Here is a 71,794-nt window from a genome sequence, read left to right on the forward strand (position 1 = left end):
CGGTGCAAGTGTGGAGGTCAGAGAACAATTTGTGGGAGTCAGTTCTACCATTGGGACCTGGGGCTCAAACTCAGGTCACCAGGCTTGGTAGTAAGGTGCATTAAACAACTGAGCCATCTTGAAGGCTCCCATTTTTATTTTAGATTCTTCAAATTGTGTTTTATGCAATTAAGAACTTTCTGGGAAGATTGGTGGTGGTCGCCAGACTGCCACAGGGGTTAACAGGAAGACAATGAGAGTATGCCCGCACACACGCACTTGCGCACACACACACAAACATACACACACCTCACACCTCTACATATATAAAAATGAGGCTATCAATCCTCTGAGAATGAGAGACCAAATCCTCCCAGAGGACCTGAGACCCTGCAGAATTGGAGCCTGCCTCCCCCTCTTTCCAAGTCCATCTCAATCCCAACCCTACTGTGTCCCACAGGTTTCCCAACCCTTCACCCTCCATATCTGGCAGGTAGACAGCCAGCAAGAATGACAGCCAGCAGTGAACCTCACCACTCATGTCTGAGTGCTCTGCCCACACTCTCTTACTTCATCCCACAAGAACTCTATGAAGCAGATGCTGACACCTGGATGCTCTGAGGGTAGAGAGAGATGTTGTCATTTCCTGGAGAAGGAGACCCTAGCCTCAGCCTGAGGAACCTGGTCACACTATTCTAACACTATCACACTGTGCACAGGGCCCCATGGGCAGTAGTCCCACTTAATCCCCATGATGCTTAGGCACCCAGAGGAAAGCTGTGCACCAACCCAATGCTGTGCCGAACACACAAGGTGCTCACCAAATAGTCAAGGAAGAGCTAGTCAGGGGATTGTGGGAAATTAGTTTCTTAGCCTAATGGCCAAACAGGAAGAACGAGTTTGGACTCCTCTGTCCCCCACCCACCCAAGGTTACCCTGTGGTCCTGCCTTACCTGGTGGGCTGGACCCCCACCAGCATGAGGACCTTGAGGGCAATCCTCCGGTGAAGATTCCACTCCTCGATGGCACTGGCCATGATCAGTCCGCTGAGGAAGAGGAAGTTGGTGTCGAGAAAATATTGGGGGCACACCTTGCTGGAGGGCAGGATTCCCATGAAGGGGAAGAGGATGATGGGCAGTAGAGCCGTCACAGACAGGGGCAGAGCCTCCGTGCACCAATACATGGCCATGAGCAGGATGACGTACAGGCATCGGCCTTCCTGCAGGGGAGACACAAGGAGATCAGCAGCTTGGTGCAAAGGGGCCAGAGGCTGAGGCAGGCCCGCCAAGGTTCATTCCCAGGGAAGCAGTGGACATGGGCGTGCCCAGGGCTTTGACCTTGAACTGGCGACGTTACCTTGCTTGTGTTGCTCAACTGTAAAATGAGGAAGCTCTCTGTCCACTTCACACATTGTTGGAGAAGGAGATGAAAACCCCCCCCATTGTCACGGAAGGAAACCCTCAAGGATGAAAACGAAAGCAATTCTAGGGGATTCCAGAAAGTTCTGGAAGGGCAGTGGGGAACTGAGACAGAAGGAAGACAATATAGTGGGACCTTAGTGGAACCCTGGAAACCCTGGTGGTGTGACACGTGTGTCCAACCTTTTGACATGGTGAAAAGATGTTGACATCTACTAGGTTCACATTTGAAAGTTGTACTACCAACTTTCAGAATAAAGCAGAAAACATCTCTTTTAAAAACCATTTTATGTATATGAGTGTTTGGTCAAAGTGTACCACTTGCATGTAATACCTGTAGAGGCCGGAAAAGGCCATCAGATCCCCTGGAACTGGAGTTATAGATGGTTGTTAACCACTATGTGGGTGCTGGAAACTGAACCCTGGTCCTCTGAGAAAGCAGCCAGTGCTCTCAACTGCTGAGCCACCTCTCCATCCCCAGAAAACATTTCTTAATGTTTTAAGTAATTTTGGGATTTTGCTATCCTCCACCACAGGTGGATCTACATTGTAAAATGTGTCTCAAGCTGTTCTCTGGGAGGCAGGGCAGCTGGGAAACTTCCCCACCACGTGTTCACCATCCCTGATTGAGGACTGATCTGGGAGCCTCAACTCCCCATGCTCCCACTTCCCTGTGGGTAGACTGAGCATGCTCCTTCAGCCAGAAAAGCTCCCCAGGGAGGCAGCTAGAAGCCACTGGCATGAATGGGATTGGCAAGTGCTGGTGGCAACACCGTCCCCCTCTGACACTGAGCAGTGTCCCACAAAGCATGCACTGTCTATCTGAAATGGAAGAACTAGGACTACTGAACTTGACATGCCATGTTTATCCTGCTCTGTGCCCTACCTGAAACATGTCCCGATTTGGAAAAGAGGAGCCCTGAATACTTGGATGTACTATCAGCCGCTCTTGGACCTCCTTGAATCATCTTGCATCTTTGCACTTGGAAAAAAGCCCAAGTAAAAGTATTTCACTTTTAAAAACATTTTAATTCATTTTTCAAAAAACGTTTTATGTGTATGAGTGTATTGCCTGGATGTATGTAAATGCATCTGTGTCATGCAATGCCCGTGGAGGTCAGAAGAGGGTGTCAGATCCCTTGATCTATAGATGGTTGTTGGCAGCCATGTGGGTGCTGGGATTTGAACCCAGGTCTTTACAAGAGCAGTCAGTGCTCTTAACCACTGAGCCATCTCTCCAGTCCCAGATATTTCACTTTTATCCTAGGTCTGTCACTGGATACCTAGAGTGCTAGACAGTGGCAGACCCTCTTACTTAGAATTTGGGGTTGGTGCCTGGTGACCCCCAGCTCATCAGATTCCACTGATCTAAGAGACAGCATAGCAAAGTGATCACCTCCAGAGAAACAAGGTCTAAAACAGAGTTTGTTCTGTTGAGCCATGGGAGAAGAGGGTGATGGAGAAGGGCAGATACCAAAACATCTGAAAATTTGTGTCTCTCTCCTCTGTGTGTTGACACCAAGTCTCCACCGTGGTGATCATATGAGGTGGTGTTTTCACAATGGGATCAATATCCTTGTAAAAGGCTTCAGGGTCTTCCCTCTGTTCTGTGAGGACATGGAGGTTGGGTGCCATCTTTGAGGCCGAGAACAACTCTCACTAGGCACCAAATCATCCTGCATCTCCATCTTGGATATTTTTGTTGGGCTACTAACTAGAGTTATATAGGTTCCAACCTTCAAGACTGTGAGCAATGAACCTGCATTTTTTTTTATAAATTACTCAGGCTAAGGTATTTTGTTACAGCACTTCAGAAGGACTGGGACATTCCTCCTGCCCCCTTTGGCCCTCATCACGCTTGTTCACAGGAGACACTTTCAGCTTTCTCTGGCTGCAGACTCATGCTTGGCCGACACTTCAGGGAAATGACACTTCCTGTAATAGCTCCCAATGGGAAGTCTGGTGGCCTTTCAAGCAAGACGCCTGAGGCATGTTGATGACTTCTCCTGAGGTTCCCAGTGAGAGTCCGTCATCCATACAGTAACGGATTTACGTGGGTTACTGTCAGACGCCTCCTTCTTTCAAGTCCTGTCGCTGGGTCCTCTAGAAACCCATTCAAAAATGAAGCCTTCCTGGAGACAGGGACAGCTTTCTGAACTGGGGTTCAAGAGGTGTTTGGCACGAGGAAGGAGCCGGGATGCCTTGTGCCTATGCTGGAAGCTTCTTTTGTGTGTGAGTCAAAAAGAAGAGGCATAGCCTTCAGCTGGACCAGGAGCCATCTGAGCCAGAGCCAGAGCCTGCCACACTAATGGCTGGCTTTGTTTACCCAGCATCCATCTGTAATATTCTGAGTCAGGCAGATGGAAACACTGGTCATTCTGTTTTGTTTTTTTTCTGGGGTTTTTTGTTTGTTTGTTTGTTTGTTTGTTTGTTTTTAAGTACAGGGGATTGAACTTGGGGCCTTGTGCTCCACTGCTGAGACCTAGCTCCAGCCTCTTCTTACTTTTGTAAATTTTGGGATAGGATTTCACTGTTGCCCAAATTGGACTTGAACTTAGTCTGTAGCTCAGGCTGGCCTTGAAATTATGATCCTTCTGTCTCAGCCTCCCAAGTAGTTGGGATTATAGGCCTGGATCTCCATAGCTGATGGGAATGTTTCTTTTTTTTTTTAATGTATGTATTTGTATGTCCATTTGTGTGTGTGTGTGTGTGTGTGTGTGTGCACATGTGGAGTCCAGAGGACACTCTCAGGTGTCATCCATAGGAACACTATCCACCCCCTTTGAGACAGGGCTTCATGGACCTGGAGTTCATCCATTGGGCTGGGCTGGCTGGCCAGTGAGCCCCAGGAATCTTCCAGCCTTCCCTCCCCCAGCTGGGATTACTAGCACAGTCCTCCATGCCCAGCTTCCTATGTGGGCTCTGGATTGAACTCAGATCCTCATGCTTGTGAGGAAAGCATTTCACTGAATGAGCTGTCTTCCCAGCCCTGAGTAGACATACTGTGGTTCAGTGTGAAAGGAGCCGTCACTTCATACCCAGAAAGCACATGGTGTGTTCTATCTGGGTAGAACCACCACAAGTAAGGATTTTCTGGGGGCTGAGCTCCAGTCTTACCAGAAGCCCAGGCATGTACCTTCGGCCATGGAAGATGCTCCTAAAGAAAGCTTCTAAGGCCAGAAAACTTTCCAGCAATGGCTTCCCCTGCCATTCCCTAAACTCCATGATGGATGCCTTATAGGCTCTGACAAATCAAAGAAACACATTTACCTTTGGTACACCTGGTTTCCAAAGTACACTTGTCTGTATATTGAAATACTCCTTAGATCTTCACAACTTGTGTTCCTTGAAAACTGGTTAGAAATTTGGCCCGACTGTGACCTGTGATGATTCTAGCATTCAACACGAGCTGCTTATTCTCTGTCTCCCCAGTTAAGATCAAATTTCCATGAGAAGAGGGTCCCTATTCATTCTGTATCATTTTCTTCAATGTCTCAGAACCTAGCATAGTCCCCAACATACTTGATCTTGGTGTCTGCAGTAGAGAACAGATGAATAGATATATGAATGAAATGATGGATGGAGGATGGATAGATAGATGAATAGATAAATGGGTAGATGAATGGATGGATAGATGGAGAGATGGATGTATGGGTGAACAGATGAATGGATGGATGAATGGGTGAATAGATAGATGGATGGGTAAGTTGGTGCATGGATGGTTAAACAAGTAGATGAATGGATGGTGGATGGATGGATGGATGGATAGGTGGATGTTCAGGTGGGTGGGTAGGTGGATGGATGAGTAGATAGATGGATGGGCAGAGGGATGGATGGGTAGATGGGTGGCTGTGTGGATGGATACTCTTGACTGGGCCCCAGGCTAGCACTTCAGGATACAGAGAAGAGAAAAATGAAAATATGCCCTCAGTATCTGCCGGGCAGGTGGCTGCAGACTTACCTGCTCTACAAAGCAGCCTACTTACTGGCAGATGTGGCCCTAGGTCCCTTAGGGGACACTGGGGGGGATAATTAGCTTAGAAGCCAAAGGGGTACAGCAAGGAAGACCACTCAGAAAGAGCAACTCCAGCTCCATCTTAAAGAACACACAGGTCTGCAGAGTGCGAAGTTCAGGCTGCACTGGCCTGTGGGCTTTGGGCTTTGGGATATTTATTTCTTATGGTACCTTGGATACCAGAGCTGATGTGTGAAGTAGCAGCTGGATCTTGTATATCTGATCCTCTGACTCTTCAGAAGTTGGGGGGGCAGCAGGAGAGGGAGAGAGAGAGGAGAGAGAGAGAGAGAGCCAATAAACAACACCCAATCTAACACTTTCAGGCAACAACATGGGTTCCTGGCTAGTAACCTTCTCTGGTGGGAACTCATCAGGCAAGAACAAAGACAAGACATGACACGGGTGGAAACCAAACAGCTTCATGCAGACAACGACAAGGGAAACAAACAACTTGAAACTGTGACTCACTCAACTCTTAGAAAGAGACCTAGAAAAGTTGAGTATTTCAACATCTTCTGTGTAAGATACGAAAGCAATCATTAAAAACATTCTTCTTCACCCCCCTCAATCTGCACCTGGTTCTACTGGCTTTGGCAGTTACAACCAATCAGGGAAAGAATCAGTAGGATTTATTTTGTCTTGTTCACATTGAGAGTAGACAGAGAACTTTTTCTGTTTCATTCTAAAGGTTCAGTATAAGCCCAGGCTGCCCTGATAAGAAGAGCTGAGAGCCAGAGCATGCAAAGTAACCTGGGAAATTTCAGTCTGAGATGCTCCCCGTGGTGCATGGATGTTTCCCGTGGTGCGTGGACATTCCCTGTGGCGCTTACTTTTCCACCCCGACTTACATCACGTGTCATTACAGGAGGTACAGTATCTAGCCACATTTCCTGAGCATTTCCTAAGTCCCAGGCCTCTCACAAGCATGTACCCATTTAACGCTCACCGCCGGAACTTCTATGGGGGGAGTCTATCGCCTTCTCTGTCTTTTCGGGGGGATTACAAAAAGCCATCCATTTCAGTCTTTTCTAGAAAGCCACAGCTGCGTGCATCAGTCTGAGATTCTGTTTGTAGCTCCTGAGTGTGACAAGAGGCTTAATTTTGAATTCTTCTCTCTAAAGGGACTTCAACTATATAGCTCACAAATAGTCCATAGGTCCTATTAGTGCCCAGGCACTATTTCAAGTGCTCTGCCTGTGTGGACTCACTCTGCTCACAGTGTCTCAAGCCAGGCATCATTAGGTCCATTTCACCAACGAGTCTACTGAGGGACCCAGAGTGAGGTGTGTGAGTTGCCCAAGGATGTTGAGGCAGAAGCAAGATTTGACCCGGCTCATCCCTTAGCATTTGATACTGCCTGTGTCTATACTCATTGAATCCCCATGTTCTAGTTTTCCTCTAGTGTTTCAGACTCACTGCTCTCAGTAATCCAACCTGTCCTTACTCTTCCTGTCACCGCTTTGAAGAACCATAGCCTAACCCCACATCCCAGAAACATCCTGCATCCTTCCTCAGGCTCCAGCATCTTTGCTTAGAGCAATCTGACTGGGAGCTCTGGTCTTGTGCCGGCACCCAACACCATCACTATTGTGATGCTGCTCTGAGGATAACTCCACTACCACCTCCGTGGTAATACTAATAGCCATCAGCTGGATGGAGGATTAGCTGTGTCCTGACACAGCCCAGACCATTGCCCTGAGTTGTCTCAATGTCAATGAGACAATCTCAGCCCAGGTAGCAGGCTCCATAATTATCCCCATTTAACAAGAAAGGCCACTAAGGCAGAGTGGCTCAGCACCCTGTCCCAGGTCACAGAGTGAGAGTGAGGATGGCCTCTGCTCTCAACTTTCTGCTGTCACCACAGGGGCCAGTTAGGAGGCAGCTAAGGTAAACATCCACTGAGCTCTGGGATGAATAAGCAACAACTAATTTTTTAGTGTCCCATGTCATATTTGGGATATACTTATTCTTTAATTTTTATTATTTTTATTTTGCATACAAGTGTTTTGCCTGCTTGTATGTAAGTGCACCGTGTGTGAAATGCTTACAGAGGCCAGAAGAGGGCAACAGATACCCTGGAACTGGAGTTAGGGACAGCTGTTTGTTGCCATGTGGGTGCTGGGAACTGAACCCAGGTCCTCTGGAAGAACAGCAAGTGTTCTTAGCCACCAAGCCATCTGTCTAGCCCCTATACCTATACTTTAAAAACCATTCCTTGTTTTCTTGAAGTTCATGATGACCTGGGCATCCTGTATGTGATGTGGCAGCCCCAGTTTAACCAGCACTGCACAGACCTGAGAAAGGGAACCCAAGTGTTCTGAGGACAGAGGTAATCATCAGACAACCAGAGCCTGGGCCACTCTGGACACTGCCTAAGGGGTATAAGACCCCTGAAAGAGTTTCCTTGTATGAAAAGCCAGGAACCAGAGGTGAACAGCCAAGGAAAAGTGTATCCCCCAAGGGGAAGGCTAAGTATTTCTGGAGGAGGGGTCTTCTAGTTTGTGCAGGGCTCACAAGAGGAAAGTTGTCTTATGAGGGAAGCTGAGCACCAGGCACTATCTGTTCCCTCCTCTTCCCACCCCCATACCCTCACTGATGTAGAAAGAAGTGACACCCTAAGTAGACCTGGGGTGCCAAGGCTCTTCCTCCTCCCCTCTTCCCAGCTTCCAGGCCAAGCAGCTGAGGGGGCCACTTCACTTTGAATCAAGATCATATTTGGATCACCCTTGGAGCTGACTGGACCGATTTCTGAGGTGAGATCATGTTCGTGTATCAGAGCAACTGGAGAACTTAACTATTTCTTAAGAGTTAGAAAAGTCCTGTGTCTGCAGAGGATTTACTCCAATACTAGGAAAAGAGTGTCCCAGCTGGAAACATATCAAAGCACTAGCTCGGGTAAAAAATAAACATAACCATTAAAAAACACAAATAGCCTCACTGAGCTGTAATTTACAGCAGTAGAATATGTTTATGGTAAGCAAGTGGTTCAAGGCCTCTTGACAAATACACACTCCTTCTGTATCCACCATCCTATGGGGACACACACAGAGCACTCCACCCCAGACCATCCCCTGTATTCTTTCAGGCCAGTCCCCACAAAGTCCTCCACTGTCCCTGACTCTTGTTTCTGTAAGGTCCCTTCTGACTGGTCTAGGATGTCATCTCAGAGAACACAGAGCTGACTCTCCTGACTGGCTTTTTTGCTCAGGATGAAGTCTGTGAGAATCATCCCTGATGGCATAGCATTGGCCCTAAATTCTTTCATATGGCTGAGTATGTTCCTTTCTTTGAATATACAGCAATCTATCAGCACAGTTCCTGCTAAAGGACATTTGGGTTTGTTTCTAGTTTGGGACTGTTGTAAAGCTTGTCTGAGCATTTGAACCCATCTACTTGGAGTGGGGGGGAGTCTGGAGCCCTTCAGAGTAATGGATCCAGTCTCAGTGGGGGTAAGTGGGGGATGTGTGCTGTTAGAATCTGGTAATAACAGCCTGAGTCTCAAGCCTGTATTCTCTTCCTGTCTTTCTCCTCTCCTGTCCTGTCCTCTCCCCTCACCTCTTCTCTGTCCCTCCTGCCCCCTCCCCTCCCTCCTCCATCTCTAGCCACTCTGTCTCCTGTAGAAGTGATGACCCTGGGTGAGCTGAAGAAGCAGCAGGGGTTGGAAAGCAGATCCTTGGCCCAGCAGGGCTTGGGCAGCATACAGGTCAGGAGTATGTTTCATTACTCTGCTGGTTAGCAATTGGAACAGGGCCGGTGACCCCAAATAGCTTTCCTGCCCCAACTGAGCTTCCTGTGGGCAAAAGGACTCAGGTTCACCAGTTGGATGCCAGACATCCATGGGGAATTAATAAGGGCTGCTGCCCCTTACCTTCTCAACTCCTGCTGGGCCTAGAGGACAGAACTGACCCTGAGCCAAGCTCTCAAGCACTTTTTGATGGCAGATTTGGTAGGTGGGAGGCACGTGGTGTTTGGGTTGATAGAATAAAGACTTTTCTATTGTGGTCACCTTGCTGCAGCAAGCAGAGAGGAACAGAGAACATGATCCCACCTTTGATGATAGAAGGAAAGAGCATAGTTCACCTCCAGTTATGAGGAGGTGGTCACAGTAGGACTAGGACCCAGTAGCAGTGAGAGCCCTGTATCAGCAGGTGCGTCCACAGAGCCATTCAGTGGGTAGGCTTCCGAGATGGATCCCTGACTCTTACTGCACATGTGCCTGGGGAAGGGCAAGTCCCTGAGACACATGTGACAGGACAGAGTCAAGATTAGCTGACTGTGGAGGCTCCAAGACTCTTGGGGAGAAGTAGGACGTCTGAGTGGCAGGCACAGGGCGATGGTTGTGATCAGCAGTGATCAGCTGTTCCGTGTTCTGGTTGTCACTCTTTCTGATTGGTGTTCATGGGTTTTGGAGTCAGGGTCTCACTATGTACCTGGGCTGGTCTCAGCCTTAAGACCCCAAGTTGTCCCAGCCTCCTGTATGCTGGGATGACAGGAGTATATATACCACACCCAACTTAGTACGTACTCTGACTAAAACACACAAACATAAAGCCTCACCCATTCACTTGGCCTTCTTGGGTCTTCAGGCTGGGGAAGACTTAGAGGAGAGATGTACCCCAGGGCAGTGCTGAGGAGAAATGGTCCTGAGATAGTCCATAGAGCTAATTTGTAGACACCTGCAGCCCTGACCCCTGTCAAACACTTTCCTTGAACAAAGAATTGGTCTTAGAAGAATGATCCAGTTCTGTGATGAGCAGCCAGTGTGGCCCCTGTACAAAGGGTGCGAGAGGAAGGGGAGTGGAGGGGGAAGAAACGGGAGGATCTGGGAAATTTGCACTGTGGAGCAGGAGAAGCCACTCAGCAGGAATCCTCCCTGAAATGTTAAAACAGTCAGAAATGATGGTCATGGGGGCACACACCTATAATCCAAGTGTTGGGGAGGCTGAGGTGGGAGGATCAGGTCAAGGCCAGCCTGTGCTGCACAGCAAGCTCCAGGCCAACTAGGTGAGACCTTGTCTAAAAAACAAAAGTGTGAATAAATAAGTAAATAAATAATTAGGTCAAAAAAGAGACATTCTGTGTGGGTGGTGAAAACCAGGGAGGAGGCAGGAGGCAGGAGGGCAACACAAAGCTGGCCTGTTAGAAACAGCGACGAGAGGGGACGATACAAAACACACTAAGGTCATGATATTTGAGCTTAAGAAGACTCAACAAAATGAGAGCCAGGCACGAGGGCGCACATCTGTAATCCCAGCACTTGGGAGGCAGAGGCAGGAGAATCATTGTGAGTTTGAGGCTAGCCTGGGCTACATAGTGAGAATCTGTCTCAAATAAACAAACAAAAGAGGAGAACGAGGAGGAAGAGGGGGGAAGGGGGAGGAGGAGAAGGAGGAGGGGGAGGAGGAGGGGGAGAAGAGTAGACAAAATGAAGTAGACAGAGTAATGAAGAACAAACAAAATGGTTACTATGAAAGACTCCCTTCCTCTTTCCTTCTTCCTCCCTCCCTCCCTTCTTCCCTCCTTTCCTCCTTCCTTCCCTCCCTCCCTCCTTCCTTTCTTCCTTCTTTCCTTTTTTTCTTCATGTAACCCAGGCTGGCCTTGAATTCAATTGTAGCCAAAGACGATCTTGAATTTCTGATCCCCCCCACCCCCGCACAGTGCTGGGATTGCAGGCGTGCCCCACCACACCTGCTTTATATGGTGCTGGGGAACAAAGCCAGGGCTTCCAGCATGCTAGGTGAGCACTTTACCATCCCCAACCACATCCCCAGCCCTAGAATCTAGAAGAAAACCCCATGCAGGTATAAAGAAGTGTCTGAGGCTGGGCACTGTAGCTCTGTGGTAGAGGGCTCAGCCTTTGGCTCAACCCCCAGCATTGCAAACAGACAGCAAACATTTTCATATCATGGTTGTTAATGGAATTAATGTCTGAACAACCCATCTTACAATATCTAAGTAAAAAAATTCAAGTGAGATGCAGGGGGAGGGAATCAAGTTGGTCTCAAGTGTCTGAAACACAAAACCAAATATCTGCACATTTTCTGAGAAAGTGTGAAGTCAGGATTTTATCAATATATTAATACACATATTCCAACTAGGAAGGTGGCACAGCCAGTAAAGTATCTGTTGTGTAAACGCAGGGACCTGAGTTTGAATCCCCAGAACCCACATAAAAAGCTGGGCATGGCAACTTGTGCTTGTAACTAGCACTGGGGGAATGGAGGTGGGGACAGAGACAGATTCCTGAGGCTTCTTGCCTGGCCAATCTAGCTGAACAGGTTCAGTGAGAGATCTTGTCTGAAAAAAAAGGTGAGAAGCAATCAAGAATAGATGCTCGATGTCAGCCTCGGTGGAGTGAGGTTTACTCACACAGCCATGCTAACAAACACACACAACACACACAACACCACACATGCACATGTAAAATAAAATATCCATATTAGTTGTAGAAATCTGGAAGAACAGAGCAATATATAAGTAAAAATTTAGCCATAACTCCATTGCTAAGATAATTCTCCATCAACTACACACTTCAAAGTGCTTTCACAAGGGGCTTGATGTGGTGGCACACGCCTTTAATCCCAGCACTTGGAAAGCAGAGGCAGGTGGATCTTTGTGAGTTCAAGGCCAGTCTGGTCTACATAACAAGCTCTAGGCCTCAAAAAGCAAAGCAAAGCAAAACAAATAAACAAAGAATCACTTTCTCAAACTGTTCTCTCCCTGGGGTGATGTAAATGTCTCAATATGGTAATCCCTAATTTGAAGAGGAACAAACCAAGGCTCAGGGTGTTGAGTGATTTGTCCCAGGAAATCCCAGCAAACTCAGCACCACGGATCTCTAGGCCCTGGATAGCAGTTCTACCCAATTCACCTTTCTAAAACGTTAGACACTTCCATATCTGCCCCTCGAAGAGTGGGAGACAGATGCCAGCCATATGTGGCCAGCTGGAATTTCAAATTTCATTTCATTAACCTAAACTTAGGACATGGGGCTACAGTATTTGGACAGCCATGCAGTCAAGATCTCTTTGGTATTCTCTTCTCTTCCACAGTCGCTGATCACTTCCCACTTCAGCTACCACCCCGGCTCTGGCCTTTGGGGCACCCTGCTGCTGTGACACCCAGCTTCTCAGAGTGCCATCCTCTCCAGCTTTCATTCTGGTGACAGGGTAATAGTTCTCCTAGAGCCCTTACTTTACCTACTGGGCCCCTCAGCAAGCCTTCCCCTCTCAAGGCAGAGCCTCCAGGCAGAATCAAAGCAAGGAAGCAAACCGCTCACCCAGAGTGACCCAGAAAGGAAGTTGGGAGACCAGGTGCCTCTCATGACCACTGTGCTCCCAAGTCCAAATTCAAAGGAACAGTGCTCAGGACCATGTGACCTATGTCATGTTCCTACAACCTGCCCTTGAGGGGTGAAGGGAAGCCAGCACTTTGCAAATAGGTTTGAAGATGTGGTGTGGCCTTGTGGCTAGCTTGAACCCACAAGACAAGGGTCCCAGAGGCAGAGTGGAACCTATTTGCTGTGGGGTGCAGTGAAATCAGGACCCCTGTGGGCCTCCTGCCATGGTTATTCTACTGGCTGCCAAGACAGAACCACTGAGTTACCCATGTGCTCTCCATGGTGCTGAAGAAATCACCCAGCCTCTCCAGGCCTCAGCTTTTATAGCTATAAAATGGGAATTTTTAAAGATGGAACAGAGCCTTTTCACACAGGGTCCTGGGATCCCTCATAATCCACCCACATGTTGACATGGTCTTCAGAGCTGATGTGAGCACTCTCCCAGGGCATCCACTTATCACCAAAGATATCTATGACCTCACCAATTTAAAACATTTTAGGACAGGCATGGTGCCCATACCTGCCATCTCAGCACTCAGGAAGCTGAAGCAGGAAGATAGAGGTCTTGAGGCTAACCTGGGCTGCATAGCAAGGCCCTATCTCAAAAAGCAAACAAAAAATTTCCTAAGTGGTCTTAGATGGTGAGTGTTGGATCTCTCTTGTAGGTTCAGTCTGGGTTTTCTGACCCACTGTTTCCTTTTGATGAGCAAATCTTTTAATACCATGAGATTCCACAGAAAAGCACTTTAAAGCTTCTCTCGGGAATTTGGGGAGCCCTGGCGTGATGGGGCTCACATTCCCCCAGCACAGAAGAGAGCCAAGCAGCACTCTCTGTCCTTAAGGGCATGTGCCCTACCTCCCCACTGTCTCCCTCACAGCCCCACAACACTGACACACATGTTGGCTCTAAGTTACCCCTCAGTGGGGCATTTCTCGCTGACAAGTAGTGGTTTTTTTGCACCCACAACACTGTCAGAAGTGAAAACCAGACTAGAGGGGGCTGCAGCCTTTGTAACACCTGCCACCGCTCTCTGCATCGTGCCCTGTCCGTGAGTTCACAACACCTGGCTTGCAATCCTCTCTTTATTCATTTAGATTTAGCAGGTATGTACTGAGGCCCCAAGGGTGGAGGTGAACAAAACCAGACAAGGGAGGGCCCGTCTGCATGGATCTCGGGTCTGGAGGGAGGTGAGATCGTGGCAAGTGAGCAAACCAGCAATCAGCTTCAGCTAATGAGAAGGGACTTGGCCACAAAGAAGCCCAGCAATAGCCCACAATAGATGGGTGTGAGGAGATGTGCTCTGTAAGGAGGGCCTTTGAAGTCAGGCTGAATGAGAGCTGAGGTCGGGGTTGGGCAGCAAGGACAGCAGGTTAAGTTGAAGAGACCTCGGCCTGTTTGGCCTGTCAGAATCGCCCCTTCTCAGACCCTTCACTCTCATCTCTACCCCAAGCCTCAAAAGAAGACATTGCTCTGGTTTTTATTTGATGGATTGCTTGGGTTTTTGAGAAAAGGTCTCATCTACCCCAGGCTGGACTTAAACTTACTTTAGCTGAGGTTGGCCTGGGCTAAATTATGAGGGATTATTAAGATTGTGAGGGATCCCAGAACCCTGTGTCTAAAAGCTCTGTTCTGTCTTAAAAATCCCCATTTTACACTTGTGATCTTCCTGCTTCCTGCTCCCATTTCCTGGGTGCTGGGATTACAGGTATGTATCATTATGCACTAGGACATGGTGCTCACACCTACCCCCTACCCATTCTCCAACTGGCTGCCCTGGACTCACCCTTGTCCTGGTCTGACTAGGAATACGAGTAGGGTGGGGGATTGGTCACAGTCCTCAAGCAGCCATAGTCATGTCAAGGCCAGCCAGACACTGGCCAGGGTCTGGCTTTCTTACAGGAAGCCTTGTAATCTCCCACCAATGAAATCCTAGCTTCTGTGCTTAGGCCAAACCTCACCACAGGGATTAAAGTCTTCAGACAAAGCACGCAGGAGGAGGAGGGAAAATGCCTCATCAGGAGGTTAATTTTTGAGCTGGGCAATGATTTCCAAGCAACTGTAGGCTCCCCCTGCCCCAAGCCAGCCCCTCTGTCCACGAGGGAAAGGGCTCAAGGCCAGGTGCTCACAAGATACCAAATCTACGTCACTGTCCCCTTTTCCTACTCAAGCTACCCTAGGAACACAGGAACCTTTGCCAGGGTAGGGACAGTGACCAGGCTCTTGATGGAGAGTTAGCTGACCAGGCAGCCTTTTGGAGAGCAGGAAGGAAACCAGTTGCCCACAGTGATGCCCATCTGTTGCTACCTTGAGGCACATGGGGGCCCCAGGAGTGCATGATGAGTGTGAGGCCCAGAGCTTGCAGCTCCAGTAGGGCAGGAGTTGTACCTTAAACTCACAGTTTCCTACTCACCCCAGCTCAAGGCTAGGTCCTTGGAGTCAAGCAAGGTTTGAAGTATCAGGCGATCTGTCCGGGGTATGTGACCTTGGCCATGCCACCTCCCACTTGGAGCCTGTTTGCTAATGGATAGCTAAGGTGGGAGCAACCACATCCTAGAACTACATAGTGGTCCATCTAGAAGACGGGAAGTTCCCACGAAGCAGGGGCTGTGGCACCCTTGGGGAAATCTGGGGACAGGGAACTGAGACAGAGTTCAGAACCTGGACCCCATACCAAGAAGTAGAGGAGCCTATGGCTTAGGAGGTGGTGTCCAGTGCTATAGTACCCAGAGTTCAAATTCTACTTCTACCACTTAATGCTTTTCCTCATCTGTAAAATAGGATGGTAATGATATAAAGGATTCCAACCTCATCATGCTCCTGTCCTGAGGATTATGTAGAGTCCTGGCAGCTCAGCACTGCGCAGTCAGCTATATTCACATACTACAAATGTCTTGTCCCCTGCATATCACTCTACTTTGTCCACATTTCTTGTTTTTTATGTTAGGGTTGCCTGGTGTGGTGGTACACCTTTGCTATCCCAACTGACACTCTAGAGGCTGAGGTAGGAAGATCACAAGTTTGAAGCCAGCCTAGGCTACCTAATGAGATGCCTGTCTCAAAACAAAACAAAGCCCCAGACATTTCCTTCCAATGACCCACAAAGCACTTGGGGCTCTTCCTCAAGGGGGATGAAGGTGATGGTTGTAGGTGCCACCAGATACAGATGTTGAAGGGAAGCGAGTTTAGAGCCCAGTCCACTTGCCTGGAGATGGAACCTGGTCTAGCAACACAAGCAAAAACCCAACAGATATCCTGTCTCCAAAGCTGAGCAGTCCCCTGGCCCCAGGCCTCCATCAGAAACAAGGAACCTGTGAAGGCCACTGAGGCCCAATGACAAGGCCAGGAGGAGTCATGTGGTCCCTGGAGCAGGCTTGGCCCTACAGTTCCCAGGCTATACAGAGAAAACAGTTGCCCTTTCTGAGCCTCCCTGTGTCTAGCTGTAAATGAGGGTATACAGTAGGATATTCTCAGAGTACCAGAGGGATAAGCCACAGGGACACGGCCTTGCCTTGACAGTATGTGATATGGGGAACATTTCTCCCTTGGTATCCCTGGTCATCTCAGTGCCACACCACTGCTGCAAGTATATCCTGAGCATTGAGCAGTGACGATGTATCAGGCACAGTTCTATGGATTCCCTTATTAAAACCTGGGAGGCAGGCATGAGTACTGTGTTTGGGTGACTCAGTTTATGGCTGGGCATGTGTGAGGTGCTGGACTTCAGTCTTCCTGGGAAGAATGGACAGGAGCTATGAGGCCACTATCATTCAGAGACAAGCCACACTTCTGCCTCACATTGGTTCTCTTGCTCATCAGAGCAACCCTGCTTAGAAGTGGGTAAACTGAGGCACAGAACAGTTCAGCAATGTCTCTGTGATGAGCGCAGTTGGCATGTAATGAAACCACAGCCCTCTCGCCTCTGCATGGACTCAGGGTTCACTGAACACATACCTGCTGGGTGCTGGGTTAAGCCTTTCAGTATCTTTGACTCGTCGTCACACACCAGAAATGAAAGGACCCCCTCCCTCAGCAGAAAGGACTCCTAGGCTCTTCCATTTCCTCCCTCAATTGACTCAGCTTGGGGGCCCAGCTGAGACTGAGGCAGGAAGGGCTGAACCAGACACACGCTCAGGGAAGAAAACATTCAGAAAAAGCAGCCCACTGGGGTCCATACGAACCTGCACTTCCACAGAGGAGAGGAGGGTCTGTACAGGACACTGCTGCCCCTACCCCACCCAGTGCAGTGCTGACCCCTGGACTCATTAGCAGATGTCCTGACAAGTTCAAGCTCCTGGAGCCATTCATTAAAAGCATTCCTGGGGTAGCTCACACACTGTGGCTGCCCAGGCCTCACTAATCATTCACAAGCAGTCAGGACAGGCAGGAACCGGCAAGAATGGCTCCAGCTCAGGAGCCCCCAGCAGCCTAACTCAATCGCAGGGCAGAATGTGCTCTTTTGAGAATAGAAGCTGACTATTCAGCTGGGGTCACTGTGTGACCTCGGGCCATTCCTTCCCCTGTCTGTGCTTCAGTCACTCCATCTATCCAGCATCAACATGGGGCCAAGGGATGTATCCCAAACTTGGAGGCCCAGCCGTGTAGGAAGTCTTTCTCTGGCTGGGTGGGGTGGAGCCCTGCCTGAACATGTGAGTAGGATGAGCTCCAAATTCCACCTGAACTGTTTGGTTTGGTGACTCGGGGCCCAGTGTCATTCTCCTGGGAGGGCTACTACGGGTGCTATTCTTTGCACACCCACTGTGCTTCTACCTCAGGACCTTTGTACATGCTCTTTCCTCAACCTGAAATGTTCTTCTTCTACAGGGTGCACTGGGCTCACGCCATCACCCCCTCTAGGTCTTCACTCAAACGTGGCTACCTTTGGGTTTAGGCTCTTGTACTCCTCTCCCAACAACACCTTCCTGGCTCTGAAGTCACTCCACCTCTCCCCTTGACTCCCTGCCTGTCTCTGTCCTGTCTTCCATAGCACATGACATTCTATATAGTCCTTTTTGTTCAGCTATTTGCTTCTGTTTGGTCTCCCCTCCCGAGGGCCAGCTCCACAAAGGTAAGGATGTGGGACTGTGCCAGCCACAGCCTCACCACCCAGTAGAGGAGCAGGTGGCCAGGTACCTGTCTAAGACCTTTTACTGGCTCTGTTTGTCAATGAGGAAAGTGCCTGGAACACAGGACTGGAGCGAGACACCTCTTGAGAGATAGGGATGTGGCTCCCTGGTGGAGTGCTTACCTGGCATGCAGGAAGCCCTGGATTCGATGCCCAGCATTGCATAAATCAGACATGAGACTGTACACCTATAATCCCAGCACTTGGGAGGTGAAGGCAGGAGGATCAGAAATTTAATATCATCCTCAGCTACATAGGGAGTTGTAGGCCAGCCTGGGCTACAGGAGACCCTGTCCCCCCCCCTGAAAAAAAGAAAGATAGAAAGAAAAAAGATTCTTTTGATTTGTGTCTGAGGTGCCTGTGTGCTGCACTGGATGTGGTGAGTGTGGTGGACAGGTCTGGTGTGCCCCACATCTGTGCAGGGGTGAGCATGGTAGAGGGGCCTTGTATGCCTGGCTCTGGGTGCAGGGGTGAGTGTGGTGAGGAAATGTACCTGACTTCCACTCACAGAGCAGGATCTTAGCCTGGATGCTTCATGGGTCAGTTGCTCCATCCTGTGCCCACTGTTTCCTGACAGGGAGCCACCTGCCTCTCGTTCTCAATGCTCTACCACTGACCTTCGGCCCCACCAGGAAAGCTGGCCCCGTCCTCCCAGGCCTGTCCCATAAGCCTTGGCTACTCATAGTCACTCTCTCCTCGGGTTCTAGGGCCCAGGGCTTTGAGCCAAGGATATGAACAAGGGAACAGGGACTAGTCACTGAAGTTTTTCTCTGCATCACACTATCTCATTTAACCTTCCTGGCAGATGAGCTTTATTCCAGCTTATAGGGGAGGGAAGGGAGGCTCCAAGAACCTGGAGACCCTAGTAAAGAGGGAAGGTCAGAAGGGTTCAGGGGCAAGCCCCAAACCCCATAAAGCCCCTCCAGGCCACCAGATATGGGCTCATTATAATGCAAATACCCACACCAGTCCTCATTACACCAAAGGGCTGCCCAGGCACAGGCCAGGGCCTCAAGTACCTTAAGTGTACAGACCACTCTTCCCAGCAGCTCCTGGCTTCCACTAGTGTTCTCATTTTACAGAGGAGGAAACTGTAGCACAGAGAAGTTAAGTGACCTGCCCAAGTTCACACAGCCACAACAAACTGGGGTGCACCGCCAAATGACATCCAGTAGAGTTCATAGCCACCCAGAAGCTATTCTGCAGAACACTGAGGCAGGCCTCTGCATGGTTCACAACAGAGCTCTCTTGGCTGACTCCCGGGTTGGCAGCTGAGGACAGAATAGGCCTGGGACCCCCCCCCCAATCCCAGTAGGAGGTAGGTCTCTGCCAAGCCCCTCCACGCCTGACCTGACCAGCCCATGGTGTAAGCCTCAGAGGTTGTGGGCAGAGCAGACAGCGGCTCAGACCTGGCTCCTCAGGACCTCACCCTATCTGTGTCTCTTAGGCTCAGCATCACCTGCTCTGACCAATGGGAGGTTTTCTGGCTGCTTCTGGCTCCAGACTGGACAGGAAGGAGTTAAAGGGGGGGCAGAGATATCGTCCCTCCTTTTGCCCCTTACCCCAGACCCCTAGAGTCAGCAACTTCTCGGGGGGGGGGGGGGGGAGAAGAGGAAAAAAAAAAAAAGAAAACAACGCCACAAAAGACGGAGGGGGGGGGGGGGAGAAGAGGAAAAAAAAAAAAAGAAAACAACGCCACAAAAGACGGAGGGGGGGGGGGGGAGAAGAGGAAAAAAAAAAAAAGAAAACAACGCCACAAAAGACGGAGGGGGGGGGGGGGAGAAGAGGAAAAAAAAAAAAAGAAAACAACGCCACAAAAGACGGAGGGGGGGGGGGGGAGAAGAGGAAAAAAAAAAAAAGAAAACAACGCCACAAAAGACGGAGGGGGGGGGGGGGAGAGAGAGAGAGAGAGAGAGAGAGAGAGAGAAGAAACAGGGCAAAGCCCAGGCACAGCCGAACAGTGGGTAGTAGAACGAGGCCTGCTTTTGTTATCTCCTCCACTGCGGGGAAGGTAGTGTCCAGTCCCCTGGGAGTCCAGAGGGCAGAGGGCCTGCCTGAGCCTGGAGCTGACTCGACCCAGGCAAGCAAAGCCTGGATAGTCCCTGTTTCCCAGCCCTCAGCTTTCCATGTGACCCTTTAAGGCCAAGCAATGCTCACGACAAAGCTCACTATGCTGTGGCTCAGTTTCGCTAATACCAAAGCAGGACTTCTGGGAGACCAAAGAACTAACATGTACAGGGAAGGACTGCCTCCCTTAGGCAACTGCCAGGCACTGGGGCCACCCTGTACCCATCAAGTGAGACAATCACCCAAGGCATAAAAAGGTTCAGTACATGGACCAACATCACACAGTTGGTTCAAAAGCCAGAGCTTGAACCCAAGCAGGCAAGCCCAAGCTCCTTTCCCCATCCCCAGTGTGACCACCTATGTTCATTCCTGTCTCCATGAAATCTGGCCTCTAGAGAGCTCTGGAGACTTCCAGACTCCTAGCCCAGCATCTAACCAGCCCATGTCTCCCCTGGGTGATGTCCCTCAATGTTACCACCTGGCCTAGAACAAATGCCCCTTTTGTACCTGCTCCCTGCACAGCACTGCAGCCATTCTGAGCTTTCATAGGCAGCCGAGATTCAGGTGGTGGTTATGGGATGCTGAATAGTCAGCTCTCCTCGCTGAGCCTCAGCCCGCTCATGACAGCAATGGGTCCATCTCTCCAGTCACACAGTGGAGCTGAGAATACAGACTCCAAAGCCAGAGGCTGAGGTTGAATCTGGCTCAGCCACATCCCAACCAGACCAGCTCAGTCAGAGGCCTGAACCACTCTGCACCTTGGTTGCTTCACTCTCACGCAGAGTGGTGCTGGGTATCAGTGAGGCGACACATGCACCCTCTGCACTTAGAATCTGTTAGCTGTGGTTCTTAGAGGTCTCCTGAGGGACAAGGACAGGTCCCTTCCCACAGCCTCCCTTTAGGGGAGCTTAATATGGTTGAAGACCAAGCTCCCTCTCGGTCTAGCCTGCAGATAAGGTATCCACTGGAGACTGTGGGTCCCCACTGGGTTGGGTCCAGGGGCATGCTAGCCTCAAGGGCTCTTCTCCAGTGTCTCCATTCATTGGGCATTACCGGACCTGCCTCCTGTGGATTTCAGAGGCACACAGAACACAGACACCGGTGCCCTAATTTTGCAGATTGCAGTGCCCAGCCTTTATTGAGCACCTACTGTGTTCTACTGTGCACCTTTACAGGAAGGAAGTTGAGGCTGGGGAGGGAAAAGGCTTTCCAGGGGGTGACCCTGGAGCATCTCTGCTAAAGGCAGAGACTTGGTACACAGGGGCAAGCTGTTCCAGTCACAGCCAGGCCCAGCCCTGGCTGGTGTGCTGACTATGTATTCAGGGTCTGGGGGTGTCAGAACCCCCAAGCTCATCAGTGCAGAGGGCACTGTCCTGTGGAGCTGGGTCAGGACACTTGATCTCGCTCCCTGTTGTGTCGCTGGGAATCACACAGGCCTGTTTACACACCTGGCAGGAGTTTGGGGAAGTGGAAATTTGGCCCAGCCTCAGAGGAACACAGCTGAGGCCCAGGGTTCGGGTGCCTGTGCAGGATGGTGGGGAGAACTCCTAAGGGATGCAGGGGGCAGGGTTCTGGAATCACCTGCTGGGGAGGCTAGGAAAGTCCCTCCTCGTCCCCTCTGGACCTTGGTCTCTCAGATGAAGAAAGAAGCTGAAACCTCTGTTTTCAGGCTTAAATGTTCTGCAAACCCAGATGTGGGCTGGGATTTTAAGAAGTGTGTGTGGTCTGAAATGAGGACCTCTTTCAAACCCAAGCTTGACCACTCTGCTGTCACCGTGTATCAGGCACTTTTCTAGACCTTAAAGTCACTGTGGGAATTGCAGCGGATGCTGCCTTGCTGTGAGTGCACACAGCTCAGGGCGCGAGACACTGAGCGGAACAGAACGACAGTCCTGTCCCGCTGTCCTGCTGGGAACAAACGTCATAAAGACAGTAACTCAGGAGAGGCTTTAGAGAATGCTCTGCGAGGTGAGTGGAACAAGAACCTGCCAAGGGGTCATCCAGCTGGGTGCTGAACATATGGTTAAACAAATCCAGACACCATCGGGGACAGAGGCAAGGGGGCTGCAGAGATTGGTTGCCAGGTGCAGAGTGGGACCCACTGGGGACTTGGGACTTCATGCTAATGTCCAGGTTACTCTGCTGCTGGGCTCCTGCCTGCTGCCTTGTGTGATGTCATAGGATGGGTTCCATTGCACATAAGGTACCTACCAGGCACAAAGTAGGCATTCAGCCAGGTGTGAGTAGTTGCTCAGCTAGTGTGTCTTTTTGCAGTATACCTTCTGGGGTCAGGGTGCCCTGGAGCCTAGTGTGGGGCAAGAGACCCTACCTCCTGTCTCTCCCAATGTCCTCGGCAGTGCCCTCCCATCCTCCCTGCACCTACTCCATCCACTCCAGGAGCCAGTGAGCCAGTGAAAGACACCTTGTTTGCCAGTCTGACCCACAGTAAGCCAGGCAGCCTGTCCCTGTCACCCCAGCCCTCAATGAGTCTCTGATTGTAAGCAACATGGTGCCCAAGGCAAAAGGCTTGGGGCACAGCAAAACTTCAGGCTCAGCCTGGGAAGCAGCCCGCAGCAGCCATCTGCCAGCTCACACAGGGCCAGGGCCCTCAGATCCTGCAAGGGGCTCACAGAGAGGACCATGGGAGCACCTTCCCAGGGTCACAGGAGGATTCATGAGAGTTGTACCCCGAGAAGCTGGCTTGAGACCAACATTCTTTCTTTCTGTTATGCAACACGTGTTTGTTGCATATCTACCACACACCAGGCCCTGTGCTAGGCTGAAGACACCAGAGTGATCGCGAGCCCTTCCTCTGCAGCGCTGACCTCCCTTGGTGGGATATGGAGGGCATGCTGGCAGATACAGCACTTACTATGTGCCTGATTGTCAGCTGGTGATAAAGGTTATGAAGAAAAGGTGCAAAAAGAGAGCAGAATCATTTCCTTTTAAACAGGACCTGAAGGTGGGGATGGGGAAGGCCTTGGAGGTGAGATGTGACCTGCAAGGGTAAAGTCAGCTCACAGACACTCGAGGGACCAGAGGGAAACGAATGTGCAAAGGCCCTGGGGTGAGAGTCAGCTAAGGTCACCTGCAGCTCCTGGGTCTCCTCCACTTCTGCTATCAGGCCACGCTCTTGCTCCAACACCACCTGTTCCATCCTATACAACCCTGGTGGTTACACAGGACCAGCTAGACAGTGGGCAGTGGCCTCCTGTTCCCTATATCACACAGGGGTTTGGGAATTCAGTTGTACCATGTTTGGGGACCATTGTTTGGAGACTTCCTGTATTTAACAGTCACTAAATGCTACCTTGGTGGTCCCTTGGTGTTCAGTGGAGGACAATGAGCAGCCAGGCCTGCCAGCGCCCTCATGGTCACCCAGTGGGGCAGGAGACCAGGCCAGCATATGAAAAGCAAAAAGCCGGCACAGAAGACTGGACGGGGCACAGAAGCTAACCCCCTTGCCAGTTTCTTCCTCCCTCCTATTACTTCCTAAACTAAGTCTGGGCCTGGCACTGGCATGTGTCTGCCACCTCTCCTAATGACTTCGCATCCCACAAGGCCCTGGGCTTCAGGGAGGTGCCATCGTCACCAGGATCAACCTGGCCTGGGAGTCTAGGTGTGTTGTTCCTTCTCATTCACATTCAGAATCTACATAAAGGCTCCTCCATAATTCAGTGTATTTAAGTTCTCTAAACAGGAATGGAGGACAGTAAGGAATCTGAGTGAAAAAAAAAGAGTGAAAATAAGAACAAAATTAATAAGGGAGCGGTGGGGGACCAGTGAGGTTGCCATGGCGGCCTGTGGATGATGGGATAAAGTCAGACCCCACTCCCAGATCTCTGGGATTCACTGTCTACTTTGTATGTATATGTGTGTGCACATGTGTGTGTGTGTGTGTGTGTGTGTGTGTGTGTGTGTGTATGCAGGTGCACATTTGGATGTGGGTGTACATGTATGTGTGTGTGGAGTGGAGGCCAAGGTGGGTGTCATCCTCAGGAACTCTGCCCACCTCCTTTGAGACAGGATCTCTCACTGGCCTGGAGCTCACTAGTTCTTGACTGGCCAGTGAGCTCCAGGGAGCCTTCTGTCTCTGCCTCCCTCCGTGCTGGGGCTACAAGCACTAACCATCACGTCCCACATTGCTACATGGGGCAATAAACTCAGATCCTCATGCACAGGACCCCATGAGCTTTATCCACTGAGGCATACCCGCAGCCTTCTCTGGGCTTCAGTGAGATGCTGGAAGTTCAAAGCGCTAGGTAGGGCATGGCTGTAGCAGGAGCTGATTAATTCTCAAAGCTGGACTCCCAGGGTTTTCCCAGGAATTCCCATGAGGGCCTTGCATAACATGGCCACCTTGTCTTCCAAAGCCCACGGTCAAGAGAGGAGGGAGAGGCACTGGGGTGAAGTTGGGTGGCTGTGTGACCTCAGGACCATGATTCACCTTCTCTGTGGCCCCCTCCATCTGTGAGGATGAGGACTGACATTGTTTCTGCTATTTTGATTTTTTTTCTTTGAGATGGGGTCTCATTATATGCCACTGGCTGTCCCAGAGCTCACTATGTAGACCACACTACATAGGTCTCGAACTCACAGAGATCCACCCGCCTCTACCTCCCAATTACTGTGATTAAAGGTGTACGCCACCATGCCCAGCTGTTCACGCTTCTTAATGCTGCTGTGGGAAGCACCAGAGCTGAGCTGTGCCAGCCAAGCACAAGGACTGGGGGGTGCTGGCTGTGGTTAGGATGGTGAGTGTCCCACCTGTGCACAGCCCTGCACAAAATCTGTGCCTTCTGTGAATTCCACTCACAGCCTGTTGAGACAGGGAGCCCCCAAATTCCCAAAGAAGGAAACTGAGGCTCCAAAACTTCATCTCCTACTGGGAGACCCCTCTTTTCCTTGTTTCTGAGCCAAGACCCAAACCAGGTCTGCTCAACTCAGGCTCCTGATCCTATCACTTAATCTTCTCAGAACCTCAGTGTCCCTCATCTGAAAAATGGGCGCACTGAAGTCATTCATGAATGCTGAATTTAAAAATCAGAATGTTCAGTGCAGGCATGTTACATTATGTCATGGGCCTGAATGATAATCAGGAAGGGAGATGGTATTCTGGCCATGTTGAAACATAGGTCCAGAGGAGTCAATGACCCCTGGTCACAGAGAAGGTCTATGGGATAAGAGTCCAATTCTGATTTCAAATCCCCTACTGGGAAGGAAATGCCTTTGTCCTGGTCACCTACTTATCTAAGGCATACAGAAGAAAGGGGGCCTCTGAGCTTACAGGTACAGTCCCTAAAAATATCTCCACCCGGGACAACTCTGCACAGAGAACACCTCTGTGCAAATTCAAAAAGGGGGGTCTTCCCTAAGTGGATCCAGCCATGACTAAGGCACAGCTTGGCATGGGAAGGTTGGTCTAGCCTCAGTTACACCTTGTTCAGTGCACAACCTGTACAGCATCCTGTAGCAGTCCCGCCTAGAACCATCCTTCCTCAAAGTACCCTGCCATCACCTATGAACACTCACTGTGATGAACTCCTGGCAATCAGGCAGACAAAAAGCTGTTTGCCCTCAGTGGGTCCCAGGCTGGGAAGGAAACCACTCTGAGTCAGGCAGGGGCTTTTTTGCAAGTATGTTAAAATGGTACCAGCTGTGCCCACTAGCTACCGGGACCACTCACACCCCCCACCGATGGCCTTTGGTGGAATATGAGGCAGTTGGCTGACTCCTGGCGTGGCTCTCACCCCTATGACTATGGAAAGACAAAGTTCCATGCTGGAAACTCTCACACAGAGCTCCAGGCCTTAACCCAGCTTGTTCCTTTTCTCTCTGCTCACACCTTACCTTGCCAGAGGATGCAGTATCAGATATAATGCTACTTCCCAGAGTTCTCTGTGACTGACTCCAGCCTCCCACAACCCCCCATTGACTCCTAGAATGTCAGAGCATGTGACTGAGAGAGGTGACAGAGGCCCGAGTCAGGGGCAGCCCCCCCGCCCTACTCCATACCACTCAGCAAATGGCAGGTGCCCAGGCTCCCCTGCTTCTTTCCTGGTCTGGTACTGGCCCCTTCTTAAGGGTTTCTAGAACACATTTGTCCAATGCCACCTGCATGGTGGCCCCCAGCATGTCTCATGCTTAGAGACCTCCAGAAGGCCACCTGAGGGGTCAGGTGCTGAGGATGTTCAGATCTGTGGTTCTGATTGGACCACCACCCAAGCAGACCCACCTGCCTCTCAAGAGCCCCAGTCTGTCAGCCACTTAGAGACTGCGACATCTAGGGCCACCTAAAGGGTTCCTGCTAGGGAGCTGCCAGGGGCTACCAGGAGCAAGGAGTGGTTCTTGCTGATATATAACTAAGGCGAGCCCATCACACGCACACAGCTGGACCAGGTGTGTCCAACCTCTCGACATTGAAACATGAAATTGTCTTCCATAAATGCTTGACAATCTTGCCATCAAGTTACCAAAAAGGTAAAATAAATCTCCTAATGCTTTAAGGAAGTTCTCGATTTTTTTTTTTTTTTTTGGTCTTTTTGAGACAGGGTCTCCCTGTAGCCCCAGCTGTCCTGGAACTCACTATGTAGACCAGGCTGGCCTTGAACTCACAGAGATCTGCCTGCCTCTGCCTCCTGGGTGCTGGGATTAAAGGTATGCCCTACCACGCCAGGCTTAAGTAAATTCTCGATTTTATGCTGGACCCTACCAGGCAATCCTGGTCTGCATACGGCTCAGGGGTTGAGGGTAGGACACGTCTGTAAGTACCTTGGGCCAGTTATCCAGCCTGACCGTACCTTCATTTCCTCATTTGTCACAAAAGGGAGGCAAATGCAGGTGCTTCTCTGCTTGAGTGGGCAATATGGGGGACAGCTGCCCGGCCTGACCCGAGACCCTTCCTCATCAGGCTGTTACACCCACCACGCTCCCTGCTATCCACACAAGTTCAGGTGACAGGGGCTGCCCCACCTAGCTCAGGAATCTGATGCTGCAGCCGCAGCCCCATAGGGATCGTCTCTAATGCTTGTCCCTTCTCTTGGAGAGACTCCGTCACAGACCCACACTCATGGATCTGCCCCTGGGTTTGTCATTTTGCCTCTAGGACTGAGCACAGGGCAGCAATGTGACCCTGTGGGACTCAGCCCCTGTGTCTACACCTCCTCTTCCTGGAGCTCTGCCGGCTGCAGACCAGTGTCCTGACTCAGTCTTTCACCCTTCTCAAAGCCAACTGCACCAGCTTCAACCACCCTTATACAGGTCCCCGCAGAGAGATCACCTCCATTTTAAAGACAAGGAAAGTGAGACTCGAAGAAGGAGGCTGGGTGAGCGTCGCAGGCCAGTGGGTCACCATGGCCCACAGCCTTTGACAAAGGTGGCTTACTCTTTAGGTTATTTATTTGAACTCTTCCATGTCAACAGAATCTGATAGGCTAGTTAAGTGATCAGTAAAGAACCCAACCACCCCAGGGGTCACCCTTCCTTGTTGCCGCACACCCAGGAGGCCTTGGGGAGGCAGCTCCCTAGGGCTCAGCTGTTCACTGCTGGGTACTGTATGCTAAGTGACACCTTTGTTTTGCTTTTATTCTGTGAACATCGAATAGCTCACTCAATATCTCTCTGAGGTGACCCAGAACATTCTGGAATAGACAGTGTGATGGGCCTCCAGATGGGCTGGGCACAGGTGAGGGACCCCCTAAGATCCAACAGGACATCTGCTGCATCCCCTCTGCCTTGGTCTCTGTCCTGACCCTGAGCTCACCTCTATATTCAGCCTGCAGAGATCACACTCTGAACTCCAGGAGCAACTCAGCCCCCAGGTTCGGAGAAACCAGCACCCTCAGTGCTGTTCCTGAGCCTTGGTTGTCACCTCTGGAAAATGGAGTCGAAAACTGTTTCTTAGGGGCCTCTGAAAGGTTTCTAAGAAGCGATGCAGGCCAGGCGATATCGCAGGGAGGCAGCTCTCAGTAAGATTAGGACAGAGCAAAAGCAGCTGGCATCCATTAGGTGCTTACTGCGTGCCAGGCTTAGTTCTAAGAAACTTAACATATTGGCTGTTCCCTATTCACGGTGAGCCTAAGGGTTAGCGATCATTACGTTCAGACAGGTTAAGTGACTGGCTCCAGGTCACACAGCTGTCATTCGTAAAGTGTTCCTTAAGACTGTGGAAGGACATGTGCCAGCAGCGCCCGGCACAGAGAAGGAGCGCATCTACCCGGGGAGGGTCGGAGGGCTGGGGAGGGTGCCCAAGGAGGAAAGGAAGGGAGGAGAGGAGCCAGCGCTCCTAGTGGTCCGGGCAGGCTCCCGGGGAGAGGGTCCCCGGCCTGGGGCCGCGTTACCTTGGGCGGCAGGGCGAAGAGCACCGGCAGCAGCGCCAGCGGCACCAGCAGCAGCACCAGCAGCCGCCGCACGCTCCACACCTTCTTGGCCAGCGCCGCCAGCGCCGCCATCCGCGCGATCGCCGGCGCCCGGGCGGCCCGACTGCCCCTCGGCAGGCCGCGGAGGCTTAAAGCCCGGGGAGGCGGGGAAGAGCCGGGCGGAACCGCCCCAGCCGCGCCTTCCCCCGGGAGTGGGGGGCAAGGAGCCAGGGACGTGGCCCCAGCACCAGCAGCCGTGCGCCTGGGCGCCGCCGGCCCCGGACCCGCGCGCTGGACGTACTTGGGCAAGGATAGGGGAGGACGGGGTGCTCAGCACCTGCACCCCAGGTCAAGGCACTGACCTAGTTGGACCAGACTACCTTGAACCACGAATGGTCTCCAGCCTCAGCCTCAGTTTACTCCACTCAAAAGTGAAAGGGGCCATGGGACCAGTCTCACCCAGACCTGAGGGTTGGTGGGGAATTTAAATGAAATAGTGCTTAGTGCCAAGTGCCCAGTCATCTGTGGGTGGGAGGCCAGGGGAACCTTTTCCTTCCCCTTGCAGGACCGTGTAGGAATGCCGACTGAGGTGACACGCTCGATTGTGTGTGCTTTGAGACAAGACTGTCATGTCTCAAGAGACATGACATGTCATGTCATGAGACCCAGGCTGGTCTCCCAAAGATCAAACCCTGGGCTTTGTGCATGCTAAGTAAGCTCTCTGCCAAGTAAGACGTGTCCCCAGATCTACATAATTAGTTTTTAAGTTCATTTTTATTTCATGTGTCTGAGTGTTTGACTTGCATGTATGTAAGAGCACCCATGTTGTGCAATGCCTGAAGAGGCCAGAAGAGGGTGTCAAATGCCCTGGAACCGGAGTTACAGATGATTGTTAGCCATCAGTGGGTGCTGGGAACTGAACCCAGGTCCTCTGCAAGATCAGCTAGTGCTCTTAACCACTGAGCCATCTCTTCGGCCCTAAGCTTACTTTTAAAAACTGTCTCAGTCTTCTGAGTGCTTAAAGAATCAGCTTCTCCCAGCCTAAAGGACTCTGCCTCATCCGGAATGGCTTGGGCAGGGCCGTGGCAGGGAGACCTGGTTTGGTTTATATCACCCTTGATGGCCTGTGAGTGCCAAACATCTCAGGTGTGAATTGACCATCTGTATCTTTGCTTAACTCTCACCTCCTGCCAGCTCTCCCATTTTCCAATGGGCTTATTTGACTTCTGATTCTTGCATCTTGAGAGTTCATTTTGTGTAAACATTTTAAATTACATTATTTATATTGTGTGAGGGTGTATGTGTCACAGTGCTTGTATAAAGGTCAGATGACAACTTGGGATAGGGAGGTCAGTTTTCTCGTTCCATGGGGTCCTGGGGAATTGAAGCCCCTTAACCTAATGAGCTATCTTGCTGGCCCTTGAGAGTTATATATTCCAGATACCAACCTTTTCCCAGCTATATTGCTGCAAATAGTTCACCCAGTTTACCCAGTCTGTGCTTTGTCTTTTTAACTTAGTCTTACATAGAGCAAACCTTTACAAAGAAATTTTAAGGAACTGGAGAGATGGCTCAGCAGTTAGGAGCACTGGTTGTTCTTGTAGAAAACCCAGGTTCAAATTCCAGCACCCACATGGTGGCTAACAACCATCTGTAACTCCAGTTCCAGGGATCCGATGACCTCTTCAGTCTTCCTCAGGCATTGCACAACACAGTGCACTTACACACAAGCTGGCATAACACTCATACATATAAAATAAATAAATAAGTAAATAAGTAAATAAATAAATAAATAAATTTTTAACCTGGTGTTGGGAATGGAACCTAAGGCCTTACGTTCTACCACTGAGCAAAGCCCCACCTCCCACCACCTTGGGGAGATCTTAGGCCATGCCCCAGGCTCCTCACTGGGGGATTCTGGGTCATGTCCCCAGGCCCTTCACTCACTGGGGGATCCTGGACCACTCCACAGCCCCAACGTTTTTTCACCTTGAGGTTTTCACATTTAAATGTTCTTCTGGATCAGGTTTTTTTGTGTTGCCCTCTGCAAACTCCTAAATCCCAAAGAATTTTTCATACTTTTCCCTAGAAGTTATTCCCCTAGCCTCCTGCAACCCTCTTTCCTCTTCTCCCTGAATTGGATTCACTGGATGTCTATCCTCCTCTGACTGGCTCCTGTCATTTAATGTGTCTTCAGTGTTTTCCCATGCATTGGGTCAGAATTTCTTTCTTTCTGGCAGTGGGGGGAGGGAGTCATGGGCTCGCTGTGTAGCCCAGGCAGGCTTGGAACTCACAATCCTCCCGCCTCAGCCTCCCAAATGCTAGGATTACAGTCTCTCTCTCTCTCTCTCTCTCTCTCTCTCTCTCTCTCTCTCTCTCTCTCGTCAGAGGACAACTTGCAGGAATCAGTTCTCTCCTCCACACACACACTGCATACCAAGATTAGGAATACATAAGAAAGGACGAAAGCTGGGTGAGGTGGTGTAAACTTTTAGTCCCAGCACTCAGGAGTTAAAAGGCAGGTGAATGTCTGTGAGATGAAGACCAGCCTGGTCTACATAGCAAGTTCTAGGCCAGCTGTGGCTACAGGGAGACCCTGTTTCAAAAAGATTTTTAAAAAAGGAAAGGAAGGAAGGAAGGTTCCTCCATTCTTATTAAGTTTAGCACATTTCTGGTGAGAAATCAGCCAGTTTTTATCACTGTCTAGGGCTAGTGACTTCCCCTTCACCTTGGCTGTTGGAAGAGCTCTCTACCTTTGCCTGTCTTGTAGTTTGGTTATGAGCGTGTCTGGCCCCTACGGGTTTTCGTTCATCTTTGTTTTCTTGGAGTCTGCCGAGGTTCTTGGCTCTGTGAATCGATATATTTCATCAGCTGTGAAGTGACTCTTCAAATACTTCTTCACCACATTTTTCTCTCTACTCCTCAGCCTCCAGCACTCGGGTTGGAGCACACTGCAGTGGTTCACAAACTTCAGGTTCTTTCTTCTAGACTTTTCCATTTTCTTCCTCCAAATGCTCCAGTTTGGCATTTTAAATGTCCTGTCTTTTTTTTTTTTTTAAATGTATATGAGAATATTGCCTGCATGTATGTAAGTGTACCTGTGTCATGCAATGCCTGTGGAGGTCAGAAGAGGGCATCAGATCCCCTGGAACTAGAGTTACAGTTGTTAGCCACCATGTGGGTGCTTGGAATCAAACCCAGGTCCTCTGCAAGAGCAGCCAGTGCTCTTAACTGCTGAGCCATCTCTCTAGCCCTCAAATGTTCTGTCTTAATTCCCCTAATCCCTGCCTTCACTGTGTCCAGTTGCTTCAGATCGAAGTCTTCATGTAGATCATGTTAGTGCACTCTAGGACCTTCTTTAGTCCTTTGAATAGTTTCCAGATCTCACGTGAAATGTCCCACTTATTTATAAATGTTTGCTTTTAGAAAACTACATTTCTGTCCAAGTTTATTTATTTATTTATTTATTTATTTATTTATTTATTATTATTATTATTTTGTCTTTTTGAAGCAGGGTCTCCCTGTAGCCCCACCTGTCCTGGAACTCACTACCTGTCCTGGAACTCACTATGTAGACCACGCTACAGGCATGTGCCACCATGCCCAGTTTATTGCTTTTATATTATGTGTATGCATGTATTGACTGCATGTCGGTCAGTGACCCGTGTCGTGCAATGCCCAAGATGGTTAGAAGAGGCTGTTGGATCCCCTGGGACTGGAGTTACGGCCAGTTGTTAGCTGCCATGTGGGTGCTGGGATACGAACCTGGGTCTTCTGCAAGAACAGCCAGTGTTCTTAACTGCGGAGCCATTGCTCCAGCCCTCTGTTCAAGTTTTAAAGTCCCAGATTTCAAAAGCCTAAGCTGACTCCAGATCTGCCTCAATTGAGTCTACTCACTGAAACATTTTTTAAAGATTTATTTTTATTTGTGTGCATGTGGGGATGTGTACCACATATGTTTAGTGCCAGCAGAAAGTCAGAAGAGGGAGTCAGATCTGTAGAGCTGGAGTCACAGGCTGTTGTGAGCCACCCATTGTGGGTGCTGGGAACTGATCTCAGGTCGTCTACAAGAGCAGTACACACTCTTACCCACTGAGCATCTCTCCAGCCCAGCTGTCACAGTTTAGTGTTCCTTAATCTTTGAATGTGTTTGTGGACACTGAGAAGGAAGAATCAGCACAGCGTGAAGCATGCTCTGCCTACCTTGAGAAAGGGGTGCTCTCTCCTCCCGAAGCCTGGTGTGTTGGCCCCATCCATCCAGGCTGCAGTTGAGCCCGGTTTCACCTCTGGTGTAGCTTTAGTTCACCTCTGGCTCCAGAGGCTCCGAGGCAGGCGGCAGGCGCAGAGCTCTTCCTGCGGCAGGTGAGAGCCCAGGACGGGGAGGTTACCACACTGTTTCAGCTTTGCAGCAGAGCTGCTGGGCTGGGGAAGGACAGGAGTCTTCTGTGAGGCCAAGTTGCCATAGGCTTTTTTTGGTTGTTAGAGAGTTATTTTTTCTCATCAATCCCGCACACCCCCCCCCCCCCCCCCCCCCGCGCCCCGTTTCCTGGGCCTGGGAAGATTTTTCAACCCTGCTGCTGTTCCTCTGAGCACTGCAGGGTTGTGACCCTATATGGTTTAGATCCCCAGAACCCACATAAATGCCAGGTTGGTGTGACAGTGCAGCTTTTAATTCCAGCCTCGGCATGCAGAGGCAGGGTGTGGTGGTTTGAATGAGAAATGTCCCCCATAGGCTGGAGTATGTGAACACTCTGTCCCAGTGCTGTTTGCTGAGGTCATTGATTCTTTAGGAGGTGGAGTCTAGAGGAAGCCCGTCACTGGGGGTGGGCTTGGAGAATCCATAGCCTCACCCCACTTCTAGATCACTCTGCTGAAGATGTGAGCTCCCAGCTTCCTGCCTCAGCCACCTGCTCCCCCTGCTTTCATGGACTCCCCTTCTGGAACTGTAAATCCCCAGCAAGCTGACAAGCCGGACCAGCCATATAGCAGTGAGCTCTGAGTTCAAGTGAGAGACCTGCCTCAGTGAATAAGGTAGAGAGGGATCAAGGAAGACTCCACACACGTACCCACAAACATGTACTCTGTGGGAGCAGGGGGATCAGGAGTTCAAGGCCAGCCTCAGTCACAGAGTGAGTTCAAGGCTAACCTGGGCTACATGACACCCTACCTCAAAAAAAAAAAAAAAAAAAAAAAAGGAAGAGAGCAAATTCTGTGAACTTACTTTTGTAATTGATCTTGGTGACAGGGGTATTTGTGAGTTTTATCGCAAGTGGATTTCTGTATATTCAATCCTAGGACCATGTAAGAGTCAGCTTTCCAAAAAAATCATAGTTCATAACTGGAGGGAATTTAATGAAGTTTCTGATTAATGTGAATTGCTACTGGAGTGTTGGTTTCCATCTTTGGATTCATGCATACCAACAGCCAGCACTCTGAGTGCTTGCTCGGGACCTGACACGCCCCTAACAGCTTCTCATATGTTTACTCACTGAACGCTCCGCCCTGCAAACTGGTCCTCATGAGCCCTCATTTTGCACCGGAAGAGACAAGCACAAGAAGTCTGAGGGACTTATCCAAGGACACACAGTGGGGATTCAGTGCTCAGTAGTGTAGCCTGAGTTCACATGCCCCACCTTGCATCCCAGTAGCCCACCATGCAGCCCAGCCTCTGTGTTCACAGGCTTACCACATCTGGATTCAACCAGTCATGGGAGAAAATATTCTAAAATTGAACATGTACTCAGCACATGCAGTTTTTTTCTGGTTATTCCCTAAACAATCCAGTGTAACAACTACCTACATCACAATTCAATTATACCAGGCACCATCAGTAATCTAGAAATGGCCTAAAATATAAGGGGTTGCAGAGGTTATATACAGACAGGATTCTATTTTTTTAATTTTTATTTTATGTGTATGAGTGTATTGCCTGCATGTGTGTAAGCGCATCTGTATCATGTAATACTTGTGGAGGTCAGAAAAAGGCATCAGATTCCTCTGGAGCTGGAGTTACAGATGGTTGTTAGTTGCCATGTGGGTGCTGGGAATTGAACCTAGGTCTTCTGCAAGAGCAGTCAATGCTCTTAACCACTGAACCATCTCTCCAACCCCCCCCAACATTTTATATAAGGGACTTACGTGCCCACAAAGTATGTGATATCGTTGGAGTGTTCTGGAACCACAGATAGTGAGAGACAGCTGAGTAAGTTTTCTTTGGTGTGAGAGTGCTGATGTTAATGCCAAACACAGGACAGAGTCAAGTTGCAGTGAGTGTGTGCCTCCATGTCCCAAGTCCTTGCAAGTGCTGCAGGACTTGTGTATGCTTACCCTCCAGGTGGATCCCCACCCTCCCCACCCTCTCAGACCAAAGGCCACCTGCACACCTCCCAGAGTCCAGCCAGTAGTTCCCAATCCTGGCTGCAGGTGGGAGCCCTGGGGAGCTTTAGAGACATGGGCACCTGGGCCCTGGGTTTGTTGACCTATTGCAGGATTCAGCTGTGACCTGCATCATCTGGAGGTTTCAAACCTAGCAGGTTGGAATGTGGAATCAGAATGGAGACATGTTGGCTAAGTAGTCGCATCATTTTCCACACCCAGTGGCCATGGAACCAAAGTTATTTTCTGCCAGATTCCGGGGGAATGATTTTCCTGATACAAACCTGAACTTTTCTTTTCTTTCTTTTCCCTTCTTTCCTTCCTTCCTTTTTTGTGTGTGTACACCTGTGTATATGTGTGTACACATGCACATGGAGGCTAGAAGTCAGGCTCTGATGTTGTTCTTCAGAAGCTGCCTACCCTGTTTTTGGTGTTTTGTTTATTTAGTTGATTTTAGGTTTTTGCTGTTTGTTGATTGAGACAGGGTCTCTCACTGGGACCTAGAGCTCACTAAGTAGACTAGACTGTCTCGCCAGTGAGCCCCAGAGGTCCACCTGTCTACATTTTCCCAGCTCTGAGATTACAGACATGTGCCACCACACCTGACATGAGCTCTGGGGATTGAACTCAGGTCCTCACACTTGTGCGACAATTACTTTACCCATGAGCCATCTCCCCAGCCCCTTAACTGATTTTCTTATCATATTGAGACTGGGGTTCATTGTGACCCTCCCGAGTTTTCTGGGGCCTGGGTGTGGTCTGTGGTTAGTGCCTGGTCAATGGTGACTTCATTAGTATCTGAATGCCAGACTTGGTTTTTCTCATCAGCAAACTTGGGTATTGTCATACTTACCATTGGTCATTTGTTTAAATCAATGTCTGTTGTGTGGTAACTCTAAAGTCAATATCAGATAATACCAAGAAGTTAAATTGTGTCCTAGTGAAATGTCCATATGTGTAGAAGGGGACCACTAATAACTGAAGGAAATGTATGACAGAAGGTAAGACAGGCAAAGAGGAAAGTGGAGGGACTTGGGGCAGAGGGACAGATGATGGGATGGGCGAGTAAGCGAGGAGAGGAAGGCAGGGTGGTCAGGAGCAAACCCAGCAGATTTCAGGGTCATAAGAACTGGGGACAGGCTTGTGGCTCACACCTGTGATCCTTGCACCCAGGAAGTTGAGGCAGGAAGATTTCCAGGAATTCAGCCTGGGTTACAAAGTGAGACCTTACCTCTCCCCTAAAAAATAAACAAAAGCCTGGGTTCACAGACGGGAGCAGCAATCGTGACGTTGTGCACACCCAATGCCAAGGAGGGGTGTCCGTGCTGAGTAATGGGGCAGTGGGCACAGAGATTCCAGATATTCTGTATCCATTATGAAACAATCAGCAGATTGAGAGACAGTTTACATAGCATATAATTTACAGATTTGAAAATGGATAGCCCAGTGGTTGTCAGCACGCCACAGTCACTCCACAGCCCCAGCAGCTGGGACTCTGTTTCCATCTCTAGGGTTCTGTCTCTTCTGCCCAGCTCACATAGACAGCATGTGGCCCTTTGCAGCCTGCCTTCCCCTACTCCACATACTTCCCGAATTTATCCATCTTAGCGTACATTATCAGTTCAGTCCTTTTCATTGTTAAATCATATTTCACTGTGCCCTGCAACACATTTTATTACTCAGTCATCAGTTGATAGACATTGAGACTATTTGCACGTTTGGCTGTTAGGAACAATGCTTCTCTGAGCATTAGTGTACATGTGTGTTCACATGTGCCTGTGGGTGCAGGTGCACATGTATGTGTGTGGAGGACAAAGGTTGACACTGGGTCAACACTTTACTCTCCACTTTATTTTTTGAGATGAAGTCTCTCACTGGAACCTGGGGCTCACTAGTTAGACCAGGAGAGCTAGCAGTGAGCACAGGAGATTATCCTGTCTCTGTCTTCACAGCATTGTGGATCCTGGGACTTGAATCAGAATCAGGTCCTCATGTTCGAATGGCAGGCTCTTTACTGACTAAGCCATTTCCCCAACCCATCTTCAACTCTTTATTAATCTAAGAAGAATCAGGAGATATTAGAATCCATCACTACTGGAATTTCTCTCTCTCTCTCTCTCTCTCTCTCTCTCTCTCTCTCTCTCCCCCACTTTCCTTGTTTTTTTATTTTTTAGACAAAGTTTCAATCTGTTGCCTGAGCTGACCTGGAACTAACTATGTAGCCCAGGTTGGTCTTGAATTAATGCCAATCTTCTTGTCTCAGGCTCTTGAATATTGTGTTTACAGGCACAGGTTGGAGCCACAGACTTTGGCCTTTTGCTGGAAGCAGGTAGCATTGTGGTATGGTGGGCATTTATTGTTATGGTTATATCTTTGACTTTGGGCAAGTAATTTTTTTTCTATTAAAGTCTGTGACTTTTTAAAACCTCCTCTTAAATAAAACCTATTTAAATTTACATGTTGAGTGGCACATGGAAAGGACTAAGGACCTCAAGGTCCAGAGAGTGCAATGATGCCAAACTTGAGGCCAGGGCGTAAAGTCTGCTGCTTGTGATTCCATGATAGAGTGAAGGGCCAGGCAAGGGGTCCCAGGCTCACCCTTGCCCTAGCACGCTCAGACATTCCTGTAAACCCCAGGGGCGAGTTCTTTATGGTAAACCTGTCCAGGCAGTGATGATCCCTCCTCCTGTGACCCCGATGAAGCCCAGCTCGGCTTCATCAAAGGCTCAAACAACCCTGTGTGAGGAGGCCAGGCCTGCAAAGGGCACTTTGGACCTTCCAGGCTGAGGTGGGTAGGCGGGTGCTTTAGCTGGGAAACTGCAGTAGAAACCTGCCCGCTCCCCAGAGGTCCAAGGGGCAAGCAATTGGGACCAGGGCTGTCAACAGGAACCCTAGGTACCTTGCTCTGTTCCAGTACCTTCCAAGTGATTAGAATACAATGTTTGGCCTTTAGAACAGAGGCTTCTATTGGTGGCTCAAATGTAGCAATAATAACATCACAGTAGCCTGCTTACTGGGGGCCTACCTGTTTCCAGATCTTTCCTTGTCTTAATTCATTTCAAGCTTACAAAAAAAATCCACCCCCATTCCCTCTCTGAGCCCTTGCTCTTGCATCAGAATAAAACACTTTGCCTTTTTGTTTGTGGCCCAGAGCTTCCTGAGTCTGTAACCCATGGGTGGTATGAGAATTACCACACCCAGTGGTTGCACAGTGTAGTGGTCCACACCGCAGTTGATATTATTTGTACTGCGGTTGATATTATTTGTACCTGCCCACCCCCCACCCCCGCCCCAGAGCTGGGCACCTGTATCCCACTTCTGGAATGTGGGTGGGGCTTATGGGGCTCCAACCACTTCCAAACTGGAAGAGATGGTTCAGTGGGTCAAGTGCTTGCCATTCAAGTGTGCAGATCTGAGTGTGGATTCCTAGAACCCAGGCCAAGTCAGACGTGGTAAACGTCTGTCATTGCTGTGTTTCTCTAGAGAAATGGGAGGCAGAGACACGAGACTCCCTGGAAGTTCACATGCCAGTTAGCCTGTCTCAAACAAGGTGGAAAGGAGACGGACACACAGTGTTGTAGGCATGCATGTGCCCCCCCCACACACACTCACACACATGCACATACATACACACACATATCCTATACACACACAACCTACGGATTGAGACCCCATAGGGGATTGTGGAAGATTCAACAACAGTAAAAGGTTCCTGAACATTCAATGATCAAAACTTAATCCAAAATCAATTGCATAGTGAATCTGAGGATTTTCTGGCTGCCCTCGCCCGTGCAGCCTTGGCTCTGAAGACACCTGCACACTTTGCTCTGTACTTACTGCCAGGCCACACGATGCCACAAACACGGCCTGGAAAAGTTTGGCTTAGAGTCCAGACCACTGTGCGCTGTGAACTGAAGTTTTACTATACACACACAGTTTTCCCCTCTTATAGAAATACAATGGTTTAATTGCAGAAAACAGACTTAATTTTTTTCTGCTGTCATTCCCCAGCGTGTATCCAGTTGCTCTATCTTTGGATTGTATTGTGTTATCGCATGTTTGATTTTTACAACTGATGTCTGAGTTGTTGACTCTGAGTCTCATTTTAAAGTATTTTATTATTTATTTATTTATTATTTATTTTTGGTCTTTTTGAGACAGGGTCTCCCTGTAGCCCCAGCTGTCCTGAACTCACTATGTGGACCAGGCTGGCCTTGAGCTCACAGAGATCCGCCTGCCTCTGCCTCCCGAGTGCTGGGATTAAAGGTGTGTGCCACCACGCCCGACTATTTATTATTTTTATTTTATGTATATATGTGTATTGCCTGCATGTAGGTAAGTGCACCCGTGTCGTGCAATGCCCGCGGAGGACAGAAGAGGCTGTCGGATCCCCTGGAACTGGAGTTACGGACAGTTGTTAGCTGCCATGTTGGTGCTGTGATGCAAACCTGGGTCTTCTGCAAGAACAGTCAGTGTTCTTAACTGCTGAGCCATCTCTCCAGCCCCATTAAGTCTCGTTAAAAAAAAAAAATCGTTAAATGAATTTTGGCTTGGGATTATGACAGAATTTCCAAGAATTTCTGAAATGAACTTCTACCATGTTGCATATGTTTATGTGAAGCAGTGTGCTCTCAGCATTGATTACAAAATCAAAATAATGATAAACTCTAAAAAACATTGAAGATGGTGATGCTCTTCAGCATCAGATATTCAGCTAAGGTTTTTTTGGGTTTTTTTTCTGATGGGGTTTCCCATAGCCCCAGCTAGCAACCCCAGGCATGTGCTAACACACCCAGCATTCAGCTAAGATTTTTAAAAATATAAAAATAAACAGTATCTACCTTATTGATATGCAAATTTATTTTCATCTTTCATAAGTTGTAAAATTATACCAAGTAACTGTGTGTGTGTGTTCATGTGCATGTGTGTGCATGTATGTGGAGACCAAAGGTCGGTCCTCCTTGGGTTTTCTGAGACAGATCTCTCACTGGGACCTGGAACTAGTCAACTAGCCTAGGCAAGCTGGTGATCAAACCTCAGGGATCTGCCTGTCTCTGTCTCCCCAACATTGGGATTACAAGCACATGCTACCACACCCAGCTTTTTATGTGAGTGCTGGGTATCAAACTCTCAACCTTATACTTATGTGGCAAGCACTATGCTGACTGAACTACTTCTCCAGCCCCAAAGAATTATTTAAAATATATTTATGAGGGGCTGGAGAGACCGATCAGTGTTAAATGCAGTGGCTTCTCTTGCAGATGACCCAGGTTTGATTCACCACATGGTGGCTAACAACTATCTGTAACTCTAGTTCCAAGGAACCCAACACCCCCTTTTGCAATGCACACATGTGGTGCACTTACATACAAGCAAGGCAAAATACACATATAAAATAAAAATACACAAAATAATTATGGTTTATTATTAGTAAATGATTTGTATACTTACTTTGTATGCCTATATACTGGGGTCACATAAAAATTCTTGGGCAAAAAGGGATTGAGAATGAAGAAAGTTTAAGAAGCCCTGCTACACCCCCAGAAAGAACACAGAGGTTGAGCTGTCCCAGACAGGGCACGGCTTCTGCCTATCTTGCTTGCTCTTGGGACCCTCACCTCTGAAACCCTATCACAAAATGGGAAGTTAAAACTAACCTGGGAAGAAGAGTCACCCAAAGGGGGCCACTGGGGAGATACAAGCTCCTACCCCCAGCCAGAATTCACTCAAAGGCACATTTGAACCTTCACATCAGCCCCAGGCTCTGACACTCTCAGCAGAGGCCCAGAGTGGTGGAGCAGAAGCAAGTTCTCTTCACACTGCCTTGTCCAGATTCCTGGCCCACATACTAATCCCCAAGCCAAGAGGTGGTTGCTTGTGCCATCAGTGCAATTTGTTACCCAGCAGTAGCTAACTATTTCTGCAACTGCTGCTTTTCTTACGTGTTGTGCATTTTACTGGAAAATTGTCTTGAGCTGGTTGAGCTCACTGGGAAATTGGCTCTGGAAGCAGAATTTCCCCTCACCCCACATCAAGTGCTTGAGAACAGTTAGAAGGTGAACCATTCCCAACAGAGGTAAGTTTTGTTCATCCTGTGACATAAATGTGCCTACAGTGGGAAAGAGGAGCCAGAAGTTGAGCCTTGGGCAGCTCAGCCACAGAAAGCTCAATCAGGAATTCCAGCAGATGGCTTCAACTTTCCCAGCTGGGTTCTGCTAGATGTCCTGAGCCCCTGATTTGATGTTCTCTCTGTTATTTGTTCTTTCACTTGGATGCCTCACCCAAGGGGACACTCTGTTTTGCCCTGGACTCTGTACTGGGAACTCCACCTGGCTGCCCTAAAAGGGCTTCCCCAGTGGTTTCTGCTGGATGTTTTCAGTGCCTAATTTGATGATGATTTCTTTCTACCTACCTGCCTGCTACTTGCTGTTTATCATTTTACTTTGGCTTGCTATAGACTTAATAAACTCACTCATTCAAAATAGAAAGCAGGGCTCTCGTGGCTCATTCTCCAGACAGTACAGAGCACTTACGAAGGGATCACAGCTTCCTATTTTCTGAAAGACAAGCTACAAGGCACAAGGTCCCCAGGTGGGTGGCCTGGACCTAGAACCCAACAGGAGGAGGGGCTTGGCTCCAAGGCTGGGTCCACTCTTTTCCTTTCTGTCTCTCTTCCTTCTCCAGTGTCAAGAAAGTAGACTGTAGAAGGGAATTCGACAGTCAGTGACCTGTTTGACTAACATTTCTTTCTATCCCTATAGTTGACAGATGACCAAACTGAGACTCACAGACATGAAGTTATCTCTCCAAGGCTAGTGTGTGATGAAGTGACAGTACCATGACACACAAAGCAGCCAAGCTGCTTTCCTGATGGAGGCGTCAGAGGAGCAAGCTTTCTGTATGGTGAAGGAATCTAGTACACACCTGACACCCAAGGCCAGGCTGCAGCTGAGGGGTATCCAGAGTCAGCCCCATAACTGAGAGGCACCCAGAGCCAGCCCAGAGGTGAGGGGTACTCAGGGCCAGGATGCGGCTGAGGGAAACCACGTGCCTGCCTCTGCCTTGCCTGCTAGGTGGTCAAGAGGCAGGCCAATTCTTTCATCTTGGTGTTCCAAGCCCTCTGTGCCCCCCGCCTAAGCTGGTGCCCCGCCCGGGTGCTGTGCTCAGTACCACCCAGGCACCATACTCAGTAATGCCGGGGTGACAAGTTCAGTGCTGCTCTCTCATTTCCTTTGTCCAGATGTCCTTTCATGTGTCTGTGATTGCCCTCACCACAGAGAAAGAGACTAAAGCGCAGAGACGAGGGATCTGACTGTGCGGTTTGTCCTTGGCTACACTGTCCTGAAAGGCTATGTGAAGCCTGGCTAGGCTGGTCACTGGCACCCAAGGCAAATGAGAGGATGTGACTCTGAGCATTTGCCATTTATCATACCGTTAATATTAGCACAAGTAGTAAGTGCCACCTTCCTGTGGACAAGGCATACCATACCATTTATAAAATCATGTTTCAAGCATTGTGCTGAAGAACTTCATGTGGACATATCCAGAAAACTTCATACTGACACCAGGGGCAGTGGCTCAGCACTTGGAGAACTGAGGCAGGAGGATCACAAGTTTGAGGTCAGCTTGTGCTCAACTGTGAGACTCTGTCCCCCCAAAACAAAAAGAAAAACCCAAAAGCTGTGAATGATGGCACAGGCCTTTAATCCCAGCACTCAGGGGGCCAAGGCAGGCAGGTCTCTGTGAGATTGAGGCTAGCCTGGTCTACAAAGCAAGTTCTAGGCCCGCTGGGGCTACAGGAAGATCCTGTCTCAAAGAAACAAAACAAAAACAAAAAGGAAAAGAAAAAAAAAGGAAGATAAACACGGAACAGTGTACCAAGTCAAGTGCCTAACATTGTGAAGAAACCAAGCTGGAGGAGAGGAGGGAGGGGACCCTGGCAGCCACCTGCAGCTTCCCTCTCACGATGCCCCGCCCTCCCCTGTGCCACTGTCAGCATCTTGCAGTGTGGCATTTCCTTGGAGGCCTCTGCAGCTCCAAGAGCAATATTGGTTTTGAGGCAGGTCCCAGCAGCACGTCGGGTGGCCTGGGTGGGAGGGTGGGGTGCAGTGGCTTGCCCTTGGGCCTTTCCTGGCTATGGGGAGGGTGTAGAGCTGGGCCCACTGGGCTCTTGGCCATCCCTGTACTCCTCACTCCTGGCAGAGGGGGAGAGGGCTACAGACACCAAGGGGCCTTTGATCGCATCAGACCCACAGCAGTCTCGCTGTTTTTTGTTCCAAACCTAGGCCAGGATCATGCTCTGCTTGATCTCCAGCAGGGAAGCCTGGGGGTAGGTGGGGCCTTTGTGTGTGTGTGTGTGTGTGTGTGTGTGTGTGTATGCGTGTGTATGTATGTGTGTGGATATGTATGTGTATATGAAACGTGTGGGTGGGTTGGCCGTGTGTGTGTATGTATCTCTATGTGTGTGTGTGTGTGTGTGTGTGTGTGTGTGTATGCGTGTGTATGTATGTGTGTGGATATGTATGTGTATATGAAACCTGTGGGTAGGTTGGACCTGTGTGTGTCTATGTATCTATATGAGTGTGTATGTGTGTTTATGTAGCCTGTGGGCAGGTGGGGCCTCTGTGTGTGTATGTATGTGTATGTGTGCACACATATGTTTGAATATGTGTGTGAATGTGCATGTGTGTATGTATATGTGGGATGTATGAATATGTACATATGTGTATATACAGTTTTGGGTTTTTTTTTTTTGGTTTTTTTTGAGACAGGTCTCCCTGTAGTTCCAGTTGGCCTGGGACTATGTAGATAGACTAGGCTGGCCTTAAACTCACAGAGATCCACCTGCCTCTGCCTAACTAGTGCTGAGATTAAAGGTGTGTGCCACCACACCCTTTTATACGTGTACATGCATGTTTTGGGTCGTCAGAGAAAGGCTCATATGAACCTCTGATACTCTCCGACAAGCAGGCTGGGCAGGGAAGAGGGACTTCGACTCAGTTCAGTCTGGTTCAGCTCCTCCAGTATGACATCCCTCACTGTAGGCTCAAGGATTACAGCAGAGAATAGAGCAAGAACCCTGGCCAGGACCAGCGTCAGAGGAGGCTACACACAGAAGCATACCAGCCAGCGAGTGCAGTCTCTCGGGTGCTTGTGGATTCAGGGGAGGGGCATGAAGGTGGGGAGACGCCAGCAGCAGGGCAAAAGTTTTCGTGTAACGTTCATGGGAGGTTTGCACACAAAACAGCCCGTGGTAGAGCGCTGAGGGAAATGAATGCAGCGGCCGTGGGAGACAAGGAGCCCGGGCCGAACCACAGAAAGCGAGGAGGAAGCGGAAGGCGAGGCTGGCAGTGAGCGGTACAGGTGGGATCCTGGAGTGTCCTGGACAGAGGAACTGACCTGGATGGACCTGTCACAGGATTCCCCAGACTGATGGAAGACAGCACAAATGGGGCCCAGGAGGAGGCAGCTGCAGCCGGATCATGGGCCTATGCCAGGGAGCAGCTGGGAGAGGCAGTGGGTCCTTCACTTGTTCACAAGCCTCGGTAGCAGGGTAACACTCAGAAAGCAGCACGGCCTGAAGATGTTGAACCAGCGCTGAGCTCCGTACACAGAACCTGCCACCCCTCCCGAAGGCCAGCCAGGCTCCTCTTTTGATGCAGAGCCAAACCCGGGGATATGCGGAGCTGGCTGCGCTGCGGCCGAACATGGATTCGCAGGAGTACTGTCCTAGTTTCCAGTTGTTTTGTGATAAAACACCCTGACCAAGAGAGCAACTGAGGGGAGAAAGGGCTTGTTTTAGCTACAATTCCAGGTAGCAGTCCATTATTTCTGGGGAGTCAGGGCAGCAGGAGCTTGAAGCAGCCGGTCATATCACATCCACAGTCAAAAGCAAAGTGAATGCATGCATGCACCTGCTTGCTGGCCTTCCTGTTCAGCATGGTTTCCCCACTCTTACACAGTTCAAGATCCCCTGCTTAGGGAACGGTGACACCCACAGTGGGCTGGGTCTACCCACATCAATTAACTTAAGACAGTCCTCCACAGGCATGCCCACAGGCCAACCCAATGTAGACAGTCCCTCATTGAGACTCTCTTTCCACATGACTCTAGGCTGTGGCAAGTTGACACTTAAAGCTTACCATCATAAGCACCCATGGCCTGAACTGCCATGCTGAGGTGGCAGAGAGGAAGTGTGGAACTGGGAAGTGGTTTGAGACTTGAGTTACAGATGCCTGGGAGACAGGAGGGAGGCCAGCAGACTATCTTTGCGGTTCTCAAATGCTCATGGTGTAACTAACATGCAGGAGAGGAGTTCAGCAGTGGGGACCCTTCCCCTCATGTCCACAGGGAGGACAGCAGGAGTGGAAACTGGATGAGTCCCTTGGGGTCTAGGTGGAAGACAGTGAGGCGGGATGAAGCTAGGTTGAGGGGAGCACACAGCCCCATGACGAGCTCTCCTGACACCATTTCCACAGAAGTCAGCTACCTGGATTTCTCTAGGAAACTGGTTTACATTGGCAATTGAAAAAGCACTATGTGGGTCCATCTGGGAGGAGGCCCATTTGAGAGGGGGCCTGGTTGGGAGGAGGCCCAGCCTAGCCAGGAAGCCCAGCCAGGAGGCCCAGCTGGAAGGTAGGTGTAGCAAGACTGACCTACATCAATCATTGAGCTTTACCTCAGAGATGGGAAATCTGAGGCCCAAGGAAATCAGGAATTCTCCCCACCATCACATAGGCAGTTGGAGACAGAGATGAGGCCTTGAGTAGGCAGGATCTGACTCCTGCTCTGGGCCTCCCACTGCCCTGACATCAATCTAAATAGACAAGACTGTGTTTCCCAAGGCCCCAGCCCAACCAAGAAAGATAGCAGATGCTTGGAACAAGCATGGCCCTGAGGACCTGGGAGTTCTCTGCTTGGGCCTGAATGCTTTGGGTGTCAAGTAATAGAAAAACCTGGTGTGTAATAAACTCCTTATGTGTATAGAAAGCCAGAGAATGGGGCTGGGGTGCACTGAGTGCTAGAGGACAGGCTCACTGTCTCTACACTCCAGTAGCTTCCTCTCCTTGACTCTTGACCTTTGTGGAGGCCTCATGCGCTCAAGATGGTTGCTGAACCTCCAGTCATTAGTCTCTTTTAAAGCAGGAATTGTTGATGGGGGTGTGGTAGGGTCAGGACAGGATGAGACCTCTCATACCCCTCTCCCATCAGAACCAAATCCTCCACAAAAGGAATCTTTGTAGATCTCCCCTGGGGTCTCATTGACCACAGAGTAGTCACGTGCCACCCTCCATCAGGGACCAGCCTGACCCTCCCGTGACAAATTCTTTGACTGTAGAGACTCAGGTCTGCTGGTGGACGGTGAAATGAAGGCAAAGGACCCAACTCTCAGGTGGAGAAAAGGGAGTCTAATTCTAAGAGTGGCTCTTTATACCTAGTGTGCAGGGTCAGCCAAGGATACAGCGTGCAAAACATAAATCAAGCAAAGTTCAAAGTAAAGGGTGTTTTTCTTTTCTGTTACTAACCAAACTCTTTCCCAGAGCTCCAGTCTACGAGAAAGGAAAACACAAGCCCATCCACTACATTCTTACTATCCCAAGGCAGTGTTCTGCCCTGATTGGGAGGCGGTGTTCCACCAATGCCCAAACATTCTGCTGTTTTCAAGAGACAGCTGGACTCTATCTTGTCTTTGATTCACCTTCTGCAGAGCTGTGCTCAATCATCTCCCCCTTTTTGTTTAGCAAGGTTTTGTAACATAAGACCAACTACAGCAGCACAGTGCTGAGTAATCACTTGGTTTTGGGAGGACCTCTACCAGACTATAAGCAATAGAAGAAACATAACAATTATTAATAAAAACAGAATAGAAAACATTGTGCTAGAAATCTTAAGTTGATTAAATGGATTTAGTATCCCTAAACCATTTGCAATCCCTTCCAAGGGATTTTGACCAGAAATACCTTTTAGTTGACTAGAAAAAGTGTAATATCTGCCTGCAATCTCAATATCTCCTGTGTCATATCACCATGATTTAACAAATGTTTTTTAATCTGGTCCCAAGGAATGTCGTTGAATTCCAATGTACAGGTGTAACACAAAATTGAGATACATTCCAATCACATCTCAATGATAGCTGTCTTTGTAAACTAACAATTTGATCTCTTAACATAACTACAGCAGATTCCAAATCTGTAATTTCAGCATTGAGAACACTATCAATATGTCTTTGAGGATTTCATAATTTTTCAGAGTCTGAGTGCCACTGTTGCACGAACTGTACAGTCTGCATACTCAGATGTAGGGCAACTCAGCTGTTGGGGCAGTAGCAGTAATAGTGATAACCCCCAGGATGGCCACAGTGATAAGGCCAATCATTCTTTTGGTTCTGCGTTTTACATTTTCAAGACTATGGTAAAGCATAGACATTGACGGTGATTCTTCCCAAGGTCAGTCAAGCTGCACAGGCTTCCAAACTCCCACAAGAGCACAGAGTATGTATAAAGTCTGTGTATTATAATTAATTGGAACAGTGGTATTTATGCAGGCATACAGAGCACAATTCTCACAAGTAACAGATCCTTCTGTCTGATCCCACTTAGTTGGTCCAATCATTAACACATAAGGTAATCGAACACAAGCCATAATATTATGAGAAACATTCTTAACAAATTCAGTATTATTAGTCATTTTTCCAAATTTCCCCTCTCCACGCCCATAATTGTGGAGAAGCAGTAATTAATTTCCAAAGGTGTTCTTGAGTGGCTCCTCCCTCGAAATGAGGAGAGGATGGAGACAAACCCCCACCATGCCAAACCAACTCCTCTGTGGCATCACTTTCAGTCGATATTAAATAGTTATCTTCTTGATGCCATCTTAACTCTTTACCTTCCCTTTTTGTCTGAGCTGAGCCCACAGGGCTCCAATCAATGATGCTTCCATAGGAAGTATTAACAAGAACTCAGACTTCCAGGCCTCTACATCGTTCCCAATGTATCCAGGCACTTAACTCTGAGACTACCAGTGTCTGACAAGGAGGCACGGGAGGTGGATAGAAAGTGTGATTAGTACTATTACCTTTGAACCCTTTTCCTACTAAAATATAGTCTTTTTACTATCTCCTTCTGAAGTGCCATTTCTTAGAATAGATGGACAAACATGATGTGTTCCTTTCAAACAGTGCTCTTCAGCACCTATACAAATAGGAGCACCCTGGAGTCCTACTATATAAGATGTATTAAGTATCTGCCCCTCCTTCTGTGGGACCCCAATTATCATAAGGGCCAGGCACCCAATTGGAATCATTAGTGCAAACTGGGATAGTGGGATCTCCCCATTGAACAGCCTGATTTAGAGGTAGATTTAGAATATAAGCCCAATGAGAAAAGTTAGTAGCAGTAGTCACCTGTACAGTAGTTATTGTAAGCACAGCCAAAAATAAAGTTTCAGTATTATGATTTTGTCCCAGATGTTGAACCATGCAATCACCTTCTTTGGCTAGTTTCTTCAGTTGACCCCATGTGAGAAGGGCACAAGAATTAGTAGAGGGCAATGATCTGGCCACCCTCCATGTAATCATGCCCAAAGTAAGACAAGCCATTTGTTCAGTGGCCAGGTCAGGATTGAAGCATGGGTATTTGTTCATTTAGAAATTTTATGAGATGATCTGGACTCCAAAATTGATCAGGGCCTGTGGAAATATAAGCACAACCTTTTCCCCATTTTATTACATGTGCTCTATGCCAATCATTTGTAGTCATATCCTTATACCATCTAGGCTGTAGAGATTCTGTTTCTTTTATACAGAGCCAATGCATTTCTGCAGCCGTAAAACCCTGAGCATTGCAATTGAAAAAATTTAGGGTAAATAAAGCATCTATCTAATAATTATGTCGAGGAGGGCTCTCATTTCCCCCTTTTTGTTTAATTAACATTTCTTTCAGTCTTCTATTAGAGCGTTCAATAATGGCTTGTTTTTGTGGATTGTATGGGATTCCAGTGACATGCTTGATATGCCATTGAGAAAGAAATGACTGAAAATTTTGAGATAGGTAAGTTGGAGCAGCATCATTTTTTAACTATTTAGGAACTCCCATAATATTCATGGCTTCTTTAAAATGTAATGTTACAGAAGAAGCTTTTTGGTAACGCAGTTGCCCACTGAAAAGTGGAACAAGTATCAACAGTGTGATGGACATATTGGAATTTTCCAAACATTGTGACATGTTTGACATCCATTTGTCATATATCATTGACTTGTGACCCTAGGGAGTTCAAAGACCATTAGGCAATTGGTTGACAAATGTCACATTGCCTTACAATAGTCTTAGCCAATCTTTGTGGAATGCTGAACTGGTGAACCAGCACTCTCCAATTAGCATGTGTGTCTTGATGAAAATTAATAACAGCATGATTATTACAAAGATATAGTTAATGTTGTAACATTTTATCTGTTTTTTGATTAGTATATATTATAGGTTCAGGAAGATTAGTATGAAATCTAATATGAGTAATAAATAGTGGAAATTGTCTTTGAAGTAATAAAGATTGCAACTGAAGAAAGATTATATAGCTCAGTATTATAAGGATAGAAATAAACAGTGGATGTATGTTGAACAGTAAATGCTGCATATTGACAATCTGTAACAATAGTTAAAGCTTGTGAATAGGGGTTGGAGAGATGGTTCAGTGGTTAAGAACACTGACTGTTCTTGCAGAAGACCTGGGTTTGAATCCCAGCACCAACATGGCAGCTAACAACTGTCTGTAACTCCAGTCCCAGGGGATCCAACAGCCTCTTCTGTCCTCTGTGGGCATTGCATGACACAGGTGCACTTACCTACATGCAGGCAATACATGCATACACATAAAAAAATTAAATAAAGCTTGTGAATGATCTGTTAATGCCATAATAACTGAGGCTAATTCAGCCTTTTGTACTGATGAATAGGGTGTCTTTTGTAATCTATGCATATATTTACCACCAGTATAACCTGCTAGACCAATTTTATTAGCATCTGTAAATAAAGTTAAGCTATGTGAAATAGTTCTGAAACAATAATTATATCTAAAATAATGTTAATTTAAGAAATTGTATTCTTTTTCTTTTTTTTGGATATTGATTAAAAAGTTTCCCAATAAAATTACTTAATGCAATTTGCCATTCTTCATTTACTTTTAACAAATCTTGTTGTTTTTTATCAGTTAGTGGGACCACAATACAAGGCTCTACAATGCAAGCATCCTTTTAAAATAATTTGTGCTATTTTATCAACATATATAGTTGTTAATAAATTAGTCTCATAAGAATTAGATTTAATTTTAATAAAAGCTTTAATATAGTTTTGTAACAGTGCTCCTTGAGCCCATAATGGTCCCAAGACTTCGACATTTAGTATTAGCACTTTTAAAGGCTAAGGACTAAAACAAAATATTTTGTACCTTAGGTTGAGAGCTAGTTTTGTTTATTGCTGTCAGGAGTCTAGATAAGAAATTAGTATATGGCTACATACCTTTAGACAGGAAATAAACTGATCCAGATTTAAACCAAGCTCATTAAATTAAACTGTTTTCTTTTGGACTGTCCCATCTGGTTCTAGGAGGCAAAACCTAGTTTTTCTTGAGTCAAATTATTTTGTTATGGGTAAAGGAAAACACCAAAAGTGACATCTGTATAATACACGGAAACATAAAGGACATCTTTTTGTAGCTATGGGTAACTTTAATGCTTGTCTGTATCCATTTACTCCAAGATTGTGACTGGGGTTGTTGTATAAATCAGAGAAGTGGACTGAAAAAAATTTTTTTTGACGATAACAGTAATTACTATAACAACAATGCTGTATTTTTATAAACTTGTTTAGACTTTTAACAAACTTGTTTAAATGTTTTTATTGTCCTTTTTATTTGGGAAATATTTAGTTATCTTAATTTTATTAACTTTGACTCTTTTTTAAAATTTTATTATTTTTATTTTATGTGAATGAGTGTATTGCCTGCATGTAGGTAGGTGCACCCATGTCATGCAATGCCAGCAGAGGTCAGAAGAGGGCATCGGATTCCCTGGAACTGGAGTTAGGACAGTTGTTAGCTGCCACGTGGATGTTGGCAATCAAACCTAGGTCCTTTGCAAGAGCAGTCAATGCTTCCAACTGCTGAGCCAACTCTCTAGCCCCTAACTTTGATTTTTTAACCCTTTATTTTTTCATTACTACCCTGAGACACAACAACACTAATAAACCCATTAATGGTTGGTCTCCCAAGTAATTCATCAAGTAATCAGTATGCAGTTTTTTATACACACAAGTAGATGAATAACCATTTTAAACATACCAGTACAATGTATAAACTTTAAGTAGTTAATTTTTTTTTAATGTTTAGAGATTTTTTTTTACATAAGCTTGGTAAAGATATGAACCTTGATGTACCTGTTTGTTGGCTTTAAAGAGGCAGTAGTGGTAAAATGTTTAACATATTTCCTGGAATGAAAGTAATTATTACTCAAAACTAGTATATTTTTAAGTAATAAGAACCATAATATAGAACAAGAATTAAGATAGAGATTAAAGAGAAAACATTTTGACCTGGAAAAAATATTTTTAGGTTAATTTAACAGTTTCCATTTGTATGAAGCTTTACTTATAAGTTAATTTGATACCAAGTAAATTCACATTTTAAGAAATATAAGTTTATGTGGACTGTGTAAAAAACAAAATGATATTTTAAAACATCTTGAGAGCAAACCAGAACTAAAAAGGTACTTAAAATGGGATTTTTACATAACTGGAGACCTAGAGACACTGATAGATTTCAAAATGATTAGGGTACCCAGATTTATAAGGCCTTTGAATTTAAATTTGTATCTGTGTATTTTAATTAGGTATGCCAAAAATAAAACCAATAATTTTTGTGCATAATAAAAAGAATGAAAAAGAAAAATACTGAAATGGCCACAATTTGAAATTATCTTTACATAAAGACATATAAAGACAAATATCATGGACACACATGACATAATTACATGAGATCTCAACACATGGAAACATAAAAATACATGACATAATTATATGGAATTTTAAACAATACTTGAAAACGATTATCATAGACATATATGACATAATTACACTACTTACGGTGCCAGCTGTTGATGTTTAGTCCCAAAAGTAACCATGGACACAGGGAATGCTTATTTCAAAGACAGCAGAGGGCTCAGCACCTCCAGGGTGAGAGCTCAGAGTGCCCTTTGGCTTTTCCTTTGATTGGCCTTCAAAACAGTTACAGCATGAGAAGCAGAAGCACAGCACGTGATTTCTCACAGGACACAAACGTTTTTCCAGCTCCTTTTCCCCAGTTGCTATCTAGGTACAAAGTCCTGCTATGGCTACTGACTATCTTTAAGGTTTTGGAATAACAAGCTCAAGATGAGGGTTGTGGTGCTGGTCAGTGTGCTGGCCGACACCTCCACAGTTCCTTATGTGCAATGAACTTTGTGGTATGCCTCCAACTTGCTTGTGACCTTCCAAAGCAGCTTGTCTTGTTAACTCTATGTTGTCCAATTTCTTTTCTTTTTATTGTTTGGTTCCCTGTGCTCTAAGAGGTCTTAGGGCTTTGTGACATTTTGAGTTTGCACTTTTAAAAGTCAAGGTCTGCACCTCAACTTGTGAGAGAGCTTTAGCAATGGCAGCTTACAAATGAGACAAAAATTTTTGTATATGGCTCCTTAGATGACTGCATAATTTTAGTAAATGATGCTGAGGAGTGTCCAGGGTTTGCAACTTCATCCCATGCCCTAAGACAACACAGCCTTACTTGGGAAATGGCAGTGTCATCATCATATTGAAGTTGCCTCTCAACTCCAAGCCATGCTCCAGACCCCATTAACTGTCCGGCTGTTATAGCAATATTGTTTTCTTGATTTTTCCGAGCCATAGTGCCACCAAGTTCTAAATTGCAAGTAAGCTCCTGCCTCCAAAACTGCTTTAGCCAAAGTGTCCTAATCAAATGGTATTAATCCAACCTCTGCAGCAAGACCTTGTAAAATTCCTCCAACGTAAGTAGAATGCATCCCATAAGTTAACAGTGCTTGTTTCATTTCTTTGATAGTCTTAAAAGTTACAGGAGTATGAGAAAATTGGAATGCCCCTTCTGGATATTCCTCATTTGGAGGAACTTGATTAACAGTTACAGGAAAATTGAAAATATTATCTATAGAACATTGTTTACAGGCTTTTTGAAATCCTGCATGTTTAAGACCAGATTTATATTTAGCCAGATCTTTTTTCTTTACACTTGCATATTTAGGATTATATGGAGAGTAATATTCTTCAGTTTCTTCCCCTTTTCGTATTGCCGATTTCTTTATTTCCTTTAAAAGTTCCTTATATTGAGATTTAGAGATTTTTATCTCATCCTCAGAAGATGAGGTCTCTGGCTCATTAGACTTCTTTTTTAAATACTTTAATATTAAAAATATTAATATTTTAAAAATATTTTATTTTTATGTGTACGAGTGTATTGCGTGCTTGTATGTGAGTGCACCCGTGTCATGCAATGTTGTGGAGGTCAGAAGAGGGCTTCGGATTCCCCTGGAACTGGAGTTAACGACGGATTGTACCGCCATGTGGGTGCTGGGAATTGAACCCGGGTCCTCTGCAAGAGCAGTCAGTGCTCTTAACTGCTGAGCCGACTCTCCAGCCCTCATTAGACTTCTTAATTGTCTTAACCTAAGGACCAGTCTCAAGCTCCTCATATAAAATCTTAAGATCACCTTCTAATTCTGGAGATGACTCTTCAGTAACCTGTAAAGGCACTTGAAGAAAGGGTGGGGCTGCAGTGAGTCATCCACAGAGAGAGGCCCCTGACCACCTTGTCCTTCCTTACCTCTCTGTTTTGTAAAAAGTTCACTATCAGAGCGTCCCTTATCTGAGTGGCTCTCTGAGTCTGTTTAAAGAGGCTGTAAAGCTTTAGGACTTAAAGTACACAGAGACCACACTGGAATGGGAATTCTCTCCCCTCACTGATGGGTTCTCTTTAAAGACTTCATAATCTGAATTGAATCCATACTCTAAAGTAGTCTACCCTTCAGGGTGGAACCAATAGCAATGTTTTTTTTTTTTTTCAACCTTTTAAATAACTGCTTAAGAGTTTCATCTTTTAGTCTTACTTCCCCTCCTTTTAAGAGGGCTTTTAACAACTGGAAGTATTGCTCATCCACTGACGGGGAACTCCCCATTTTACTTTTACTTTGCCAACTATCGCTTACCTTGGGTAGTTTCCCTTTCGGTTCCGCCACCTTATCTTGAAACACAGCCACCTTGAAACACATTCACCACATTCCTTGAGCAGCCACGTTAGGCACCAGCTGTAGACTCAGGTCTGCTGGTGGACAGCAAAATGAAGGCAAAGGGCCCAACTCTCAGGTAGAGAAAGGTGAGTCTAATTCTAAGAGTGGCTCTTTATACCTAATGAGCAGGGTCAGCCAAGGATACAGCGTGCAAAATGTAAATCAAGCAAAGTTCAAAGTAAAGGGTGTTTTTCTTTTCTGTTACTAACCAAACTCTCTCCCAGAGCTCCAGTCCATGAGAAAGGAAAACACAAGCCCATCCACTACATTCTTACCATCCCAAGGCAGTGTTCTGCCCTTGACTGGGAGGTGGTGTTCCACCAATGCCCATTCTCTTGTTTTCAAAAGACAGCTGGATTCTATCTTGTGTTTGGTTCACCTTCTGCAGAACTGAGCTCCATCGCTGGACAATTGGGTTGTGTGCAGTGGGAAAATGGAGCAGACTTTTATAGGCAACAGAGGATGTCTGAGGACTCTAGGTAAGGTGCCAAGTACCCTAGCCTCAGCTCCACCTGGAAGATGGGTACGTGATTACTGACTGCTGCCCTCCCAGCATACACTTGTTTCCCTTACAGCATCCCTTCTAACCAATTCTAACAATTCCTGGTTCTCCTCAGAAACGCAGAATCTCAGCCTGGGCCCATTTCCAAAACACTAAGGTAGGGTGCCAAGTGTGGGAAAGCGGGAAGGGGCTATCTGCTTGACTTTACCATGGGGATGACCCTGTGGCAAAACAGCCTGTTTTCAGTCTCTAGAAATGCAAAGTCAAAGTTTTTATGACAATGCTCACTGCAGTGTGTCTGGCCCTATGGTCACACCCCACATGAATGGTTGACATCTGTGCTTCTGGTGAACATGGATATGCAGCCCCATTCCCCTTCAAGGGAGGACTGAGGGCCTCAGGCAGGGAGATGTCAGCAGCCAGCCTCCAGGTATCAGCCCTTCCGGAATTGCCCCCCAGCGGGCAGAGTAGCCTCGTCCAAGCTCTGCTTCATCCTAGGGAGGCCCACCAAAGACTGCAATGTGGGATTATGAAGGCAGACATGATGTCCCATCTTTCCACATTCCTGGTGGCCATTTTGGCTGCACAGCTCTAGGGTAGGCTGAGGCTGCTGCTGGTCTACCTCTTGGCTCTCCTTCCCACCCCATCTCCTGTGCAAGGGGACCCCCACCCCCGGACATGCACCTCAGAGTCTACCTCCCGGAGACCTGATAAGAAACTGTTCACAGCAGCAGCACTGCCAGCGCTGTCGTGTTCGAGGTGCATTTCTGTTGCTGTGACAAAACACTGAACAGAAGCAACTTGCGGAGGAAAGGGTTTTTGGGCTTACACTTCCACACTATAGTTTATCACTGAGGGAAGCCAGGGCAGGAACTGAAGGCAGGAACCTGAAGCAGAGACCATGTTGGAATGCTGACTGGCTTGCTCCCCTCTCTTTCTTACACAGCCCAGGCCCTCCTGCCTAGGATTGGCACTGCCCACAGTGGTCTGGGCCCTCCTATATCAATTAGCAACTAAGAAAATCCCTTACAGACATGGTCACAGGCCAACCCAGTGAAGGAAATCCCTCAGTTGAGGCTCCCTCTTCCCAGGTGTGTCAACTTGACAACTGAAGCATCCAGTATGCCAGGGAGGGACACTGAAGCTGAGAGGTTAGGGGAGAGGAACCGAGGCCTGCAGCTGTAAGCAAGGAGACATAGATGGACAGCCAGAAAACTTGCCAACAGAGAAGCAGCACAGCTGTCTTGAAAAGGATCTGGCTGGCAAGAGGGAACAATGGATAAAGGCACCTGCCACCAAGCCTGGCAACCTGAGTTCAGTCCCCAGGCAAGCAATCCTCTGATCTCCATATGCAGGTTATGGTTGGTGCACATGTACACCTTCACCTCCCCCACCAAATGTAATAATTTTTTTTTTTAAAGAAAGAGTTGGGCTAGACAGATGGCTCAGCGGTTAAGAACACTGGTTGTTCCTGCAGAAGACCCAGGTTCAAATGGCAGCTAACAACTGTCCTAACTCCAGTTCCAGGGGATCCGACAGCCTCCTCTGTCCTGTGCAGGTATTGCATGACACGAGTGCACTTGCCTACATGCAGGCAATACACACATACACATAAAATAATAAATATTTAAAAAAAGAGAGAGAAAGAGTCATCGGCCTGCTGAGTGTAGAGAAGGCAGGGGTAGGCAGCAGCAGGGAGCCAGGAGGAAGCCCTGTGTTCCAGAGCACGGCAAAGGTGGGGCTTCTGGAGTGGTCAGTGGATGCCCCCATCACCCAGGCCTCCCCGGGATCCAACACAGATGAGGACACCTAGGGATGGCGTGAGGAGTGGAAGAATGGGTGAGCAAGGCAGGAACAGCCATCCACCTGTGTCTTCCTCTAAACACCGAGTGACCAGCACAGCAGCACAGTGCAGATTCTCAGCTGAGGAGCTATGAGATGAGCAGGTTCAAGGAAGAGGATACAGGAGAGGGAGAAGTAGTGGGACACCTCGTCACCCCTCTACTGTTCCCACAGTGACAGTAACTTGCGACCTCTGGTGGCAAGAGAGTCATAGTGTTTTGGCGTCAAGTGCTATGAATTGGACCCAGAAGAGCTGGACTCCCAGTTTGAGTGACAGTGGCTAGACTATTAGAGGAAGTGAGGCACTGGCTCTGCCGGGGGTACAGGTCTATCTGAGCAACCAGGACAAATAACAACAGTTTTAAAAATCAGATTGGTAGCTGGGTGTGGTGGCGCACGCCTTTAATTCCAGTGCTCAGGAGGCAGAGGCAGGCAGATCTCCGTGAATTCAAAGCCAGCCTGGGCTACATAGTGAGTTCTAAGTCAGTAGAGCTATACAGAGAGAACCTGACTCTAAAGAGGTGGGGAGTGGGGGGGTCAAACAGGCAAAGTAGGGCTTGCAGGGCAATTGTAAATAAAGTGTTACTACGGAGTCAGATGGGTGCTGTGTTCTTATTCACAGCTCATATCCATGCCTTCACCAGTGGGGCTTTCCCAAAACATTCCATGTAGGCGTGGCCAGTTCGCCTCATTTAAGAACTCCTAATGGGAGCACCTACTATGCCAAGCCTTAAGGGAACCACGACTCGAGGACCCACAGCCGGGCTGTAAGAGCAGTTGTGACAGGAGGTCCTTCTCAGCCAGGTGTCTGTCATGTTGCACTTCCGTGGCTCTGCCATTCACTGAGTGGCTCTGGGCAAGCCTTAACTTCTCCATGCCTGCTGCCCCCTGTAAGATGAGTTAATATATGCAAAGAACTTTTAACTCTCTGTAGAGTATTGCTGTCAAACCTTGGGTTTGAGCCCCAGCCATCACTTACTGTGGTGCTAGGACAAATCACACTTTGCTGAGTGCCTTTATCTGGCTGGGCTTCTGTGGGGCTTTGCACCAAGCTGCCAGTACCAGCATTTAGGGAGCTCCTCGCCTTTCACTCTGTCCACCTCTCTCCCTCCAGACACTTGCAAAGGAGATCATTAGTCCTCACTGCTGCTACTGCTACCAAGTCTCAGGCCCCCTGAGTGACATCCTGGCCCAGATAGTTCCCAGCATGTTCTACTGTGTCCTCCCTAGGCCGCAGTTCTCACGAATGGGCCACCACAGTTGCCCTCTCACTGCCAGGTGGCTTGTTTCCTCTCTTGCCCCTGAGCAATGCACACAAAATACTAATCAGATGTTGCCCTGTTTCACTAAATTTTCCCCTCCCCCTTCTTGGGAGACCCGTGCCCTCTGAGGCCCAGGGCTGACAAATGGATAGAATACCTTCTATTTGGGTTTTAGCACGGTTTATATGACACCCGGGAAAGGGTGACTTACAAAGCATAAGCTCCCATAATCCATCTTCTACATTTTGACTGAGCTTTGAGATCCGCGCCACCACGGCCACAGGCTGGCTTGCCCTGCTTGCCCTCCGTTCACCACTCAATATGGCGGCAGCTCCACCCCCTTGGATGACTCCAGCTTTCTGGAGGAACTTCTGGGTTATACACCCTGATTAAACTGTTCCAGGGCCCTGCAGAATTCAGGCCACCTCTTCACCCCATTTTCTGTTCCTTCTCCTTGCTAGCTGCATGCCAGTCACATGGGCCTTGTCCCACAAGGATGCTCACCAACTATGCATGTGACCATCCTTCTCCTGGAATGTCCTCTGAGCTCCTGGAATGCAGTGTCACCTCCCAACCTCCCTCTCCATGTCTGAAACTGCTACCCATTCTCTGTTCGACAGGAAAGGAAGAACGGGCTTCGTGTCTTCTTTCAGATCTCCAGGGCCTGCAGCGAGCACTAGCAGTCTGCTGACTTACTGCACATGTGGCATCTCTCTGAGACCACCCTCAGTGTACGTAAGGAAAAAGATGAAAGGCCATCTCTGTCATGAAGTGTTCAGTGTTCACTAAAAAAGTTGCTGCTCCTCTGGCCTTGGACTTCCTTGAAAATGTTACACAAATCAGTATAGATTACAGATTGTCATTCAATGTCCCATTTCTTACAGAATCAGTGGAAAGCCAGGTGTGACTCACACCTGTAATCCCAGCACTCGGAAGGCTGAGGCCAGCTTGGGATACAGTATGAGGCCATGTTTCAAAGAGAAACCAAAAGCATGGGCTTTGAATCAGGGAACAGCACCTCTTGCTCCCTGTGGCATCCTGGGCAAGGAGGGATCCTTTTGAACCAGTTCCTCATCTGCAAAATAAAGACAACACCTAGCTTAGAGCTGCTCTGGACCCAACTATGAGAACATGAATTAAGTTGGCAGTGATGATAGCTCTCCGCTATATTGGTCACAGCCACCTAGGAGGGGACTTCCTCCTCTCCTGCCCACCTGCCATGGGCAGGATACTTGATGGGCACCGGCTGTGATGAATGGGACAGACGTGGTCCTGGTCCCAATAGAACTCCATTTTAATGCTCCTTAAACCAGACTGTACCAACTTCATCACAAGCCACTTCATCCCTGCTCTGACTCCCCAGTACCTGTGATATAAACCAATGCTCCTTCTCACCTATGTGAGCTTACATAACCATCAATACAGAGCAGTAACAATTCAGACACTGCTTTAGTTTTAGTTGTCTGAAAGCTATCAGTAGCATTTTTTTTTCATTTTTTTTTAATGCAACTTTCAAAAAGAAACATTTTGAGCCAGGCTTGGTGACTCAGGCCTTTAATTCTAGTACTCAGGAGGCAGAGGCAGGTGGAGCTAAGTGAGATGTGGCCAGTCTGGTCTATATATCGAGTTCCAGGCCACCTACCTCTGAAAACAAACAAAAATCCATTTTGTATAAAAAATTCACACATACCAGTGGCTAAAAGCACATGTGGAAAAAGAACAGTTTCATAAAGCAATACACTGTTTCCTAGTCTATGATTTGGTTTTGGGAAATGTTGGTTATATCCCACTAAACTGGCTAACAGTAGACTATTTTGTACAAACAACAAAAACCTCACTGGACTGGAGCAGTGGTTCAGCAGTTAAGAGCACTGGCTGCTCTTGCACAGGACCCAAGTTCAGTTCTCAGCACCCATATAGTAGCTAACAACTGCCTGAAACTCCAGTTCCAGAGAATCCAACACCCTCTTCTGGCCTCTGTGGGCCTTGCATGACATGGGTGCACTTACATGTATGCCAGTAAAACACTCATACACATAAAATAAAAAATAAATAAAAATTTGGGCACACAACTTTAATCCCAGAGGTGGAGTACAGCCTAGCTCTCTGAGAGAGTTCCAGGCCAGCTGGGGCTACAGGGGTGATCCTGTCTCAATAAAAAGGGGGGCAAGGCCAAAGTCCGGGAACCTGGAGTCACTGTCTGGGTCTGCTGGGAGTCAAGGAGCTCTGCCTGCCACATCTGGAATATGTCCCTGCAAATTCCTCAGGATGAGTCTGGAGGCCCCACCCACACTCCTGGAGCTGGCAGGTCAGAGCCTGGTGAGGAATGAGGCCTTGGACCCTTCCTCCCTGCAGAATCTGCCCATGGACTGCTTCCTACCGATTTTCCTGGAGGTGTTCAAAGGGGGACATAGGCATGTGTTGAGGTCAATGGTACAGACCTGGCCATTCCCTTCCCTGCCCTTGGGGTCACTAATGAAGACACCCAATCTGGAAACCTTACAAGCCTTCCTGGATGGGCTTGATATGCTGCTTGCCATGAAGAATCACCCCAGAGTAGAAACTGCAAGTGCTTAATCTACAGAACAGGGATGAGAACATCTGGAAGATGGGGTGTGGACTCATAGCCAGCGCCTGCTCAGAGCTCCCTAAGTGAGGTGTAAACAGGCAGCCCTGGTTCTGGGATGGAAACAAGACCCTTGAGGATATTTACAGAACTTTGCTTCACCTTTGAACCTGAAACTCTTAATGATTTCCAAGCCTACCTCTTGCAATGAGTGAAGATGAGGAAACATGTCATCCCGCTGTGCGTCAAGAGGCTGCAGATTCTGTCAGGTCCCCTGTACAAAATACACAAGTTTCTAAGTGTTGTCTACCTGGACAGCCTATGAGGAGCTGGTCATGGAAAGTCTCTGACATCAAGACAACATGAAAATATTTGTCCCTCACCTGTGGCAAATACTCAGACGTTTTCCACATATGCATTGGCAGACATATACTTCTACATGGCAAAATGGGTGGTATTTGTTTATGTATAATGCTCCTTTACAAAAGCTGACAATCTGTGTGAGATTTATGTAAATGACATCTTCTTCCTTAAAGGACAACTGCATAACATCCTCAGGAGTCACACTCCCTTTGAGACCCTCTCATTGAAGTCCAGCCACCTGATGGAATCAGATTTGAAGCGTCTTTCTGAGTGTCTAAGCTGAAGCACCTGACTCTGTGCAACATCGACATAAGAGAATTTAGTCCTCAGTTCCTCTGAGCTCTGCTAGAGAAGGGGGCAGGCACTCTTGAGACCCTGAGGTCTAACCTGCTGACAGCATCTTCATGTTGAAAACCAGTCACACCCACTCTTCTACCCAACCATGGACCTCTTTCTTCCTCTCAGGCGCACTTCATCTAACTTCTTCAGCACAGGGCCAGGCTTTCTGGACGAGGTGGAGTAGCTCTTCAGAAAGGCTTCAAACACGGCCTCGGTGTTGGGGTGCGTGCTGAGGAAGGCCTTCTCCAGGACGTAGAGGTCCACTCCTTTATCTTCAGGCAGTCCCGAAATGAAGCTCAGCCCGAAGTCTATGAGCACGATGCTCAGCTGCGCCAGGGGCGGTTTCAGGAGCATGTTGGAGGTGGTGAGGTCACCGTGAACCAGGTCCTGGTTGTGCATTCTCTCCAGAACCTGCCCAACTCTCTCAGCCAAGCCCAGGAGGCTCTGGGGATTCTTTTCTGTCTCCATGGTGGACTGAATATGATCTTGAACAGTCACTGAGTCTTTCGATTTCTTCCATATACAAGCAGTTAGAAGCATAGTCCACAAAAAAGACAGCTGGGGCGCAAATCCCTGTGAAAGACATGTAAGTGGTTAGTTAGTTGATGCTTTGTGATGGAAGCCTTCATTTCCAGAGGCTGAGCCAGTTTTTCCTTCTGAATCTACTTACTTTGGAAAAAGGTTTCAGAATGCTGTGGAAAATGCTACAACTCATCTGGAAGTTTCCCGGCTCAAGCCCTGCAGGACTATGGCCTGAGACCACCCAGAGCTAGTTTGGAGGTGTCAAAGCTTGCACCTTCATTCTCAAGACACCCTTTATGACAACGGGGACCCAGCAGTAAACAAGGTGGCTGCCAGAAAACAGGAACACACAAATAACTTCATTAACTCTGCAGGGGCAGTAAAGTGCTTGCTTGCTCAATATCCCCAGATCTCCCAGTACCTAATAGTGTCCTGGTGCTCGGGTGCCCTGGTGCATGGTAGGTTCCAAAATAAAAAAAAAAGGAGAAAACACTACTAAAGAGAAAACAAAAAGCCACAAAGGTAGCTGTGGAACCTTGGGAACTTCCCCTCTCTGTGCCTCAGTTTCTCCTGAATATAAGGTTTTGGGTGATGGTACACAGTGGTGCGTTTTGTTTTTTAAATAATAAACGATTTAATGTAATTTGACGGTTACTGAATGCTGTGTCAGCATACAAACACAACATGTGACATATATACCTTATCTCATGGTCACAAGACCACAAGCGACGCTCTTGATCGCGCGCCGAGGCCAGCGCCTAGGCCAACCTCTACTATGACTTCTTGTTACAGACGAGAAAACCGAGGCAGGGAGGTCGACTTGTTGAAAGGCCACATAGAAAGTAGCGGGGTCAGAATCTGAGCCGGGAGAACCTGGCTCCAGGACCAGCACTTTTCAACAAACCTGCGTCGTCAAACTACCGGCGGGAGCCAGAATGATGGCACACGGAAACCGTACAAGTGGGGAAACTGAGGCCCCGGGGCTAAAAAACATTCCTTGAGAGGCGGCAGAGCCACGAACCCAGCGCAATGAGCCCTGCGAGACCGCGGGAATCCCGAAGCGTCCGTAGATGACGGGAGGCTTTTCCCACGGAGGAGCCGCCGTCCCGTGTCCCGTGTCCCCGTCTTCTCGCGCCCCGTCCAGCCCGGTCCCTCCCGGCCCCGCCTCACCCGCGCGGCTGCAGCGAAGCAGCGCGCGCGCCTCCCGCACCGTCCGCCGCCGGCCGAGCCGCGGCTCCAGTGCCGGGTGCCGGTAGCCCTTGGGGAAGCGGTACTTCACCACCGCCGCGCGGCCCTGGAAGCGGCCTCGGAAGACGCGCGCCTCGGTGCCCCGCTTCACCAGCTCCAGGCCGCTGAGGAAGCGACGGCTCCGCTCGCGTGCCGCGGACAGCGCCTCGGCCTCGGCCACCGACTCCGAAGATACCTCCGCCATGCCTTCGGCTCGCTGGGACCCTAGCTGCGCGGCTTCCGCCCGCTTCGGAAATCCTCGTGTATATTCCGCCCCCTACGACCCCGCGGCCCTGTAGAGTGGTTCCGCGGCCCGACATTTCCGCTCACTCTTACCCGCCCCAGCTCTTCTATCTCCGCAAGCACTCGGGAACAACTTCTCTCCGTGACCCTCAGGCCTTGGGGTCCATCTCCGAGTTAGAGACTCTTTTGGGGAAACTCTTTTGGGACGTTCTGCTTTCTACTCGGATTTTCTTTGTTTCCTTTTTGTAATAGGTTCTTACTGTGTGACTTGGGCTAGCCTCGAACTCACGATCCTTCTGCCTCAGGGGATAGGGACATGCTCTGCAAGCCCGGAGAGAGGAAGGAACCTGGGCACAACTTCCCACCTGAGACGCCACCAGTGCCTGGCAGCTGCCATCATTCCTCTGATTTCGGGTTTCCACATCTTCAGAATGATGGTGCCTGGTTCTACTTTGGCCAGAGCTTATCAGAATTAACTAAGATGCTGATCACACAATGCCAGTGAACAGTGACAAATGTGTTCTTTGTCCTCCCTGTCCCCCGCCCCCACTCCGCGTGAGCCCAGGGGGCCTGATAGAAAAACAGAAGAGAAGCCCATTGGTCCAAGGGTTGCTATGGCACCAGCATCCTGGCTCTGTGGTTACTGGGTTTTGTTCATACAGGACAGGTCCTTTTTCAAACATTAGACCTTTTGTGGGGGCAGAATGTTTTCCAGCATCTTTCATCTCTCTCTCTCTCTCTCTCTCTCTCTCTCTCTCTCTCTCTCTCTCTCTCTCTCCAGACCACTCTACTCACCCAGAATGAGTTCTATTTATAACACCCAGTTCTCAAGTTTTGTGGCTTCATTATCATAATTGTGTCCACATAGCCATCTCTATGGTGACCAAACCCATCTGAACCCTTGCTTTAGAAATCTATTACACAAAGATACTCACCTGAGCCAGGCTTGCTATGGCCAGACCAGTTCTTTGAACTCAGTTCAAATTTTCAATGGCTCCTCACTGAGCTGAGATTAAAGACCCAATCAGCCTCTGAGGCCCTCAGGGAACTCCTGCATCTCTTCCAGACCTTTCCCTCATCAGACAATGCCCCCCACTTTCTCTGCTCTCCATTATAGCTTTATCTGTTTTCAAACCCTCACCAAGCTCTCTCTTACCACAGGGCCTTTGCACCTGCTGTTTCCTCTGCCAGAAGTGCTCTACTCTGTCTTCATAGCCTAGATCAATGTAGAAATCCTTATTTCAGCTTTTCAGGTAAGCCCTTCCTGCTCTGTCTGAGGAGGGAAAGCCCAACTTTTATCAGCCCTAATTTTCTGTGACTCTGTCCTCTCCAGCCCTGTCTCAGATTCCCTTTGTATTTTTGCATAGGACTGTTTGATTGACGCCTACCTCTCCCACATAGCTAGCAGCCAGGCAGGGTTTTGTGTGGCTCCCACACCTCCGCAGCTCCTGAGAGGTGGGAGGCTGACCTTGAGTGTCCACAGGATGAAGAAACCAGAGTTGCTGCAGGTCTGTGAGGCTGAGGCTGAGGCTGAGGGAGGAGCGTACAAGCCTAGACTGCTTAGTGAAATAGCGCAAAATGTGCTTAAATTCAAATATTGACTGTTTTGGCTGCTGAATAGTGGCGTTGGCAGCTTCTTTTTATCCAGGAGCCACAAAGGTAGTTAGAAATGTGGCTGGAGACCCTAAGAGTCTCAATGACAAAATGAAATGACTGGGGAAGTGGGAGACCAGTGGTCACAGCTGGCCCCTAAGACTTTGCAAGAAAACTGAGGTTTGAAGGCAGGTGGTGGGGGCCATCTTCATTGGGTATTCCCAGGAGCAGACAGTAAAGTGCAGGTTTGAGTGTTGAGTCTTGTATTCAGGGTATCATCCCAAGAAATGCCAGGAAGGCGTGAGAGGTGGCTGGCTGGCTACTTTCCATGAGGGACAGTCGGAGCTCAGTCCTGCTGGAGGACAGGACCCAGTGCAGAGAACCCCTGACTGCAGCCCTGAGGCCAGGGAACCAGCACCTCTGTAACAGCGTGAGGGGGAGGGGGAGGGGACCAACAGATGGCTACTCCTTCCAGGGCAAGATTTGTCACTTAGCAGTTTAGAGAGCTCACCTCACAGCTAGCTGTGCACACGCAGAGCTCTATCTAACGCTGCTGATGACAAAGCCCAAGGAAGCTGAGGATTTGTCTCTTCCCAGTTCTTTCCAGAACTATAAGCTAAGCAAACTCATTTCCTTTCACCAATTCTTACCTCCTAGATTTTTAACAAAGCCTGGAGCAATGGTCCTAAGACCTCTGGCACTTCCAAGCAGACACTCCACGCCTGCCCTAGCAGTAAAGCAGGGACAGAGAGTGCCCCCATGTGGCACCCAGCTCTAGCCAGGGTGCAGGCCTGGCCCAGGAGCCTCCCCTCCAGTACAGCACCACTCCTGGCAGGGACATTTTGCAGTGTTCTCATCCATGGTGGCAGCAAGTGACAAACAAGGTTGAACAGGAGGGAAGTTTATGTTAGACACCAGTAAGGCCATCTCTCTGCAGCGCTGTCTTCTGTACATTGTCCTCCACTAGCTCTCTCTTTCTCAGGCTCATCCTGTGTTGAGCAGGCACCTACCCTCAGCAGCTCAACAGAGAACCAATCCTCCTGCATCAGTTTCCTATGGTGTCTGCGCCAATCACCGTATACTCAGTATTTAGCTAATCCTTTCTCACAGATCTGGAGACCAGAAGTGGGGGATTGGTCTTCTTGGGTGTTAACAGCACTGTGTCCCTTTCTGGGGGCTTTGGGGAGCCTCTCTTGTTTCCTTGGCTCTTCTAGTTACTAGCGCTCCACAGCCATCCTCGCATACAGTAGGAATTCAGTAGATGCAGGCTGAGTTAATCACTGGAGTTAGGAATGGACAGATGAGTGAAACATTCTTCCTCCATGAGAAGCAGGTCCTGCTCCTCAGCACACCCCGCCTGCTCCCAGCTTTTGAGTCATAGATGCATAGACATCCAAGCATGGCCGGTGGGTCTCAGTTCTGACACTTTGGTGAAATCTCTCTGGAAAGAGGAAGTCTGTATAATTAGGAAAGCAAGCTAGAGAATGAGTCTGGGCTGCCCTGGAAACCTGCCTGAGAAGCAAAGAGAGCTAGTGTGCTCAGGATGACACCATTTGAGACTGGACAGAGCCATGCCTGAAGCAGGTTTTTGACAGGCGAATCAATGCATTTCTTTTTCACTTCTGTCACTGTAGGTCTCTGGTACTGGCAATTTATAGCATCTTCACCTCCAGGGTGACAGATGGGTGGGCCAGAGCCATTGACAAAGGAGAGAGCCCCCAGTCTCAGGCAAGGAAGGAACCTCCAAAATAAGCAAACATTCTGATAGGCTAAGTTTTGTGGGACTCCTTTTTTTTTTTTTAATGCAGCAACTTTGTGGCAGAAATCAACTATTACCCACATAGAAACAAACACGTACATATATGCATACAGACACACAGACACATACACATAATAAAAAATAAATCTTTCCTTTTAAAAAAAAAGGAGGGGAGAAGAGAGGGAGAAAAGGAGAGGAAAAAGAAGAGAAGAAAAGAAAGCAATCTGTCTGGCCTGGTATGGTGACGCACGTCTTTAATTCCAACACTCAGGAGGCAGAGGCAGGCAGATCACTGTGAGATTGAACCAACTTGGTCTATGTAGAGAATTCCAGGCCAGCTGGGGCTACATAGTGAGACCCTGTCTCAGAGAGAGAGAGAGAGAGAGAGAGAGAGAGAGACCATGAATCAAGTGAAGTGCCAGTCTGTCCATCCAAAAGACCCTTGAGAGAGAGAGAAAAGCAATTTGAGGGCTCCTGTTGTGGAAAATATATGCATGTGGTGCACATCCCACCTGACCATGACAAGCTGAGCTACAGCCCAATGTTGTCCAGTGAGTCCAAACCATTTGTTGTTAAACATCTTCTGTAAAGATCCATCTAGGAGTGTGGTCAGCTTTGCAGACCAGACCATCTAGACCATCCTCTCTGTTAGAACTCCTCATCCCCGTGGTGCAGTGCAAAACCAACATGCACTATGTAAATGAATGGGCATGGCTGTGTGCCAATAAATCTTCACGGCAGTAGTAGGCTGCCTCCTGCTCCAGACGTGTGGCTTTCAGTTTGCCATGGTCCTCAGCAGTTCACATTGCCTCGTGCATAGCTCGTGCCCTCACTTGTAACACGCGTGTGGCCCTGTGGACCCTGTAGACGTGAATATGCAGCCACTGTGTTCCTAGTCAGCTGGCTGGGGTCTTTTTGCTCTATTAGAACTCACAATTGGCAAGGAAAAGCTCTTCTGGTGCTGGAAGAACTGGGCCCTGGTGTGCCAAAGGCTTATAGGCCAACAGACACAAAGGCTTATAGCTCCAGGTGCTGACAACTAGAGGCCTACACTTCCAGGCCCTGGAGCACAGAGACTTATGGCTTGTAGGTGCCCAGGTTGGAGGCTTATTGCTCTGGGCCTTGATTACCGATGACCCATCCCTGCTCAGCTAGTGCAATCCTCGGCTCCACAGCAGTGGCAGCTAGTGTCATAGTTCCTCAGCCTCCGATGTCCAGACCCCGGGCAACTAACAGTGGCCATGGCTACTGGAGACTTGGGTGTTGGACCCTCAGTGACTAACAGTGGCCATGGCTACTGGAGCCTCAGGTGTTGGACCCTCAGTGACTAACAGTGGCCCTGGCTACTGGAGTCTCAGGTGTTGGACCGTCAGCCCTTACAGTATTAGTTTGGGGCCTTGGATGCTGGATCCTCTGCCCTTAGTACTTGGCAGCTTCCTGGAACTCTTCCAGTGACAGGGCCACGGTCCCGTGGTCTTCAGCCTTTTTCTATACCTCCGTCCCCTGGCCTCTGCCATCTCTGCTGTCTCCCCCATATCTGGAATTCTGTGGCTACCTTGGTGGGCTCCTCTTCCTGTTCCCAACTCGGCCCTCAGAAGGGCAAGAAAGGGGAAGAAAGGGAAAGAGTTTCTATTGCACCTGCTGTTGCAGCACCAGGTGGCGACGCAGAGGGTGCCCCTGCTGACACAAAAAGTAAGCTGCACAGCCTGGTTACACAGCCAGCATGGGGAGGGTATGCGGCACACAAATGAAGGGTTGCATTAGGACCAAATCACAGGCCTTGTGTAAAGACCAATCACAAGTCCCACATTCCCCAAACACTTACTTCTCCAGGAGTTACTGAGGAGGCACTCCCCTCCCTCCTGAGGGAGAATGTGGTCATCTAAAGTTAGCTGGTGCAGGGTGCCTGGAGCACTCCTGACACACCAGATATGCATCACACACGGGCCAGACATGCACCCGACACGCCTCATGCACTTGCCACACCTGCACCAGGAACATACTAGACCCGCCAGACACGTGCAGGACACTAATCATGCACAGTGCCACACATGTGCCAGACACACATCACACATGCGCCAATCACATGCCAGACACACATGACTCACAGCACCAGACATGCATCACACATGTGCCAGACAGGCAGGTGCCAAGCACATGCCAGACATGCCTCACCCAGGAAACAAACAGGTGTCACAGAAGTGCCAGGCAGGCACCAGACACATGCCAGGCACCCACCAGGAACGAGCAAGACACACACCAGACACACACCGTTCACACAACTCTCCTGGCTGCACAATGACACAGCTGCTGCATGGCTGGTTCATTACTTTCCTTGTCTTCCCGTTATTGGGCAGTGGGTGCTTTTTAGTCTTTAAGGCAGGGTCTCTGGAGCCCTTGCCATATAGAAAAGGCCAACCTTGAACTTGCAGAAATCCCTCGTCTCCGCCTCTTACGTGCTGGGTTGGGATCACAGACATATACCACCACGCCTTGGTTGTGGTGGTTTGTAGTTTTGTTTTGCTTTTAGAAGTTGGGGGGGGCGGTTCTCACTAGTAGCCCAGGCTGACCCTGACCTTGAACTCACTATCCCCTGCCCAGCCTCCTGAGTTCTGCGATTGCAGGTGTGTGCCACTACACCTGGCTGACCTGCTTTAAATGCCAGTCTGTGGCAGTGCTGCTAAGAAGGGCTCTTCTTCCGTGCAGTGCCTGGTGTGTTTTCATCAGCCTCTAGTTCCTCACAGTGCAGTGGGCAAGATGGGGAGCCTCTGTGCATTTGACAGGACCAACTGACCCAGGTGGCCCTCATGGAACCAGCGGAACATGGGTGGAAGACGGAGGCCTCCACCGCATTGCACAATGGCACTGATGCCCCAGACTCCTTGGCACACTGCCTCCCCCAAGCACACTTTGCTGTTGTGGCTCATAAAGGGACAGTTGTCCCTCGTGGAAACTTTAGGAATGTCCCATGCCAGCATGCACGGCTCAGAAAGGCCTTCCTGGTCACCTGTGTCTCCCTAGCTGACGTTTATCATCCACTTTGCTGACCTTTTGTGTTAATCGGTTTGGCGATACTCTCGGCCTGGTCCAGAGGGAGGTGGGATGTTTCATGGCTGTAAACTCCATGATTCTGTTGCTTGCACTGTGACTTTGCAACTCCTTTCAGCAAGAGGTAGTCTGTTTCTCCATGTCCTTGGACCTGGACTGGCCTCATAACGGCCTTGACCAGCAAAGTGAAAGGAGGTGAAGCTGGGCGTTGGGAGGCCTGGCCCACTCCTTCCTTTGCACTCTTGAGACCTACAGGATGCTGAGGAAAGTGCCAGAACAAAGAAGGCATGGGAAGGTCCAATTGTCCCAGGTTATTCGAAGCAAGTTGTTAGTCCAACACCAGGTGTGTAGCAGGAGGCCTCCAAAGATGGCGTGGACCAGAGCCCTGGAATTCAGTGAGAATTCACTTCACTTCTTGGTCTGCAAATAGCCCGCCAAAAGGAGCCCATGCCTCCGTACCTTGCTTGCGAGCCCAGTGACTGCTGACAGATTGGTGGTACGGACCAATCAGAAAACAATACGCTGACTAAAGGGACTTGGGGGCGGAGGAAAGGGAAATATAAAGCCTGCCCCCTCCTGCCTTGAACGAGCCTGCAGCACCCTGCCTAGTGCTTGCTTCTACCAGACTCCCGGTGTCTGTGTGTTGACTCCCAGCCTCTTGCCCGCCCCCCAATTGGCAGGGGACCCAATCCAGGTTAGGGTCTTCACAGCTGGCCTGAGGAGAACCCACAACACAGGTGAATACAGCAGCATGAGAGACTCTGGTGAGATGAGAGTTCTTGAAACATCATATAATAGTGGAAAATGACAAACCTTATATTTTCAGCCAGTCTATCTCGGGATAGCTTGTCACAGAGCAGTAGATCACTGAGATTCCCCTTGACCTTTACTCATTAAGTGAAAGAAGAATGAATGAATAGCAGATGTGTGACATTCTTGGTAAATTACAGTGTAATATACTGGGCCTTAAGTTTGGAGCCACATATCCTGCAGGGAGGCCAGACTGCAAGGACACAAAAGGCAAACAAAGCTCTAAGCCTTAACCTGCTATCTGTGGAAAGCATAAAACACCAGAGGGAGTCACAGACCCTAAACAGAGTAGGATCCTAAAAACTGGTTCTTTTTAGTATGTGAGCTGATTCTTACAAGGCACCAGGATTCCCATGTTCCTGAGGGAAGTTTCACAGGGTGCACCAGGCACAGTCTGCACCAAATCCTGGCAGTAAAATCCATAGCAGTCCATCGACTGCTGGAAAGATGGCTCAGCAGTTAAGAACACTGGTTTTTCTTGCAGAAGACCCGGGTTTGAATCCCAGCACCAACATGGCAGCTAACAACTGTTCGTAACTCTGTTTCCAGGGGATCCGACAGCCTCTTCTGTCTTCCACGGGCATGGCACAACACAGGTGCACTTACCTACATGCAGGCAATACACGCATAAACATAAATTAAAAATAAATATTTTTTTTTAAATGTATTTACTGGCCAGGTGTGGTGGAGCACATTTTAATTCCAGCATCCAGGAGGCAGAGCCAGGTGGATCTTTTTGAGTTCAAGGCCAGCCTAGTCTACATAGTGACTTCCAGGTCAGCCAGAGTCACATAATGAGACTCCGTTTCAAAAAAAAAAAAAAAATTACTGAGCATCGGCTGTGTAAGCGCTGGGCACACCAGGATGAGCACTAGATCTCTAACCAGGAAGAATGATAGGAAGAGACTAAAGTAACTGCAAAGGGCTGTCAGGGAACAGTGCTGTGTGAACAGAGACCTGCCGCTAAGGGGCAGGAGTGGGTAAGACAGTAAGATCAAAGCAGGACCAGCGTGGCATTTCTAAGGGCCAGAAAGCTGCTGTGCTGGTACAATATATGAGGTGAACAAGGGACAGAGAGGTGGGCAGGTCCCCGTCTCACAAGGCCATGGGGGCAGGGTAGGCATGGCTTTCACTCTCAACAGTGCAGGGTGGGGAATTACCAGAGGGGCTGGCACAGGAGATCATGATCTAATTCATGCTTTTAAGAGCTCACTCTGGCTGCAACAGAGAAAGTGCCAGAGGGAAAGCACTTGGGTGCAGCTCAGAACTGCACCTCTGTTTGCACAGCTATGCTTACTACAGTGTGCTTAAATGTTAATGTCTAGTGATTGGCCATGGCTTGGTAAGGATGATGGTAAAAGCCTGGTCCCTGCCCAAGAATTATGAAGAGGACAGCAGCTGAGAGCACTGGCCAGGAGTCTCTGAGCGCCATCCTCCAGATCCCGGCAGCAGGAGCAAAGTCACATCAAGGGTGAATCAGACACACACAATTCTTGATGTCAACTTTCTCTTTTATCCTCTGGGTAAGGAAAACACCCTCGCACCCATACCTGTTCTGTGCCTGGGTATAGAATATGTGCCCTCTACAGGAGTGCTGCTGCAGTCAGAAGATGTGGAAGAGGAGGATCAGAAGTTCAAGGTCAGCGTCAGTGAGGGAGCTCCTCAGGTAAAGGCACCAAGGTTGACCTCCTGAGTTCTGACTCAAC

General features: G+C 48.5%; 2 protein-coding genes across 2 annotated transcripts; both read right to left on the reverse strand.

Annotated features, from left to right (window-relative positions):
- Positions 1-932: 932 nt before the first annotated feature.
- On the reverse strand, positions 933-28,405 carry LOC103731656 (solute carrier family 13 member 3-like; the record flags this gene model as incomplete). Its single annotated transcript, XM_008830033.1, has 2 exons — positions 28,281-28,405; positions 933-1,198 (listed from the first exon to the last, which is right to left on the reverse strand). Coding segments are annotated over exons 1-2 (377 nt in total), but the record flags the coding sequence as incomplete, so codon positions are not given.
- Positions 28,406-56,794: 28,389 nt separating this feature from the next.
- LOC103731655 (EKC/KEOPS complex subunit TP53RK-like) lies at positions 56,795-62,861 on the reverse strand. The gene is given in 4 exon segments (XM_029562034.1): positions 56,795-58,693; positions 60,384-61,390; positions 61,392-61,459; positions 62,579-62,861. Coding segments are annotated over 3 exon segments (741 nt in total). The 5' UTR covers positions 62,841-62,861; the 3' UTR covers positions 56,795-58,693; positions 60,384-60,979.
- Positions 62,862-71,794: the final 8,933 nt, after the last annotated feature.

The sequence above is a fragment of the Nannospalax galili genome, unplaced genomic scaffold (genome assembly GCF_000622305.1).
Source record: "Nannospalax galili isolate Female #2095 unplaced genomic scaffold, S.galili_v1.0 scaffold535, whole genome shotgun sequence".
NCBI lineage: Eukaryota > Metazoa > Chordata > Mammalia > Rodentia > Spalacidae > Nannospalax > Nannospalax galili.